Consider the following 63,288-nt stretch of genomic DNA (forward strand, 5'->3'; position numbering starts at 1 on the left):
TATGACCAGCCAGATAACCTCCTGAGTAAATTAAACCCCCTGATGTCTTAACCCCCTATAACATTAACCCCCGCTGGAATTTTCTTCTATGACCATATAACCTCCTGAGTAAATTAAACCCCCTGATGTCTTAACCCCTGGTAACATTAACCCCCCTAGAATTATTTTCTTGTATGACCATATAACCTACTGAGTAAAATAAACCCCCTGATGTCTTAACCCCCGGTAACATTAACCTCCTGGAATTTTCTTGTATGACCAGATAACCTCTTGAGTAAATTAAACCCCCTGATGTCTTAACCCCCGGTAACATTAACCCCCCCCCTGGGAATTTCCTGGCATGACTAGATAAACTCCTAAGCAAATTAAACCCCTAAAAAACTTTAAAAAATGACTGAAGATCGGTTTTTATTATATTTATACTAAAAAAATCACGATAGCTGACCAGTGCAGACTTTTCTTCCATGCTCTGTACCGGCTAAACAAGAAGTCGTAGCTCCAATCAGAGGGCAAAATCCTTCAAAATTAAATTTCCGACATAAAAAGTCCAGTCACGTTTTGTTGTAACTCCAACGGTTAAGCCACAAAACGCCCTCTAACTCAAAAGTTTGGTTAAAATTAAACACTCTACTTTCCACTTCCTGGGAAACCTAATCTCAGATTTTAGTTATCACCCAATTCTTTTTTGTTTCATGAATTTTTTAACACGTCACTTAATTTTTCGACGAAATCCATTGATTATTTGTATATATTATACATCATTTGGCTGAGCGCCAGCGAAGAATTATAACCCACGAAAAAGGATACAGTAGGGAAGACGAAACTTGAAAACCACAAGTCCGAATTTAACCAATAACCAAATCCCTCTTATCCCCGAACGTAAGGCACTTACTTCGGTGGCTGGGGGTGTAGTCCCCAGTGAGCCGAAGGCGAGTATAGCTTTATACAATTCTTGACCTCTTGATGTTGGACAATCTGGAATCCCACATAATATTTTTAGCATTGTGATTACCTCCTACCAAGAACCTCCCCCAAGAGCAAAAAATAAGTCATTACATTGATTTTGGTGAATTGTGCAGGAAGGAGGACAATATACTGCTAGCGACGTAATATGTCCATGTTGAGTTTAATTTTCTTATTCATTAGAACAGCTGATCCCCCACATGCTCTACCTTTTGGATGGTTTGTAGAGTATAGAATAAAGTTTGGAACATTGAAATAACTTCTAGAAGTAAAATGTGCTTAAGATATTAAGTACATTTATATTTTGTGTTGAGTTTATGAAAAAGTTTGGTACCTTGATAATGTCTAATCAAGCCGTTAGCATTCCACGAACCAATTTGAAGCGTGGAATTCATTAATTATTTAATTTGGAAATGAGCGCTGTTAATAAAATAGCTTACCTATTTGTTGTAACTGTTGCATGAACATATTTTCAAATTTATTAAGGAAACTGCGTAATTCCTTAGTCAAAGTGGACTCACTATTAGGAGGTTGAGGGGTCGCGTAGTTTGCAGTAACATTAACATAGCTTTTATCAGTACTTGACATGGTTGTCCTATACTCAGATATTATGTGTTGTCCACTCACTTGGTTGCTGAGAAACTGTGTTGACGGTTTTGGCCACAGGTTTGGTAACAGTACTAGGCTGGTGTAACTTCTTTTCTCTGGTTAAGGAAATTCCTTTTTTGGAGGTGTATATAGAACACCTTTGTAGTTAACAGGGGGTTTTCCAGAGCAAAGACTACAAGTTGTCGGTGTTGTATTGGGCTAGGGACACGTAACTGAGTCATGATTTTGTCCACATTTAACATAATGAAACTGGTATCTGCAGTTCGTTTTTGTGCCTTGTTGACAGCGTTTGCACTGAACAATTTCATTTTTAAGCGTGGAGGCTAAAAACTAACTTGAACATTAAGTAAATATTACACTTCAAAAATTTCTTTGTTGGACATATTAGGCTCAACATTTATATAGAACAACGAAAGTGGTCTTACAATGACTACCATTAACTATATATTCCTAAATTTAAATCCAATGTTTTCAAGTGAATTTTTAATATCAGTGATGTCAGTAGATTGATGAATTTATATTTTTAATAGTCAATAAAAAGTAGATGGAGTCCTCCATTCAAACGTTCTTGTAAATGTAGTCGTTGTTTAGTTGCCACTGGCAGTACAGTTAAGATGGGCACTGTGTATATAGCCTACAGAGTGTTCAGAAAAGGGCGTCACAAACTTCTGATAGCTAAAGCTACATGAACCAAACTTTGCACATGGATTGTCATAAATGACAGGAAGACAAAAAGTAATAATTGTTTGATTAGTTTTAATAACAGCAAAATGGTGCTTGTTTAACATTTTGTTATGTACAAGAAACCAGTATCGTTATAAAAATTTACAAATTACCATATTTTGCAATATTATTATTATCCCAACGGTACTTTTTTTAATGCATTCCGTCAACGCATAAGCGAATACGACAACTTTACAGATATACTTGTAATTGCAAAACAATTTATATTTATATTTATGTTGTTTGGCTTGTATAGATAGCGCAGTAATGATGATACAAGTGCAATATTTAAATAGCGATGTTGGTTCTTATTGGTGTAATGTTTCTGTAAATTGGCGTTGCCGTCATAAGTATAAATCAAGAGTCAAGAATAATTTATTTTCCTCAAATGTAGGTATAAACAATACATAGCTTACAATAAATCCATTCTATGCCAAATATTAACCCACACAAAGGGAAAACAATAGGGCTTCAAAGGCAAGCCTGTTATGAGGTTCCTTCATATTTAATAACACAACCTGCTGTCATCAGAATTAAATAATGGTACTATACTCTTTAGATATAATCAGTGCAGTCTTAAATAACAATTGATCTTTGTAAAACTCAAACTAGTCACAAATAGATAAATACAATTTACAAAAAAAATACAATACACACAATTTATATAACAGATAAAATGACCAAAAAACAATAAATAATACTTTTATCACCCAAGAAGTTATATTTAATCAAGCAGATCTTCTATGTTGCTTATGATAAACAGCCATTTTAAAATGCCCTTCTTAAATTTGTTAAAATTGCTTACATTTTTTAAATCTAAAGATAGCAAGTTGTACATTTTTGGTGCAATAAACATATATTTTTTTATAAAAGGTTATGAATGGTTTAGGGACATAAATATTTTCCCTACTTCTTAATTTATTTCTAAACATATTCATATTTCTTGGGGAATTACCACTCTGTTTGTAGAATGCTGCCATAACTTTAAAAACAAAAAGATGTCTTAATGGTAGAATTCTCAAGCTAAGGTACAATGGCCATGAATGGTCAGAAACTTTTTTTCTTGTCATAACTCTAATTAGATATTTTTGCTGGATTATCAGTGGCATAAGTTTGCTGATGTAAGTTCCACCCCAGCATACCAATGCATACTCTTACCTACTTTGTGCTAACGAGAAGTAAACAGATCTTAAAATATCTGGAGGACAAAGTTCTCTCAAAATATACATAGTTCTTATAACATTATTTAGCTTATTTTTTAATTTTTAATTTGTATACTCCAATTTAATCTTCTGTCTACATATAACCCCAAATATTTAATATACTCACAATCAACAATGTTTACACATTTTTTGTTACATTTACTTGACCTACCCAAACAATCAATGCAAGGGTAAGTTATACTACAACAATCTGACTTTGCTCCTACTAGAGAGAAATTGATACACACAGTTTTCTCAGGGCTTAGTAGCAATTTGTTTTCAGTAAACCACCATTCTAGAGACGCTAAATCATAATTCATATCCAACTCAATTTGATTCAAATTCCCAGCAACGTACGTAAGAGCTGTATCATCAGCAAATGAAGTAACATGCCCTCTAAACTTTTCATCACACAAATCGTTAATAAATATTAAAAACAAAATTGGACCCAACACAGAGCCCTGTGGCACCCCATGTTTAGCACACTAATATTACTAATAAAAATTTGAATTTTTACACATTGCATTCTGTTTTGGAGATAACTTTTAAACCAATCACGTCTTTTACCCCGAAACCATACTTTTATAATTTATGTAACAGTACATCATAATTCACACAATCAAACGCTTACCTTATGTCTAAGAATAAACAACTAACTTTTTTACCTAAATTGATGTTAATTTTAACATTATTCATAAAATGCAATAATGCAGTCTCTGTGCTTGTACCCGCTTGGAAACCAAATTGATTTTTGCTAGAGGCTTGTTTTTTCTAGGTACTTTAACACTCTTTTTTTAATACCTTTCTCAAAAAGTTTTGAAAAGGTGCTTAACAACGATATTTGACAATAATTACTGTAGTCTTGCTCTGCCCCTTTTTAAAAAATAGGAATCACTATGGCTGTTTTTAATGCATCAGGGAAAACTTCTGTATACAGACTTAAATTTATAACAAATGCTAGAATCTTCGTTATGTTTGAGTAAATGTTTTTAACAACCAGAGAACTTATGCCATTAACCCATGTAGTGTTACTTTTTTTAGATTGTAAATTAGACTAACCACTTCCTCTTTAGACATATAATCAACAAACATAAACTGCCCCTGTAGATTACTATTAAACACTTTTCCTGCTTCCAGGTTATAAATGCAGTCATGTTTTTTTCGTGCTGATTTAAATGATCAACAACAGAAATGAAATAGTTATTAAAGGCATTTCCAATCTGTAGCTTCTCTTTAATGAGAACATTATTCACATTCAAATACAAATTTGTATAATTTTTATTAATATTTATACCTGTAACATTGTTTATTACTGGCCAAAGTTTTCTTAGCGTCTCCTGTACAGTCCTTAAACAACTTTCTATAATAATCATGTTTAAGTTCTCTTATCTCTGAATTTAACTTGTTCCTATATTTTACATAGTAGTTATAAAGCTTAACATTATGAGGGTGTAGTTTGCACTTTTTATACAGCTGATTTCTTTTGTTTATTCGATTACGTATTGACTCAGTAATCCAGCATTTTAGTTTTTTAACTTTAATTTCTCTATTATGTATAGTTTTACTTTTTTTAATAAGCCCACACAAAGTAGATGTAAACAGATCAAACGCATAATTGGTGTCACATGAACAAAACAATGTTGACCAATCCTGCCTTTTAAGTAAATTGTTTAATTTATTATAATCAATAAATGAGTAGGAGACATTTAGAAGAAGTTTGCTCCTTCATTTGTGTCTGAAACCAGACAACAGACATACAGTGATCTGTTATCTGAGCATCAATAACTACTGATCCAATCATATCACGACTGACATCCTTTGTCCTAACGAACATATTATGGTCCAGACATGTAACACCTGCACCTGCAATCCTAGTTGGTTCATTTATAAAGGAGCTGAAACCATTACTTGCTAGGCACAACTTATACTTATCAAAAAGATTAATATTCATGTCACCAGCAATTATACAATTTCTTGCACTTTTAAAAGTTTGGTTATTTTCTAAGTAAAATTGAAATTCATCTATAAAATCCAAATTTTTAAACTGGTGATATCTATACAGTACAAGAATATTAAATTTACAATTTATTGCTTCGAAATCAATTCGAATAACATCAGCAGTATTAAATTTTTCAATAAAACATCCATTATCATTTTTAAATGACAATAAATAGCTACTCCTTTCCCCCTACTATCATCATTACAATTTGTTACTAATTTATAATCATTTATCTGATAAAAACTGGTTTCACTGCTAGTTATCCATATTTCAGTCAGAACAACCAAGCCAGGAATTCTTTCACATACAGACAGCTCACTAACAAATTTATTAAAATTACATCTTAGACTTCTGATATTTTGATTCGTAATAATTAAACAATTGTTTTTACTCGTACTACTATTAAATACATCTTTCAGATTTGACATGTTCATAAATTTTTATCTACATACATAAAAGCTAAAACATGATACAATATTACAGTAGGCCTACTATAGAGAATAAAAAATACACCTGACACTAATAGCATTGTACTTTGAACCAATTTAAGCTCCACATCCCTATATACATAACAAAAAATTACAACATAAATACCACAACCTAAAAAATTTGGTCTAATATAAAGGATAACATATAAATACTAGGTCTACATTTTTAAATTTTTAACTTTTCAAGGTCAGCCTGTGCAACCAATCTATCACTGGAGCGTTTTCCTCCTTTCTAACAAAAATCTTTCCACCTCGCACCCAGACATACTTCAAGCCTCTCTCACGCTTTAAAACTCTCGAACCCGGGCATGTAGGGTCCTCATTGTTGGACATTCATTCATTAATGTAGACTGTGTTATCCGATGGCATGTTTATGTGGCGTGTCGAAAAATCTTTCTTTATACGTCGTTTTCTTAGCACTTCCTCTGCATCCAGCCTCCTTACGAATTTGACGATAATGCCAGGCGGTCCATTATTGTGCTGTTTCTTTCCAAGTCTATGACAGGCATCAATCAGAGTTTTCAATTTTAATATTAAGTGCATCATCAACCTTTTTCACTATACTAAGCTCATCTTCGTTTGGTTCAACCGGGATTCCTTGAATTTCAATACAATTTTTTCTTGAGTATTGCTCACACTCAATTAGACGTCACGTCGCTCCAGTTCTTCACACTTAATTTTTTAATAATAAGTTCTCAGCCTGTAGTCGTTCAAAATCTTCTCTGAAGGACTTAAGTTCATCAGCCTGGCTTCGAAGCAAGTTTGTATTCTCAGTAAGCTTCTCATCCATATTAGTGCATTAAACTCATATAGTATGTATTAAACTCCATGATTGAATTCTTTTTTAATCATTTTTAATTTCTTTTAGCTCTCTCATGACATCTTCAAGAGAAAACTTACCTGATTCAATCCTAGAATCAATACCTACTTAAATTTCTTTTCCTATCAACAGAACAAGGATTACATCTCCATATCAAACCATCAGCAGACATACAATCCAGATCTGCCTTACTCATCTTGTAGCAATTTGGATGAAATTCATTTTTACATTCCTCACATTTTAACTTAATGTTTTGTTTTGGTGTAAAGGATTTTAAACAAACTCCACATTGAGACATTATAACGTTGATTGAAGAAAATAGGCACAAAACAATAATTGTTCACTAATTCAATTATATATATTTGAATACACTAATTAAATAGAACATAAACCACTATCACTTAAATTAAATAGCATAAATAACCTCCTCAACAGACATGAACAAGCAAAACTGGTGACAGACATGTTTAATGATAAGAACCATCCCAGTCAAGAGCTGGCTCACACCTGAATGATAAGTATTATTGATGATATAATTTTAAATAAAACGTCTGACATTATTTTAGCTGAATATTTAAATCTCACCATGTTTTAGAAAACAATAGAGCACAAGAATGTTATGATTACATTTATATAATTGATTATTAACGCTATTATAAAGATCATTATTAAGAGCATTAATGAAATTTCACTGTGAGCTTTCCATCAGCAGTACGTTAGGACTCAACCATAATTGAATATTATGAGTAGGTTACTATAATTGGACACTTTTAAGAACTATGATAAATTACCACATTTTACTATAAGTTGCAGGCTAATAACTTTCATGTCGTACAACGTTTAAGAAAAACATTGCTGGAAATGAACTGTGAATTGAAGTTATGAGGTTATAACAAATTTAATGTTTATTATGTTATTTCCCAAATAGAACTTGTATACAATAGAATATAAATTTCATAACAAATAACATAATTGAAGTTACTCTATTAATGCAAAGTAAAAGTATTGGAGAAAAATTCACTTAAACGTAAGCGCGAGGATTTATAGTACAAAACTTTCATTATATTTTTAAGAAACCATCCAAGGCATGGAATGCCAATCACATTCCTTACATTCAAGTGTAATGGGCGAATGAAGTTTGTTATAACAGTAACAATAAAAAACTAAAACATTATTACAAAAACATTACAACAACAATATTCCAAAACTTTCTAAAACTAACAATTACTATAGACAAACAATTTTATTAATTCTCTTATAATCTCGTGTTAAACAGCCTAAAAACGTCCAATATTTCCAAATAGGCCTATTTTAGAAATACAACAACATATGTATGAGTACAATAAATTTAGATATCCATAGTAATCAATTAGTTTAAAGCAATGTTTCATTAATTTGTAAATTTATCTTATGGCTGTAGAGAAACGACCTTGAGGTTTACCCCATCAGACCACCGTTAAACCTCAAACCCTTTAAAAGATAATTTTGATTGATGGCTCATTTAAATGATATTATTATTATTGTATTTTGCTAGTAAAGTGTATATAATTGTTTAAGTAAAAATGTTTGTAAAGTTTATCTTACATTATTTGTGTTTCTTATACATATAATGTCTAGAGAATGTACTCTAATATTTTCTTAAATATATTACAAACGTGTAGCACCTATGTTGCTAAATTATTTTGAGAATTTAGAATTGGAAGGGAATAGTTGTGGGAATTTTTAGGGAATTTGAAGCCTCCCGCAAAGACGTGACATGGCAGTACTGAATGGTACAGTGACTGACCCGTACACCAAACTGCGTACAAGCCTACCGAGTACCGGCACTAACGCTTATCGACTTGTAGCTATTTCAAGGTAAGTCAGTTCCTATATGTCACTTTACACAGACTGTACACAGCTGTTTTGCTTCTCTACATTATCACAGTTATATTTAATTTAAAGTAGGTAAATCTACTCGTACCGCCACTACTCTAAAACTGTATGCTACAGCAGTACTGCAGATAGATTAGCAGATCTTAAAAGTAAAGTTGAACAACTTTAAATAACGCAAAAGAAATTAACTCGTTTAAGATTGTTTTACATGAAGAATGTATCGGTGTGTCAAACAAAAATTTATTTTTTTTCGTGTCGAGAAAAATCACTTAGTAAACAAGTAACTAGCTAAAATCAAAATTAACATACTTTAAAATATGTGCTGATGAAAATGTCTAATTTCCGTTGTGTGTATCACATTGTTTGGAGTAATAAAAACATCATATTTCAGTGTGGCCTTGAGCTCCCAAAATAAACAAGCGTCTGGCATTTTGAGGCCACCGCATGTCAAATATTGACTTTGGCCTCTTCGGTGTAAATATTTGTTTAGAAACTACACTGGTTTACGCCACACAGTGACAGAGAGTTAGTTATATCATCGTGTAACTAACTAAAGCATCTTGGTGGTGTTTTCAATCAAATAAACGCCCATAAAATCTGTACTCATTAATACTGTAATAATATAGCCTAGGTTAATACATTATTATAGTTATATTCTATAGCTATTATTATAATATAACTGTGTATATAAGAATAATAATAAGTATTAAATGAACTAAATATAACAGAACGCTCAACCAAAACGTTGGGGTTTTCTCAGGCTCAACTGATCTGTCATTTAATTTTTTCTACTTATAATTTTGTGTTTTAACGAAAATAAATATAGATATAAATTATGAAAAATAATTTTCAAGCTACCTAATAAACTTAGTGCGTATTTAAATCAGAATTCATTTTTTCAAACTTTTTGCTGAAACAATGCTAAACCATGTGTAAGGAGGATCTTGAAAACACGAGAATTTATGGTACGGTAAAACATATGTTATCAAGTTTTTTTAACATTACGTCAGAGTAACACAATATAAAAAATCCGCATGTGGCATGTGGTACGTCAGAATTTTTTTTTTTTTTTTTTTTTGACTTTAATTTTATTTACAATCTGTTTATATACAACAAACAATAAGTAAATTTGATGATAAATCTTAAGGACATGGTTAATCAAAGTTCATTAACCTTAATTAACATAAACATTTAAGAGATTGTTCATCTTTAAAATCGATCAGCTAAGTTTAAGAAATCATGTCTTTTTTAGCCGAAATTGATGGTCACTGTTGTCCAGCAGATTAATAGCCAAGTAGTTAGGATGAGAGTTTAATTTGTTTTGATACTTGATGCAGAACTTTGGAATTTCTTCAGTAACAAAAGGGATATTCGTGTCTCTGTGGAATGACTTCATTACGAACATACCATGGGGCCTGTAATATCTTTCGGAGAACTTTAGATTGGAAACGCTGTATAATTTCAATATTTGATGTAGAAGCAACTCCCCACAGTTGAATTCCGTACGTCCAGATGGGCTTTAGAACAGTCTTGTACAACAACAGTTTGCTTTCTATTGATAAATGGGATTTGTTCCCAAAAAGCCAATTTAGTTTTGAGAATTTTGAATTTAATTGGAGCCTTTTGTTCCATATGTGTGGTTTCCAAGTCAGCTTCCTATCGAGATGTACAACCCAGATACTTAGCTTTGAGGAATTTGAATGTTGTTTTAAAAACACTGGTGGACAGGTGTCATGTTTCAAACGTAAATGTGACGTGAACAGATTTAGTTTCATTCACTTTAATTCTCCAAGTTTTAAGCCAAACTGTTGATAGAATTTAAGTTAGTTTGTAGAATTTGTGACGCTACAACATGGTTGGAGTGGGATGCCAGTACGGCAGTGTCATCGGGCGAATGTTGCTGTCAAAGAATTTTGATTAGTTGGAATGTCTGCAGTGAAAATTAAGTACAGCACTGGTCCTAGTACACTTCCCTGAGGTACACCAGAGTTTATTTCTTTCAGATCTGAAAGACAATCATCAAACTTGATTTGAAAATACCTTCGTTCTAAATAAGATTTTATAATGTTGTAAACAGTGTGAGGTAGATGACTTTTTATTTGTTTAAATAGAAGCCCTTCAATGCCACACTTTGTCAAAGGCTTGACTCACATCGAGAAATGCTGCAGAACAAAATTTTCTTGATTCCAAATCTTGCCTTATTATATTAGCTACTCTATGGACTTGTTCGATAGTGGAGTGGTGCACTCTGAAACCAAACTGATGATTGGGAATTAAATTGCATTCAGTTTATAAAAACCTGAAGTCGTTTTTAAAAAATAAACTTTTCGAATAATTTAGAAGGTAATAGGTAGTAGACTGATTGGCCTGTACGACATTACTTCGTTTTTGAGGTTTTCCTGGCTTAGGAACAACAATAACTTGAGCCACCTTCCATTGTGATGGGAAGTATTCAAGCCTCAAAATAGCATTAAATACGAAGGTAAGAAAGAGTATGGCTTTCCCTAGGAAGCTCTTGTAGTATCTTACCTGTTATTAACTCATAACCAGGGGCCTTTTTGGGATTAAGATTTTTAATCTCATCATATATTTCAGATGGTTTAAAGGAGCCAATAGGTAGTGAGAGTTGGTTAGGTGAATCAAGAAACTCCCTTACAGCATGTCTATTATCAAAGTTGTTATCTACAGGGTATGGTTTTGAAAACATTACTAAAATATGCAGCAAACAAATCAGTTTTCTCTCTGTTACTTTTCGCCCAAGAACCATCTGGTTTAGATATTGGAGGAATGGGCACTTGCGGGTTTCTTGTGCTGTTTTGTTACTTTCCATAAAGAATAGTCTGTTGCTTCAGTTGGGGAGAGATTTGAAGTGAATTCTTGAAACCATATGTTTTTTAAGTTTTTAAGCAAAATCTTTAACTGTCTTGATGCTCTGTTAAACATTGTTTTATCTCTTACCTTTCTAGAATTTTGCCATATCTTCGTAAGCGACGTTTTTGAGCAATGTGCTGCTTTAATATATATTGGGTAATTGATATTGCCACACGTTGTATTATTAAGTTCAGGCGTTTGCACTCCAAGCAGATTTCTGAACAGTATAATTAAAAATTTCCACAGCGTTGTCTATTTCCTCTCTTGTTTTAAGTGATATATTAAGACTTAAACTGTCATTTAACGTTTCACGAAACTTCACCCAGTTTGTGCCTTTATTCGATAAGGACGGTGCCTTTTCTTTCAATACAAATGATGAACTTATTGATAGGATGACCGGAGAGTGATCGGACGACAAATCAAGAGATGAATGAAACAGCCTCCATATAGTTAGGAGAAATACCTCCCGTAACAAAGAAATCAAGAAGATCTGGAATTTTGTTGGGATCTGAAGGCCAATAGGTTTGGTTCCCCTGTAGATACGTAACTCAAGTGATTGTCATTCATGCAATTTAACAAATTTCTACCTCTAGGGTTAATCAACCTTGAACCCCACATGACATGTTTTGGCATTAAAGTCACCACCTGCTACAAAACGAGGCCCTAAAGTTTCGAAAAATTCGTTGAATTGAAGTTTGGTAATATTGTGCCTCGGGGGACAGTAAACACCAGAAAATGTAAGTGGGTCCCATCCAGTCCTCAACCACTATGCTTGTAGCTTGAATATGATCTTCTTGAAATCTAGGTAATTCATAATGTTTTTATTTGTTTTCTGATTAGCACAGCGCTACCTCCATGCGCCGTATTGTCAGGGTGGTTTGTAGAATAAAAAGTTAAAAATTTGGGATTTTGAAAAATTTAAGTTTGTAAAGTGGGTCTCAGAAAATTAACATAATATCTATTTTGTGTATTGAAATAAAAAGTTGAATATCTTGGCCATGTCGGGCCAAGCCATTGGCATTCCAGAGTCCAATCCTATAAAATCTATTCATTTTTAGTTTTGATATGACAGTTGTCAATAGGTTAATCAATGTACCTATTTGCTGGGCTTGTTGAGACAATCATCATTTCGAACTTATTTAAAAATTCCATCAATTATTTGATTCAGATTTGTGATTTGCTTCTACATTTTGATTGACCTGATGCCACTCTAGCATAAGATAAGGTTGGTGATACTGGTTGAGACTGATTACCTGTTGAATTTTGAGTACGAACAGATATAGGTCTATCTACTTCTCGATCTTGCACTGGAGGAGGAGTGTCTTTTTTTTAACGCTGGTCTTAGAGGTGGAAAAGCCTTTTTCTTAATATCTTTGTAAATAGAGCAACCTTTATAGTTGGCTGGGTGCTCACCACCACATAATACACATTTGGGAGGAACATTACAGATTTAATTACAGCTGCTAGTATCATGATCTGAGCCGCATTTTACACAGCGGTTTTGGTACCAGCAGTAAGCCTTTGTGTGCCCATATCTTTGACACTTTTTGCACTGCACCACATCATTACGTTTGTAAGGGGGCTCAAACACAATTTTGGCATTTAGTAGGAATTCAATTTTAAAAATGTCTTGTTGTTTTGATGCTGGCTCTAAGTCTACAAAAAAAATTGACAGTGGATCTTTAGATTTGCTACTTCTAAGGTTCGACACATTCCTAACTTTGTGGTTATAAGCTTCTATAGCTGTTTTTAATTTCCTGTGGTTCCGTAGAGAAGTGCATATTCTTAAGCACTACTCTATAAGCTCTGTCACCCTTTATTTTTGGTATGTATGGAAGTTTACTTTCATGTTAGTTAAATGTTTGACTAATGCGCGGTAGGCTTCAATAGTATCAGTGTTAATTTTTACTTTATCTCTAGCTATGCATTTAAATGAATATGACTCTTTTTTTAATTACTTGTTTCAATGTTTACCATCATTTTACTTATGTTGACAATGTTGGGACAAATATAGGTGGAGGCCTCACCTTCGTCCTACATTTGTCGTCATTCATCGTTTCTTCTTCAGAGCCTAGGTTGGCGTTACTCCAGCATTTCAAATCTGTTGTGCAATTCAATAGGTCTAGCAGTTTTTTGCAACGTACTCTGTAGGTCTACAAGGTTTCTTAACATCTGAAACGTTGGCTGTTGACAAATGTCTTTTGTTTCTAGTTGTTTCGATTTGCCACTCGTTTTGATTATTGACATCGTCATTAGAAATAGTTTTTTCCTGAAATGATGTTCATTGTTTTGCTTATTAGAACAATAATTGTGATCATTAGTTATGGTATCAAAATCCAAACAGTTTGAGTTGTTTGAAGGGGCAAATTTTAAGTTGTCCATTACCTTTCTCACTTGAAAAACTACTAATAGTAAACAAACACTGAAAAACAATTAAAGTTAACGGGTAAGGTTAGTTGTAGGAAAAGTACTGGAAAAAAAAAGATTACGAAAAAAATCTAAACATTTTTATGTAAATTAATGAACAAAAATGTTTTAAGAACTGTTTTATATAGTTTTAACCACTAATTGGGTAAAAAAAAACTACATTTTAAATTAAAATAAAGGACACAACACTGAAACAGCACAGCTGGGGTTCACAGTCTTTTTGGTCCGTCAGAATTTAACACTAAAAATTTACTCAGTATTGCCACCTGTAGGGAAACCTATATCGGCTGATTACCCCCAAAGACAAAATACTTTGAAATCGTGTAAACATGTTTGATCTTAACGACAACCTCGATCTTGGGCTCATTGCCTTCTGTCTAACCAGGAGCATATCGATGGCACGATTTATATTCGGTTATGGAGAGTTCCCTGCTAGATAAATGTGTCCTTTTATAGGTTAAGATTATATATAAATTTATTTTATTTTACGTCCTGATTCATTACAATTAAACTTGTGAAGCTTGTAAATCTAGATATGAATTCTAGGCGTCCTAGATGTGTTGACCGTGTGAACACTTTTATATAGCTTGGCCAAATTCAGTTACAACAATTCAAGTTAATTTTTAGTTTTAGAAAACTCTTTTGTTTGCCCTTTTTTGGATGGTAACCACAGTGTTTTTGACCTAGAAAATAAACGTCTTACAAAAGTATATATTAGTTTATGGACGTATTTAAAATATATAAATTTTGAACAAACTTTCTACTTAGCACCAAACAATTTCTTACGAAAACCAAAAATTATATTTAATAATTAAATACGTTATTCAATATTACGAAAGGAATTCAAAACTTGACTTGCTAGCAATTGTGGACTATGAATAATCTAGTTACATGGCGGCGCACATTCAGGTATTTGATTGACTTCCCACTACTAGCCTACTTATACTGTATAATACTATTACTAGTAAGTAGCTAGGAATCCCGCACGTTACGCGAGAACTCGCCTGGTCTCACAATTAGTAATCCCGCACGCTCTGAGGGACCTGCGGGATTACTAATTGTGAGACCAGGCGAGTCCAACATAACATCTAAACAATAATGTTCGTATTATTAAAGAAAGCTACAGTTGTCCAACTATACGCATATGATATCTAGTGGAGATTGATAGAAACAGTTCCACTTAGTTTCAGTTGGGCCTCATAGATGCAGCGGCGTATCTTTTACATTTCTTTTTAGTTATGATTGCTGTGATTCACTCTAGCTTGTCATCTGTTTCATAACAAAAAATAGTAAAATTAATCACAAAATTATATTTCATGCTCTAATTTACAGTTAGTAGTACAGGCTATTCATTTTTACGTAATTGATAGACGTGATATTATGGATTACAACTGAAAATTATGATTACAGGATAAAAATTTTTGCAATTTATAATTCTATAAAATGGCGCAAAAGCTCTTAACGATTTTTTAAAAAGATTTGTATGAATGAAGAAAGTGATGATCATGGTTGTGTACGGATACACACTACGGCGGTTAGCAGCGGCGCTGCTGCACAGCGTGAACGGTCGCGCGGTAATGTTGCGCTGTAGTACATCCCAGCTCTTTCACGCCTTTCACTCCACTAAACACTTTTAAAGGTACATATTATTGAACTTTTAATCACGATTGATCTGTTATTGCTCTCCTAACTATGCATATAAAAAATAATCAGAATATATTAATTTATCGTATGATGGGTTTGTAGTATGTTTTGTTTTTATAAATGTTTAAAAATAATAAGAATTTAATTTTTTTAACAGTAAATTTTCTTTTGTAAATTGCCTATCTGCTTAGCAATCAAAGTATATGCTAACAAAGCAATAAAAAAACTTACTTTTTGAGACGTAACTACTGCAAACAACTCAACAGTAATTGGCTGTAAAATTTAGATTAAAGTAAATTTCTTATCTATATATATAAAAATGAATGTTTGTATGTTTGTCCTTTATGGAATCGTGAACTATTGGACCGATCATGATGAAAATTTGTACGTATATGTATTTTTCCACGGAGAAGGTTTATAAGCTATGCCCATCCCTTTCCCGATTCAGGATTCCGCCCCACTGGTTACAGAAATACCCATAAGAAATGCATTGCAGCAAACATATGTTAACGTCTTTTCAAATTTTTAATCAGCTGTTCTTTGTAAACATATATTACACTTATAGTTTTAAAGCATAGAGTAAGATTAAGAGAAACGACAAATTTTGTTTAAACTGTTTCTGCAATCACTGTTAAACATAGACTTTACTATCCAGATAATACAATTCAAATTTGACGTAAAAATTCACCTTTAACTGCAATATTTATTTAATATAAACCATGCTCATGCTTGATCAGAAGAGCAATGCAGATATCATAATTACTATCTTACGTTGGCTACAAATATAAAGAATGTTATAAAATCAACCTTAGTTGTTTTTTTTGACAGAAGTATGGTTCTCAAAACTCCGTGTGTACATATTCTCTCGATCGAGACAACAAAGCAAGCTCAATCGTGGCATCGGAGATATAACTAATTTAATCTAAAATTTATTATAGTAAAAAAAAAATTTACTAAGTAATATAAGGACTTCGGTTCTTAAGATTTGCGTGCGAAGCCGTGGGTAACAGCTAGATAGAGGCAGGAATATGGTACATACCTTCATAATACGCCCAAGAGGCTCACGATGGAACGACTATCAATTATCTCAGCAATGTTTAGAATGTGATAGAAAAAGAATAAGTGAATATAGTGTACTGTTTTCAACGGGAAATTGCGTGCGAAGCCGCGGGCAACTTTTGCAAAAAATTATTGAAATGCGCAGCAAAGCGCGCCGGGCCCGCTAGTAATAGATAAAATGCACGTTATATCTATCGTAGTTTCTTATATCGTTAGGTATATAAGTTTATATAGGAAATATTAAAGAGTAAACCCGGTTGGTGCGTGTGTGGTATAAAAAGAATCGATTTGTTTTGACTCAGCCGTTCCTGCATATAGACCATAAATGGAAACATGGAAAAGAAAATGATAATAACGAAACTTTAAATATTTACCTCTCTTAATTCACCTAACTCAGTAGACTTAGGACTCACCCAGCGTCGCTCCTGTAACTATGTAGTCGTCTTGTTCAATTTATAAAATTTCTGCGCTTAGAAGAATACTTTACAATGCGTTAAATTCTTTCACTAGTTTAAAATAAGTTGCACTATGTTCCATATTGTAATAATCGAACACTATTGACGAATAAATTATAGAATACAAAGCTGGTCAATATAAATATAAATAAATAAATATATATATTTATTATCCAAATAAGTCTCTTGTTGTTTGGCCCTTTCCGATTTATATATATATATATATATATATATATATATATATATATATATATATATATTCTTCTACGAAGAGTTTATTATTCTTCTTAGATAGTTTCAGAATATATGGTGTAAATATTAACAACAAATGTAGATACTCGTACTCATATCACGTGGCTATGGTAAGGAAGGGTTGATTCAATGTGAATGTAGAGTTCTGCTCCAATTCACCTCTCGCTTAGTGCATCGTCTGAAAAATCTTAAGCCGTCTCAAGACTTGACTCTGGAGTCCGCTTGAAGAGAACCAACAAGTTAACGACAAAGAAGCTCAAATCGATCTTTTTGCATCGTTTCGTCATCTGAGACATCTTGATTACAAAAGTAAGTGTAATTTAGATGAATAGGTATTATCATTGTCTCAGCAATTTGTGTGTACCTGGAATAAAGTACAAAATATAAACAAATAAAAAAGAATTAAATTATTATAATATAATATACTTTTCTTTGTAACTATTTGATTTTAGTTATGTTAAAAGAAAATACTATTATATAAACTGTAGATTTTTTTATATTTATAAAACTAACGCATAATGTATCTGAAGTTAAATTACAAAACAAGTTTATCGAACATTGTGATGATAATAAGCACATGTAAAGTATTAGCAAGCTGAAAAACCGGATTTCAAAAACTAAGAAATGCTTGTTGTTATTTCGTATTTTATTGCATTTCATAGGCATTGTAACACGGAATTTGAACACATTACGATTGTTAAAATTGTTTACATACTAAAATTATTGTATGCCAAAGTGAAAATAAATTATACAAAAATTACATTTTTTTTATAACAATCCAAATATGTACAATTGTATTTTTTTGTATTTATTTCTGTTTATTGGTTATTTAACTTCAATGCAACAAAAAGTAACAAGATATGACCTCAAATAAGGAAATAGTAAGGAATTTACTAAAACTCTGCATTTATGCACTAAAATGCTTATCACTCTTGGGTATGGCAATGCGCCAGACCCCTTAGCACTAAAATGGTTAATACTCAGCTTTTTTAATTATTCCCAAGAAAATTCAAGTGGATCCACGATAAATAATATTCACTTCAACCTGAAGCACATACTTCCTAAAGCGTTATAAAAAATAATTTGTCATTGTTCTTAGAACAGAGTAATTAGTGTATCTAATCTAAAACTGATAAGCCTTTTTGTAAATGTATTCTATTTCTACTTATCTTCTTGTTCGTGTTATCTTTCGTTTTTACCCAATATACAACGTAATATACAGTATCTGCGAGAGCTGATAAACAAGCAACACTGTATGACTGTCTGTAGTCGGGAGTTAGCAATCCGTGAGACAAGCTTTTGTGAAATAACTAGTAAGAGATTTATATTCTGGGGTAAATATAACTTTTGCTCATACAAATTCATTAGTATTCGTGTCCTTTGCTCTTTTACGTATTGACTGTTTACTAGTTGGTAATCGTGGCTTTGCATGTTATCCAGTCAAAGCGTGCTACACCCACTTCAACAGTAATCTCCGCATTGCTCCACTACTGTGTGGGGCTCACGAGTGCGGCAGCGAGAGGAGTGCGCACTCTACGTGTCAATTACTTTTCATGCATTTCTAAAAACATTGCACGTGCTAAACTAACAATAATTTACTTAAGTTTTAGAATAAAATAAATGTATGCATTTGATTAGTAAATATAATGAAATGTTAAATTTAACTACCTATACATTTTCTTTAATTTGAACAATTTTATGTTTGCTTACCATAAAAATATAAAATAATAATAATATTAGTCGTTAATAATAATATTGTTTCGGTTCTTGCTCTTTCTTTGGCAGTATCTTTGATGCTTATTTTAATATTGTTTAGTATTAATAATTTATTGTATTACTACTTTAATAGTTGTCAATTTATTTCATACGTTTGAACTACATGCCTAAAAAAATATTGATAAACATAAATACTAAAAAGTCGGCCGCCATATAATAGTTACCATAAATTTTAGGACATTTAGCCGTTATAATAAGTATAAATATACCCGGCGGAACAAGTTCTTTATATTAATATATATATATTAAGAGTGTCTGTTAACATTATAGTTTACCTAGTGAATTACTTAATCACTACTCGTAATTTATGAATTATACATATATGCTTATATACACGTACGGTAATTATCACTACATATATACACGTACGATAATTATCAATGAAGTTCGGTAATTCCTAAATTACGAGTAGTGCACTTAAGTAATGCACTAGGTAAACTATATTGTTAACAACAACTACAATGACACTGTTAAGTTGAGTTGACACATGATCACAGTGCGAACGGCTATGTGGCACTTGGGGGGGGAGGGAGGTACTACGGTAGAGGAGTGGGGAACGACACATTTTTGGAATGGCTAGTTCAGGGAATTCGCTCGAATCTACCACGCTTCCCGTATCCCTCGCTACACCACACGTGTACCGCAAATAAATTAACGGTTAGTGACCTGGGCATCCCTGGACTCGCCAGGACATCCATAGGGCAACATTGCACATATACTGAATAATATTACTCAGATATAAATGCCACATCGGTTTTTGCTCTTCCAACTGGAAGGTTTATGTTACTCTACAACAAGTATAATTACAATGAATCTTTACGTAGGACTGAGTGTTTACATTGTGTACTTCAGTTAGTCAAGAATTGCTATATAACACTTCCAGCCTCAGTGGTCTATGTTACTCTACAGGTATAAATATCGTTATAATGTATCTCACGTAGGGCTAAGAGTGTTAAATACCAAAACAAAGTATAAACTGTACTATCTTCAAAAGATTTTCTAAAATCGTTTGGATGCGTATAATTATGCAAAGTAGGACAAAGCCTCAGTGGACTATGTTACTCTACAGGTATAAACATCGTTATAGTGAATATCACGTAGGGCTAAGTGTGTTAAATACGAAAACAAAGTATAAACTGTACTATCTTCAAAAGATTTTCTAAAATCGTTTGGATGCGTATAATTATGCAAAGTAGGACAAAGCCTCAGTGGACTATGTTACTTTACAGGTATAAACATCGTTATAGTGAATCTCACGTAGGGCTAAGAGTGTTAAATACCAAAACAAAGTATAAACTGTACTATCTTCAAAAGATTTTCAAAAATCGTTTGGATGCGTATAATTATGCAAAGTAGGAGAAAGCCTCAGTGGACTATGTTACTTTACAGGTATAAACATCGTTATAGTGAATATCACGTAGGGCAAAGTGTGTTAAATACCAAAACAAAGTATAAACTGTACTATCTTCAAAAGATTTTCAAAAATCGTTTGGAATCGTATAATTATGCAAAGTAGGAGAAAGCCTCAGTGGACTATGTTACTTTACAGGTATAAATATCGTTATAGTGAATCTCACGTAGGGCTAAGTGTGTTAAATACCAAAACAAAGTATAAACTGTAATATCTTCAAAAGATTTTCAAAAATCGTTTGGATGCGTATAATTATACAAAGTAGGAGAAAGCCTCAGTGGTCTATGTTACTCTACAGGTATAAACATCGTTATAATGAGTCTCACGTAGGACTAAGAGTGTTAAATACCAAAACAAACTATAAACTGTACTATCTTCAAAAGATTTTTAAAATCGTTTGGTTGCGTATAATTATGCAAAGTAGGACAAAGCCTGAGTGGAATATGTTACTCTACAGGTATAAATATCGTTATAATGAGTCTCACGTAGGACTAAGAGTGTTAAATACCAAAACAAACTATAAACTGTACTATCTTCAAAAGATCTTTAAAATCGTTTGGATGCGTATAATTATGCAAAGTAGGACAAAGCCTCGGTGGACTATGTTACTCTACAGGTATAAACATCGTTATAGTGAATATCACGTAGGGCTAAGTGTGTTAAATACCAAAACAAAGTATAAACTGTACTATCTTCAAAAGATTTTCAAAAATCGTTTGGATGCGTATAATTATGCAAAGTAGGACAAAGCCTGAGTGGACTATTTTACTTTACAGGTATAAATATCGTTATAATGAGTCTCACGTAGGACTAAGAGTGTTAAATACCGAAACAAACTATAAACTATCTACAAAAGATTTTCAAATATCGTTTGGATGCGTATAATTATGCAAAGTAGGACAAAGTCTCAGTGGACTATGTTACTCTACAGGTATAAATACCGTTATAATGAGTCTCACGTAGGACTAAGAGTGTTAAATACCGAAACAAACTATAAACTATCTTCAAAAGATTTTCAAAAATCGTTTGGATGCGTATAATTATGCAAAGTAGGACAAAGCCTGAGTGGACTATGTTACTCTACAGGTATAAATATCGTTATAATAAGTCTCACGTAGGACTAAGTGTTAAATACCAAAACAAACTATAAACTGTACTATCTTCAAAAGATTTTTAAAATCGTTTGGATGCGTATAATTATGCAAAGTAGGACAAAGCCTGAGTGGAATATGTTACTCTACAGGTATAAATATCGTTATAATGAGTCTCACGTAGGACTAAGAGTGTTAAATACCAAAACAAACTATAAACTGTACTATCTTCAAAAGATCTTTAAAATCGTTTGGATGCGTATAATTATGCAAAGTAGGACAAAGCCTCGGTGGACTATGTTACTCTACAGGTATAAACATCGTTATAGTGAATATCACGTAGGGCTAAGTGTGTTAAATACCAAAACAAAGTATAAACTGTACTATCTTCAAAAGATTTTCAAAAATCGTTTGGATGCGTATAATTATGCAAAGTAGGACAAAGCCTGAGTGGACTATTTTACTTTACAGGTATAAATATCGTTATAATGAGTCTCACGTAGGACTAAGAGTGTTAAATACCGAAACAAACTATAAACTATCTTCAAAAGATTTTCAAATATCGTTTGGATGCGTATAATTATGCAAAGTAGGACAAAGTCTCAGTGGACTATGTTACTCTACAGGTATAAATACCGTTATAATGAGTCTCACGTAGGACTAAGAGTGTTAAATACCGAAACAAACTATAAACTATCTTCAAAAGATTTTCAAAAATCGTTTGGATGCGTATAATTATGCAAAGTAGGACAAAGCCTGAGTGGACTATGTTACTCTACAGGTATAAATATCGTTATAATAAGTCTCACGTAGGACTAAGAGTGTTAAATACCAAAACAAACTATAAACTGTACTATCTTCAAAAGATTTTTAAAATCATTTGGATGCGTATAATTATGCAAAGTAGGACAAAGCCTGAGTGGAATATGTTACTCTACAGGTATAAACATCGTTATAGTGAATATCACGTAGGGCTAAGTGTGTTAAATACCAAAACAAAGTATAAACTGTACTATCTTCAAAAGATTTTCTAAAATCGTTTGGATGCGTATAATTATGCAAAGTAGGACAAAGCCTGAGTCGACTATGTTACTCTACAGGTATAAATATCGTTATAATGAGTCTCACGTAGGACTAAGAGTGTTAAATACCGAAACAAACTATAAACTATCTTCAAAAGATTTTCAAAAATCGTTTGGATGCGTATAATTATGCAAAGTAGGACAAAGCCTGAGTGGACTATGTTACTCTACAGGTATAAACATCGTTATAATGAATATCACGTAGGGCTAAGTGTGTTAAATACCAAAACAAAGTATAAAACTATCTTCAAAAGATTTTCAAAAATCGTTTGGATGCGTATAATTATGCAAAGTAGGACAAAGCCTCAGTGGACTATGTTACTTTACAGGTATAAATATCGTTATAATGAGTCTCACGTAGGACTAAGAGTGTTAAATACCGAAACAAACTATAAACTATCTTCAAAAGATTTTCAAATATCGTTTGGATGCGTATAATTATGCAAAGTAGGACAAAGTCTCAGTGGACTATGTTACTCTACAGGTATAAATACCGTTATAATGAGTCTCACGTAGGACTAAGAATGTTAAATACCGAAACAAACTATAAACTATCTTCAAAAGATTTTCAAATATCGTTTGGATGCGTATAATTATGCAAAGTAGGACAAAGCCTGAGTGGACTATTTTACTCTACAGGTATAAATATCGTTATAATGAGTCTCACGTAGGACTAAGAGTGTTAAATACCGAAACAAACTATAAACTATCTTCAAAAGATTTTCAAATATCGTTTGGATGCGTATAATTATGCAAAGTAGGACAAAGTCTGAGTGGAATATGTTACTCTACAGGTATAAATATCGTTATAATGAGTGTCACGTAGGACTAAGAGTGTTAAAGACCAAAACAAACTATAAACTATACAATCTTCAAAAGATTTTTAAAATCGTTTGAATGCGTATAATTATGCAAAGTAGGACAAAGCCTGAGTGGAATATGTTACTCTACAGGTATAAATATCGTTATAATGAGTCTCACGTAGGACTAAGAGTGTTAAATACCAAAACAAACTATAAACTGTACTATCTTCAAAAGATCTTTAAAATCGTTTGGATGCGTATAATTATGCAAAGTAGGACAAAGCCTCGGTGGACTATGTTACTCTACAGGTATAAACATCGTTATAGTGAATATCACGTAGGGCTAAGTGTGTTAAATACCAAAACAAAGTATAAACTGTACTATCTTCAAAAGATTTTCAAAAATCGTTTGGATGCGTATAATTATGCAAAGTAGGACAAAGTCTCAGTGGACTATTTTACTTTACAGGTATAAATATCGTTATAATGAGTCTCACGTAGGGCTAAGAGTGTTAAATACCGAAACAAACTATAAACTATCTTCAAAAGATTTTCAAATATCGTTTGGATGCGTATAATTATGCAAAGTAGGACAAAGTCTCAGTGGACTATGTTACTCTACAGGTATAAATACCGTTATAATGAGTCTCACGTAGGACTAAGAGTGTTAAATACCGAAACAAACTATAAACTACACAGGCCAACGAAAAATTTTTTTTGTGAAAACTTTTTTTACTTTAATAGCTGATTTTTATAGATTTTTATGTGCTGAATCCAAATCTGGCCTTAGTTTTTTTGTATCACCCATAGTTTTTCTGCAATTTGGGTTTTTATGTAGTATACATTTTTATGTAGTTTCTTATGTAGTATAAATACGTTATATGGTGAAATTAATGAAACACTATGTTACATCATAATTATGAATATATTAATACAATAGGTTACTTGAAAGAGTTATACATGTGGTATAATACAGGTTCCATTAGTCATCTGGGATTGGTTTGTATTTTCTTTCCCTCTTTTCTTTGAAACTTCTTGTGTAGCTTTTTCTACGATGAGTCGCCTGCTGAACTTCTCTGTGAAGTGACCAACAGTAGTCCCCCATCATGTTTAGTGTTCCAGCGGCCCTGATAGCGTTTTTCCATCAGTTTTAATGTCCTGGTGAAAACGCTCTCCTTGCTCCTCACTTACATCGCCCAAGTTTTTCCGGGAAGTAATCAAGATGACTGTTCAGGAAGTGAACTTTCAGGCTCATCAAACATCCTAACTTTTTAAAGTTCTTTAACATGTTAGCAACAATAGCAACATATTCTGGATCTTTTTTATTCCCCAAGAACTTGGTAACCACTTGCTTGAATGACACCCATGCTTCTTTCTCATTTGAGGTCATTGTCGATTCAAAGTTAAGGTCTAACATCATTTTTCTAATGTCTGGTCCGACAAAGACGCCTTCTTTCAGTTTAGCTTCTGAAAGGTGTGGAAAACTTTAGGCAGAGATACATAAAACATGGCCCATCTTTAGGCAAAGCCTTGACAAACTGTTTCATGAAGCCTAACTTTATGTGAAGAGGTGGTAGGAGCACTTTTTTTGGATCTACGAGGTTTTTGCGAAGAATGTTCTTTTCACCTGGTTTTTAAAGATTCCCTAGCAGGCCAGTTCTTTTTGCACCAATGTTGATCTCTAGCCCTACTGTCCCATTCACACAAGAAACATGGAAACTTGGTAAAAACCACCTTGTTGACCAAGTAGCATACATGTTACTTTTAAATCACCACATATCATCCAACCATGATCACAATAGCCTATTTTATTCAGCACTATTTCTAGGTTTTTCATAGCTTTACTTTTCATGTGTACAGAATGACCAACAGGTATAGATGCGTACTGGTTTCCATTGTGTAATAAAACAGCCTTTAAACTTCTTTTGGATGAGTCAATGAACAGCCTCCAGTCTTCCTTTTTGTACTCAACACCAAATTCATTCATCAGACCTGGAATGTCTGTACAGTACACCAAATCACCATCTTGTTAAAAAAACTTTGAAAATGTTGCTCTCTCTTTCTATACACATAAATGCTGGTTCCAGCACCCAACAAGTTCTTTTCTTTTAGTCTAGAGCCAAGCAATTCAGCTTTTTCTTTAGTTAAGCCTAGATCCCTAACCAAGTCATTAAGTTCAATATGAGTAAAACAATTTAGGCTCTACATTTTCTGTAATACATCGAAATTCTTCATCATCTTGTTCATCTAACTCAGATTCTACATCATAAGATGGTTCAGATTGAATGGAATCCAAATCATCTGGAGGTTCAGGGACCGGCAAATCTTGACCGTGTTTCAACTGGTCGGATGGCAGACATAAGGTTAGGGTAGCTTATTACCTTCTTATTTTTTGAGTTGTGACCAGTTACATCAACACTGCAAAAGTAACAATCATCAGAATGATTTCTTGGCTCTCTCCATATCATAGGAACAGCAAATTTGAAGGATTTTTTCTCCTTTTTTGACCATTTTTTTCTTAGATCTTCAACACATACATAACATACCTTATGCGGCGCCCAATATTTTATCCTGATCTCCAAGTAAAGTTCCAAAGTATGATCGATAAACCTTTTTCACAAAGTCCGTAATGTTTCTTTGGGTGTTTTTTAATCACAAACTCACCACAAATATAACAAAAACTGTCAACAGAGTTTTTACAACCGCGGTTAGACATTGTGTTGAGCACGCGTACAAAAACCGTGAAAGTGAGGTTAGATTGACAGTAAACAAACATCAGCTGTTAACGTTCAAATGGAATCTACCTTTTTTGATCTTTTAGTGTGTTTCAGCAGTGCTACCAACACAATTTAAGTCCATTACCTCTACTTTTTTGATTATATTTAAAACTCGCTTAGTTAAAAAAATGTTACTTCAAAATGTGAAGAAATTGTGGGTGATACAGCTTTTTAAGCATCATATTTGGATTCAGCAACCTAAAAAACATTAGAATAAGGGTATTTTTAGTAAAAAAGGTTTTTTCATCGTTGGCCTGTGCTATCTTCAAAAGATTTTCAAAAATCGTTTGGATGCGTATAATTATGCAAAGTAGGACAAAGCCTGAGTGGACTATGTTACTCTACAGGTATAAATATCGTTATAATAAGTCTCACGTAGGACTAAGAGTGTTAAATACCAAAACAAACTATAAACTGTACTATCTTCAAAAGATTTTTAAAATCATTTGGATGCGTATAATTATGCAAAGTAGGACAAAGCCTGAGTGGAATATGTTACTCTACAGGTATAAACATCGTTATAGTGAATATCACGTAGGGCTAAGTGTGTTAAATACCAAAACAAAGTATAAACTGTACTATCTTCAAAAGATTTTCTAAAATCGTTTGGATGCGTATAATTATGCAAAGTAGGACAAAGCCTGAGTCGACTATGTTACTCTACAGGTATAAATATCGTTATAATGAGTCTCACGTAGGACTAAGAGTGTTAAATACCGAAACAAACTATAAACTGTACTATCTTCAAAAGATTTTCAAAAATCGTTTGGATGCGTATAATTATGCAAAGTAGGACAAAGCCTGAGTGGACTATGTTACTCTACAGGTATAAACATCGTTATAATGAATATCACGTAGGGCTAAGTGTGTTAAATACCAAAACAAAGTATAAACTATCTTCAAAAGATTTTCAAAAATCGTTTGGATGCGTATAATTATGCAAAGTAGGACAAAGCCTCAGTGGACTATGTTACTTTACAGGTATAAATATCGTTATAATGAGTCTCACGTAGGACTAAGAGTGTTAAATACCGAAACAAACTATAAACTATCTTCAAAAGATTTTCAAATATCGTTTGGATGCGTATAATTATGCAAAGTAGGACAAAGTCTCAGTGGACTATGTTACTCTACAGGTATAAATACCGTTATAATGAGTCTCACGTAGGACTAAGAGTGTTAAATACCGAAACAAACTATAAACTATCTTCAAAAGATTTTCAAATATCGTTTGGATGCGTATAATTATGCAAAGTAGGACAAAGCCTGAGTGGACTATGTTACTCTACAGGTATAAATATCGTTATAATGAGTCTCACGTAGGACTAAGAGTGTTAAATACCGAAACAAACTATAAACTATCTTCAAAAGATTTTCAAATATCGTTTGGATGCGTATAATTATGCAAAGTAGGACAAAGTCTGAGTGGAATATGTTACTCTACAGGTATAAATATCGTTATAATGAGTCTCACGTAGGACTAAGAGTGTTAAATACCAAAACAAAGTATAAACTGTACTATCTTCAAAAGATTTTTAAAATCGTTTGGATGCGTATAATTATGCAAAGTAGGACAAAGCCTCAGTGGACTATGTTACTCTACAGGTATAAACATCGTTATAGTGAATATCACGTAGGGCTAAGTGTGTTAAATACCAAAACAAAGTATAAACTGTACTATCTTCAAAAGATTTTCAAAAATCGTTTGGATGCGTATAATTATGCAAAGTAGGACAAAGCCTCAGTGGACTATGTTACTCTACAGGTATAAATATCGTTATAATGAGTCTCACGTAGGACTAAGAGTGTTAAATACCGAAACAAACTATAAACTATCTTCAAAAGATTTTCAAATATCGTTTGGATGCGTATAATTATGCAAAGTAGGACAAAGCCTGAGTGGACTATGTTACTCTACAGGTATAAACATCGTTATAGTGAATATCACGTAGGGCTAAGTGTGTTAAATACCAAAACAAACTATAAACTGTACTATCTTCAAAAGATTTTCAAACATCGTTTGGATGCGTATAATTATGCAAAGTAGGACAAAGCCTGAGTGGACTATTTTACTTTACAGGTATAAATATCGTTATAATGAGTCTCACGTAGGACTAAGAGTGTTAAATACCGAAACAAACTATAAACTATCTTCAAAAGATTTTCAAATATCGTTTGGATGCGTATAATTATGCAAAGTAGGACAAAGTCTCAGTGGACTATGTTACTCTACAGGTATAAATACCGTTATAATGAGTTTCACGTAGGACTAAGAGTGTTAAATACCGAAACAAACTATAAACTATCTTCAAAAGATTTTCAAAAATCGTTTGGATGCGTATAATTATGCAAAGTAGGACAAAGCCTCAGTGGACTATGTTACTCTACAGGTATAAATATCGTTATAATAAGTCTCACGTAGGACTAAGAGTGTTAAATACCAAAACAAACTATAAACTGTACTATCTTCAAAAGATTTTTAAAATCGTTTGGATGCGTATAATTATGCAAAGTAGGACAAAGCCTGAGTGGAATATGTTACTCTACAGGTATAAATATCGTTATAATGAGTCTCACGTAGGACTAAGAGTGTTAAATACCAAAACAAACTATAAACTGTACTATCTTCAAAAGATTTTTAAAATCGTTTGGATGCGTATAATTATGCAAAGTAGGACAAAGCCTCAGTGGACTATGTTACTCTACAGGTATAAACATCGTTATAGTGAATATCACGTAGGGCTAAGTGTGTTAAATACCAAAACAAAGTATAAACTGTACTATCTTCAAAAGATTTTCAAAAATCGTTTGGATGCGTATAATTATGCAAAGTAGGACAAAGCCTGAGTGGACTATGTTACTCTACAGGTATAAATATCGTTATAATGAGTCTCACGTAGGACTAAGAGTGTTAAATACCGAAACAAACTATAAACTATCTTCAAAAGATTTTCAAAAATCGTTTGGATGCGTATAATTATGCAAAGTAGGACAAAGCCTGAGTGGACTATGTTACTCTACAGGTATAAACATCGTTATAGTGAGTCTCACGTAGGACTAAGAGTGTTAAATACCAAAACAAAGTATAAACTATCTTCAAAAGATTTTCAAAAATCGTTTGGATGCGTATAATTATGCAAAGTAGGACAAAGCCTGAGTGGACTATTTTACTTTACAGGTATAAATATCGTTATAATGAGTCTCACGTAGGACTAAGAGTGTTAAATACCGAAACAAACTATAAACTATCTTCAAAAGATTTTCAAATATCGTTTGGATGCGTATAATTATGCAAAGTAGGACAAAGTCTCAGTGGACTATGTTACTCTACAGGTATAAATATCGTTATAATGAGTCTCACGTAGGACTAAGAGTGTTAAATACCGAAACAAACTATAAACTATCTTCAAAAGATTTTCAAATATCGTTTAGATGCGTATAATTATGCAAAGTAGGACAAAGCCTGAGTGGACTATGTTACTCTACAGGTATAAACATCGTTATAGTGAATATCACGTAGGGCTAAGTGTGTTAAATACCAAAACAAAGTATAAACTGTACTATCTTCAAAAGATTTTCAAAAATCGTTTGGATGCGTATAATTATGCAAAGTAGGACAAAGCCTGAGTGGACTATTTTACTTTACAGGTATAAATATCGTTATAATGAGTCTCACGTAGGACTAAGAGTGTTAAATACCGAAACAAACTATAAACTATCTTCAAAAGATTTTCAAATATCGTTTGGATGCGTATAATTATGCAAAGTAGGACAAAGTCGCTCAGTGGACTATGTTACTCTACAGGTATAAATATCGTTATAATGAGTCTCACGTAGGACTAAGAGTGTTAAATACCGAAACAAACTATAAACTATCTTCAAAAGATTTTCAAATATCGTTTAGATGCGTATAATTATGCAAAGTAGGACAAAGCCTGAGTGGACTATGTTACTCTACAGGTATAAACATCGTTATAGTGAATATCACGTAGGGCTAAGTGTGTTAAATACCAAAACAAAGTATAAACTGTACTATCTTCAAAAGATTTTCTAAAATCGTTTGGATGCGTATAATTATGCAAAGTAGGACAAAGCCTGAGTGGACTATGTTACTCTACAGGTATAAATATCGTTATAATGAGTCTCACGTAGGACTAAGAGTGTTAAATACCGAAACAAACTATAAACTGTACTATCTTCAAAAGATTTTCAAAAATCGTTTGGATGCGTATAATTATGCAAAGTAGGACAAAGCCTGAATGGACTATGTTACTCTACAGGTATAAACATCGTTATAATGAATATCACGTAGGGCTAAGTGTGTTAAATACCAAAACAAAGTATAAACTATCTTCAAAAGATTTTCAAAAATCGTTTGGATGCGTATAATTATGCAAAGTAGGACAAAGCCTCAGTGGACTATGTTACTTTACAGGTATAAATATCGTTATAATGAGTCTCACGTAGGACTAAGAGTGTTAAATACCGAAACAAACTATAAACTATCTTCAAAAGATTTTCAAATATCGTTTGGATGCGTATAATTATGCAAAGTAGGACAAAGTCTCAGTGGACTATGTTACTCTACAGGTATAAAATATCGTTATAATGAGTCTCACGTAGGACTAAGAGTGTTAAATACCGAAACAAACTATAAACTATCTTCAAAAGATTTTCAAAAATCGTTTGGATGCGTATAATTATGCAAAGTAGGACAAAGCCTGAGTGGACTATGTTACTCTACAGGTATAAATATCGTTATAATGAGTCTCACGTAGGACTAAGAGTGTTAAATACCGAAACAAACTATAAACTGTACTATCTTCAAAAGATTTTCAAATATCGTTTGGATGCGTATAATTATGCAAAGTAGGACAAAGCCTGAGTGGACTATGTTACTCTACAGGTATAAATATCGTTATAATGAGTCTCACGTAGGGACTAAGAGTGTTAAATACCAAAACAAAGTATAAACTGTACTATCTTCAAAAGATTTTTAAAATCGTTTGGATGCGTATAATTATGCAAAGTAGGACAAAGCCTCAGTGGACTATGTTACTCTACAGGTATAAACATCGTTATAGTGAATATCACGTAGGGCTAAGTGTGTTAAATACCAAAACAAAGTATAAACTATCTTCAAAAGATTTTCAAAAATCGTTTGGATGCGTATAATTATGCAAAGTAGGACAAAGCCTGAGTGGACTATGTTACTCTACAGGTATAAATATCGTTATAATGAGTCTCACGTAGGACTAAGAGTGTTAAATACCGAAACAAACTATAAACTGTACTATCTTCAAAAGATTTTCAAAAATCGTTTGGATGCGTATAATTATGCAAAGTAGGACAAAGCCTGAGTGGACTATGTTACTCTACAGGTATAAACATCGTTATAGTGAATATCACGTAGGGCTAAGTGTGTTAAATACCAAAACAAAGTATAAACTGTACTATCTTCAAAAGATTTTCAAAAATCGTTTGGATGCGTATAATTATGCAAAGTAGGACAAAGCCTGAGTGGACTATGTTACTCTACAGGTATAAATATCGTTATAATGAGTCTCACGTAGGACTAAGAGTGTTAAATACCGAAACAAACTATAAACTTTACTATCTTCAAAAGATTTTCAAATATCGTTTGGATGCGTATAATTATGCAAAGTAGGACAAAGCCTCAGTGGACTATGTTACTCTACAGGTATAAATATCGTTATAATGAGTCTCACGTAGGACTAAGAGTGTTAAATACCGAAACAAACTATAAACTGTACTATCTTCAAAAGATTTTCAAAAATCGTTTGGATGCGTATAATTATGCAAAGTAGGACAAAGCCTGAGTGGACTATGTTACTCTACAGGTATAAATATCGTTATAATGAGTCTCACGTAGGACTAAGAGTGTTAAATACCAAAACAAACTATAAACTGTACTATCTTCAAAAGATTTTAAAATCGTTTGGATGCGTATAATTATGCAAAGTAGGACAAAGCCTCAGTGGACTATGTTACTCTACAGGTATAAACATCGTTATAGTGAATATCACGTAGGGCTAAGTGTGTTAAATACCAAAACAAAGTATAAACTGTACTATCTTCAAAAGATTTTCAAAAATCGTTTGGATGCGTATAATTATGCAAAGTAGGACAAAGCCTGAGTGGACTATGTTACTCTACAGGTATAAATATCGTTATAATGAGTCTCACGTAGGACTAAGAGTGTTAAATACCGAAACAAACTATAAACTGTACTATCTTCAAAAGATTTTCAAATATCGTTTGGATGCGTATAATTATGCAAAGTAGGACAAAGCCTCAGTGGACTATGTTACTCTACAGGTATAAACATCGTTATAGTGAATATCACGTAGGGCTAAGTGTGTTAAATACCAAAACAAAGTATAAACTATCTTCAAAAGATTTTCAAAAATCGTTTGGATGCGTATAATTATGCAAAGTAGGACAAAGCCTGAGTGGACTATGTTACTCTACAGGTATAAATATCGTTATAATGAGTCTCACGTAGGACTAAGAGTGTTAAATACCGAAACAAACTATAAACACTATCTTCAAAAGATTTTCAAAATCGTTTGGAATCGTATAATTATGCAAAGTAGGACAAAGCCTGAGTGGACTATGTTACTCTACAGGTATAAATATTGTTATAATGAGTCTCACGTAGGACTAAGAGTGTTAAATACCGAAACAAACTATAAACTATCTTCAAAAGATTTTCAAAAATCGTTTGGATGCGTATAATTATGCAAAGTAGGACAAAGCCGCAACACGTGTTACGTAACAGGCTTCGATGAGATTGCACCCAAAATTGTAAGTCTATAGATAATTTTATTCTCCAGATGTACTGAGGTGACAGACACGCAATCACGCAGAGAAGCAATTTTTATATTCCCTCGGCAGTCAAAATACAAGGGTGACAAAACCCACGACTAGTGAGGGTACTACAACACAAGAGCGCGCTTAAAGCAAATCTTGTCACCGATTTTTTTAACATTCACTTTTCAGTATATTATTTTCATTTTTTTTTTAAATTTTACTTCTTTTTATTTATGATAAATGTCACAAATGATGGTTCATACATCTCAATGATTGTACTGCGTTTATTTAGACATTTATTTATTTTGTGATTTTCGTGTTTCCTTTATGGTTAAGCATAAAACCAATGTAAAAAAACGTTCAGCCAAATCACATAAAGTGACATGCACCATTGTAAAACTCAGTATTCTTTATACGTCTAACAATAAAGCTTTATAACAAATTTGAAGTCTTAATTCGTTTCGTTTCCGAGACATAGTGCGGACAGACAGAATGATATTATATTAATAGCAATAATAAATAAATTCTGTAAAATGGATGACATTATTATTAAGTATAATTTAAAAACCGGACAGACAGTACCGAGCGCTCTGTACAAAATCTGCTGGTAAACACGCTGGTGATAGCGTTGTATTAGCGTGGATTGCGGCCTTGTGAGAAATAATGATAACTGCCTGCGAGAGAGATAGTGAATGGAATTGGCGGGATTATTATCTGTTGTTGTATTATACTGGTCTACCATCATCATCAGACAATTCTACCATTTCAAGCGGGTGCACCTCATGTCCCGCAAACACAGTGCTCTGTCATCATCACCAGACAGTCCTACCACCTCATGTCTCGCTCCCGCAAACACAGTGCTCTGTCATCATCACCAGACAGTCCTACCACCTCATGTCTCGCTCCCGCAAACATAGTGCTCTGCCATCATCACCAGACAGTCCTACCACCTCAAGCGAGTGCACCTCATGTCTCGCTCCCCCAAACATATTGCTCTACCATCATCACCAGACAGTCCAACCACCTCAAGCGGGTGCACCTCATGTCTCGCTCCCGCAAACATACTGTTCTGTCATCATCACCATACAGTTCTACCACCTGAACCGCATGTCTTGCTCTCGCAAATATAGTGCTCTGCCATCATGACCAGACAGTCCTACCACCTCAAGCGGGTAAACCTCATGTCTTGCTCTCGCAAACATAGTAAATAAATAAATAAATAAATAAAAATGCCTTTTATTGCAAGCGTTTCTCAGTATACACAACTGCTTTACAGAACAACTCTTGTCATATCTTACACTATTTTACAATACTGGGAAATAAAATTAAAAACTAAAACCTATAGACTAAATATAACACCCAAACAAGACAAATAAATTACTGTACAATCATTTTTCTTAGTTTACTTTTAAAAACAGTAACAGAAGTCTGTTTAAGGCTCTGGGGGAGGTCATTGTACAACTTTGGGCCAAAGTAAGAAAAGCTCCTCCTCCCAAACTCATGCTTGACTCTGGGAAAGTGAAGCAAGTCACCATGGCGGACACTGCGTTGAGAGACCTCCTCCCGAAATTGGAGCTTCTCGACCAGGTACCGCGGCTCACCCAGCGCAAGCACCTTGTGGATCATGCCACATGTCAGGATCCTGCATACATTTTCCATGGGGGACAAACTGACAGCATCTCGGAAGGGAGACACATGATCAAAGCGCCTCAAATTGAAAATGAATCGAACTGCAGAGTTTTGAGCAGTCTTTGAATCCGATCTATGTCTCCCCTAGAGATACTGTTGCCGTATGCAGGATAGCAGTAATAAAATACAGACAGAACAAGAGAACTCATAAGCCGGAGCTTAGCGGATTCTGGCAGCAGACTTCTAAATCTGTACAGACCCCTCAGCCTACCAAGGGCACGCTGGATAGCATAGTGACATGATCAGAAAAGGTGAGCTTACTGTCAAGCACAACTCCGAGAGTCTTGAACTGACTCAGAGACAGACAGGCTCTCCCCACTGAGCCTTACTCTCACTCCTCTCTGACCAAGGGCCTGCACCAGATTGTGTGGGGCAAGAATGAAGGACAATGCACTTACCTATATTGAGTTTAAGGCCATTGTTAACCGACCAAGTGTTGATGTTCACTAGGTCGGAATTTATTTTCTCAATAGCCTCATCAATGGAGCCAGGCTCGTATGACAAGCGCAACTGACAATCATCTGCGTACAGGTGAGCTGCACAGCTTTGAACACAACTTGGGAAGTCAGACGTATATAAGTTGAACAATATAGGTCCAAGACAACTTCCTTGAGGAACACCTCGCCTTTTGACAAGTGAAGTTGACGTCTCACTTCCCATCTTTGTAACCTGACTTCTGTCTCCTAGGTATGATTTTACCCACTCGATTGAATTTTTGCCAAAGCCATAAAAATGCATCTTAGCGTACAAAAGTTCATGGTTAAGGGAATCAAATGCTTGTGAGTAGTCCAGTATCACTAGTGAACTACACATCCCTTTATCTTTCGCATCAATTAAGTCACTGAACAACTTACCAGGGCAGTGCATGTGCTATGATTTTTTTTCTAAATCCAGATTGTGTTTTTGGCAATATGTTTACTTCGTTCATATACTGTGCTATTTGACGTGTTTACTATTTTTTCCATAATCTTCGATATTGCTGGTAAAATCGAGATGGTCTCAGTTGTTGGACACTTTTTAGGGGACGTTACTTTTGGCAATGGATGAACAACACTCATTTTCCATCTCTGCGGGAACACACCGCTCATCAATGATTTGTTAATAAGATGAGTAATTGCACCCAAAGCATACGAACTCACGGCCTTAATCATTTGGATGGATATTTCATCACTACCAACAGCTCTAGATTTTATTTCATTTAGTGCTTTTTTTACATCATCTTCAGTGACAGCAGAAAAGCTAAAATCATTCATCGATTCAATTCTCTTACTAGTTCTGAAGACATCGATTTCTTCAACTCTGGCTTCATTTCCATTCCCCATATTGACAAAATACTGATTGATGTCATCAAGCTTCAGTTGGTGTGGAATGTTTTCATTTCTGTTTTTCATAACTATATTACACTGTTTCAAACAAGTCCAAAAATCTTTGGGATCCTTGTTAGTGGATAATTTCTCAGTGAAAAAAATCTCTCTTTGCTCTCCACACCATCCCATTCAATTCATTGCGTGTTCTTTTATACATCTCCCAATCTTTACTGTCCCTGGTTTTCCAATATATCTTACGGAGTTTGTTTTTTAGTTTAGTCTGCTTGTTTATGACATCGTTCCTCCACGGGGCTTTTCTTTTTTGTCACTCTCTTGCATACAATTGGAGCATGTGAATCAAATACACTTTTAACATGGGTAGTGATGAAGTGCTCAATATTGTCAACGCCCGTCAATGTGCAAAATTGCTCTCTCTCCCAGTCAATCTCCGCGACTGCTTTGACAGCACTTTCTGGGTTGAATTTTGAAAAATCTCTGTAGGTTATCATTTTTGGCCCTTTTTTCTCTTTCTTAACTTTTACGCAACAATATATCAACTTGTGGTCCGTTATCTTCACCCCTCTATGGTCCCTAAATGCCTGCTGCATCGATGACGCCGGTCCTCTCGACCTCGACCGACCTGTCCACTATTATGTGGTCTAACAAGGTGGAAGAGGTTGCTGTCACTCTTGTTGGTTCATTTACTAATTGTATTGCATTGTATTCTTTCAAGAGTCGGCGTAAGTACTTGGCTTCATTACAACTATTTGACAATAAATCTATGTTGTTGTGTCGCCCAAGTACATAATGGAGTTCGATCCGATAGCCAAGTTAACAAAGATAGAGTGAAAACAAAGCTGACAGTGAGGTGTACCTTACATGTGGTGGCCTGTATACCACACATAAACCAAGCCTTACTCCCTTATCCTCAGGTAGTACTCTGTTATCATCACCAGACAGTCCTACCACCTCATGGAGGTGCACCTCATGTCGCGCTCCCGCAAACATATTGCTCTGTCATCATCACCAGACAGTCCTACCACCTCAAGCAGGTGCACCTCATGTCTCGCTCCCGCAAAAATACTGCTCTGTCATCATCACCAAACAGTCCTACCACCTCATGTCTCGCTCCCGCAAACATATTGCTCTGCCATCATCACCAGACAGTCCTACCACCTCAAGCGGGTGCACCTCATGTCTCGCTCCCGCAACATATTGCTCTGCCATCATCACCAGACAGTCCTACCACCTCAAGCGGGTGCACCTCATGTCTCGCTCCCGCAACATATTGCTCTGCCATCATCACCAAACAGTCCTACCACCTCATGTCTCGCTCCCGCAAACATATTGCTCTGCCATCATCACCAGACAGTCCTACCACCTCAAGCGGGTGCACCTCATGTCTCGCTCCCGCAACATATTGCTCTGCCATCATCACCAGACAGTCCTACCACCTCAAGCGGGTGCACCTCATGTCTCGCTCCCGCAACATATTGCTCTGCCATCATCACCAGACAGTCCTACCACCTCAAGCGGGTGCACCTCATGTCTCGCTCCCGCAACATATTGCTCTGCCATCATCACCAAACAGTCCTACCACCTCATGTCTCGCTCCCGCAAACATATTGCTCTGCCATCATCACCAGACAGTCCTACCACCTCAAGCGGGTGCACCTCATGTCTCGCTCCCGCAACATATTGCTCTGCCATCATCACCAGACAGTCCTACCACCTCAAGCGGGTGCACCTCATGTCTCGCTCCCGCAAACATATTGCTCTGCCATCATCACCAGACAGTCCTACCACCTCAAGCGGGTGCACCTCATGTCTCGCTCCCGCAACATATTGCTCTGCCATCATCACCAGACAGTCCTACCACCTCAAGCGGGTGCACCTCATGTCTCGCTCCCGCAACATATTGCTCTGCCATCATCACCAAACAGTCCTACCACCTCATGTCTCGCTCCCGCAAACATATTGCTCTGCCATCATCACCAGACAGTCCTACCACCTCAAGCGGGTGCACCTCATGTCTCGCTCCCGCAACATATTGCTCTGCCATCATCACCAGACAGTCCTACCACCTCAAGCGGGTGCACCTCATGTCTCGCTCCCGCAACATATTGCTCTGCCATCATCACCAGACAGTCCTACCGCCTCAAGCGGGTGCACCTCATGTCTCGCTCTCGCAAACATACTCTTACCCCCTATGCAATAAAAAATCTAAATCATATTATATAAATTTAATTATTTTTAAATCCCAACTAAAATTAGAATCTAAATCCCTTTTGTTTTGTTGGTTATTAAGTTCTCAACATTAGCTATTTATTTCGTTAGACTATAATTGATATTAACAATAATTAAATATGTACACATCATATTTTAATGTAGAACAATATTATTATATATGGGCAATGAGCAATGTTGTAATACAAATGTTATATCAAAGTACAGGTGCTTAGCGAATATGTTATACATTGCAATTAAATCGTATAATTTTTTAATAATCGCGCCATTACTGGGTACTGCAATTACTAATCTGTAATTTTTATTACTTCATATAGTTTATTGATTGAAAAATCAATTGTGTTTCAGAACAATGGCGTGGGAGATTCCTTCATGGATCGACGAAGCCTTTCTTGCTTCTACCCTCCAAGGAGACGACACCAAGCAAAATGTTTCGATTGTCAAGTATTCAGTAAAGCCGGCTGTACCAACTGGTGAAAACTACTCCAGCCAGATATATAGAGTCGCTGTAAATTACACAACAGACAAGTCATCTACAGAGCAAACCACATCGCTCATAATCAAGGCACCGCACACTAAAGGAATTGCTGCTGAATTTACTAGCATGTTCGTGGAATTCGACGTTTTTGCCAAAGAGAAAAGAATCTACGATGAGCTGTTACCAAAGATGCATGATAAATTAAACCTCCAGTTTGGTCCAAAATTTCTCCACAGCCCAGTAGAAAAGGTGTTGGTTCTACAGGATTTGAACGAAGGAGGCTATACTATGGCTAAACGCCATCAACAACTTGATTTTCCTCACTGCTCACTGGTTTTGTCAGTCCTAGCGAAATACCACGCTTGTTCAGTAGCGATTCACAAGGAAAACCCAACATTTCTTGAAGGTCTCGGTAGAGAACTCTTGTACAGTAATGAAAGCCCTATTGGTCAACAATTAAAAGGATGGACAGGCCCTTTATTCAACATCATCGGTGGAATTTTGCAAGAGAAGGGTGGTTGTGAACAGTATATAGACTTTCTATCAAGCAAACTCGATGGGCTATGGGACTCTTTCGTTGAAAAATTCAAACCCAGAGAGAAAGGTCTAAATGTCCTCAACCATGGAGACTTTTGGGTGAATAACATGTTATTCAAGTACGACGATTCTGGAAAAGTCAAAGAAGTTAAATTCATCGATTTTGCTGCTGCTAGGTACACGACTCCAGCAACTGACATCGTCTACTTCATATGGAGCAGTGCAAACGAAGATGTGCGAGAGAATCGGCTGGACGAGCTAAGTGACGTGTACCTCCAGAGCCTCAATGCGACATTGGAGCTGCTGAAGTGCGAGGAACGGTTATCCAAGTCGGAGTTGACAAAGGAACTCAAATGTTTCAGTGACTGGGCGTTCACTCTTATCTGCCAGTTTTTACCTCTAGTACTGACAGATTCTAAAGATGCCATCAACACGGAGGAGCTCACTCTGGCGGATATGGATCTCAGTGACCCTTCAAACCAAATGCTAAAGATGTATGAAGGAAAACTGTTTCAAGCTGCTCTTCCAACTGCTTTGAGACATCACCAAAAGTGGCTATCTTCCTTGGAGATATAGTTATTTCATCTGGAACAAAAATTGAACCTATATTCATTACTCAAATGTATTGCTTAAGCTTATCATACAATTAAACATGTGTGCGTTAGGTAGCTTCTTTTGAAGCCCAGTACTGCCAGATTAAAAGTTAAGTATGTAACATTCCAGTAACATAATGCATTGTATGATTGGAGTATTTTTAGTTTAATGATGAACCGTTTGTACGATAATCGTACAGAGCTAAACATGTAATCGAAATTAAATGTCGTATGATAAACAGTTATCTAATACTTAATTAATTTTTAAACTTCGCAAAAGATTTTAAACAAAATTAAAAAAAATACAATCAATTAACTTAGGTCTCTTTACTTATTGAAGTAAAATAGCATTTATTATACATCACAACTTCTGCTAAAGAATATTTTAAAAGAATTTTTTAAATTAATTTACAAATATAATAAAACTGAAAAAGACAAATTTATAGCCAACGGCAATTTTTTAAAGTCTCTTTTCTTATTTTTGGACTTGCTTCTAAACTTGCGATCCGTATATTACAACGAAGTACTAGGAAAAGTGCTTTAGTCTAATAATATATATCCCAAGTAATACATGCCCATTTTCCTGAAGGATTCCTTGTTCAAGACATTACATAATAATCGGCCAATGTTACGTTGTTTTTGGACCCGTTTAGAATTCATAAGTAAAACAGACAGTAGTGACAACATAAAGTTCTTTCTGAAATTGTTTTAAGAAATCGCCAAAATGGGCATCTCCCACGAAAGTATAATCGTTTCATCCAGAAAAATTGAACCAATTTTCATTTTTTTAATTTGAACAAGCTTATCATGCAACTAATTATGCAATGTATGTGTTTGGTAGCTTCTTTCGAAGCACATTATTGTTAGAGTAAAATTATATTATGTAAATGACATAAAATGTTGTGTCATTTTAGTAATAGTCTTAGTCTGTAAATAATAATATTATGGCAACTGTAAAAATCACACTATTTTACAATTTTTGGATGGAAGAGTAGTCAGATTTCTTGTACGGTGACCATTCAATCAATCTACACTTCATGTTTGTAGTTTTTAATTTATGTCAACTTTCAAAATATAAAAAATGTTAGTTAATACTATAGAAAGTCATAGAATACAGGTAATAAAGAAGATTTTAAAATAAAATATTTAAATGCATTGTAATAAATCTTGTACGTAACAGAAAATTTAATAAACTACGAGTAAGATATCTATAAATTCTTAATATTAAAATTTAGATTTTCTTTTCTGCAAAAGTGAAGAAATTACTAATTTAAACATTCAATTATTAACAATATATCATGTGACGTACGTGAAACGAAAATACTGGATTTGATTTATTTGTTCTTAGATGTGTTTAGGAAACGTAATATCAATAATTATTATATATCGTACTTTTTTAGTAAGTAACATTGAAGCTACAAATGTAATAAAACTTAAGTAGACTTACTTTTTATATTTTATAACCAACGATCCTTTATTAAGTTGTTGCTTTATTTACTTTGTTTTCTTAACTTTTTGTTATTGTACAACAAAGAGCTGTATAAAGTCCCGTAACACAATTAATTATTGATATCACAAGTAATGTATGTTTCAATGCCAATTTTAAAATATTCAATAGTATTGTCAACTTTTGACTTTCGTGGAATGTGTTAGTGTAGTTTGCTAACTAGGCAGAGTTCAAGTTCCGATTTCATAGTAGCTGGTAAAAAAGTTTGTTATTTTTAGAGTGCAAACATTTTAATGATCCAAGGTATCATAGTATACATATTACATAATGAAATAATTTATCAATATGTACAGTATAGAAGCAGAGATTTACTAATCAAATTCTGATTAATGCCAATTTTAACAATGCCTTCATTAATATTAAGTACTTGTATAAGAATAATACAATTCTTTATTTATATAATACTTTGTAACCGTGTCTTGTTACTAATGTCATTTATATTATTCATATCAGCTTTTACGTATGTTGTAAGAAATAAAATGAATTGTACTGTAAAATATTGTCTACGTGTGGCTACAACCCCATATGTTGAATTGGATAAGCGTTAGCGAAGTATGAATAGTAGGTAGGGACAGAGTGTATTTTTAATTAATTTCATGAAATACTGTTCATTATAAAAACTCTGGCATGGAATGATTATCTCTTTTGGTTAATTAATTAAACCCCTCTGATCAACTTATTCTTTTTATAAAAACTATTGTACACATATTCTCATAGCACAGACACAAAACACTTGTTGTACTGACTGACTTACATAAATACAAAGTCAAGCTCACTTCCAGTATACTTGAAACTTGAAATTTATCAAAATTTTAGATTAGTTCGTTTAATCACTAGAAATAACCTGAAAGCCAGTAATGTCTCAATTAAATTGCTCTAAAAAACCAAAAGGGCCTAAAATAGTCTTTCCCCCAAGCTCTGTACCGGCTAAACCAAACGTTGAAGCTCAAATCTGAGGATGAATCCGGTCTTAATTTAAATTTTCTACAAGACAGGTCTAGCCACTTTTTGCCATAACTCTAACGTTTAAGTCACAAAATACGTTTAAAAAACTTTAGTTAAATGTAGATAATTTTCAGTGTTATTTTGTAATCAAATGGCAATTCTGATCGATATAGAACACAAATCTAACGCAATATCTTTATTGGAAATCAAGTATTCTTTACAAAAAATCCTGTGATATTTCCTCTGTCTCTATTAGTCATCCCGAAAATACCCCTCAAATTTAAAACTTTAGTAAATTCTTGTCAATTTCATAGCTTAAATTGCTTTAATTATGTTACTATACTACTATATTTCGTCCGATTAGATTCAGTCCGAGATTAAGTTCATTTTTCTACGAAATCCATTTATTATATTTATATATCACGCACTTTTACAAAATGGTAAACACATTATAATTATGAATGCACAATTATTTTCAAGAAAAAGATACAAGTAAGCGATACATGGTATGGTATTACCTGATTTTTCGTATAATATTTAGAATGGTTACAAAATCCTAAACCTGTCATCTTCTTAAAAACGGTGCGACCATTTTTAGTTTTGATTGCACCAAGGTTTTCAGTGGGAGTGAACAGTGAAAATAAGAGCGCAAAATATAATAGTCACAATCCTTTAAGATACCCTTCCTGAAGGCAGAAAAACATGAATATTGGGTCACTTCACGAGAAATTATATACATTTGAAGTAGTCATTTGTGGTCTTTTTATAATAGGCCCAATAGAAAACGGAGGGTAAGGATTTCAAATCTTTACAGTAAGTATGTGAAATATGATAGAAATGATTGGCAAATTTTTTATTTCGAAAAACATGAGTTAATGTTTCCGAGTTAATATCTATAGTTAATCAGTTTATATATATATATATATATATATATATATATATATATATGTTTTATATATTTTATTATAATTATATAGATATATAACGGGTGTCCCAAAATTACAGGACCAAACTTCACAAAATTGTTCAGGAGGTCAAACTGAACGAAAAATGTTATACAATGTATAGTCCTATCTTGCTTCGTTTACCTTACATCGGCCATTTTGTTTTTTACATACAATTAATTTTATTTTCAATACGGGTTTACCGATTTTGTTGAAACTTGGCATAAATATTATAAACATGAACATAAGTTGTAAAAAAATATTTTTTTTTAATCTTATGTGTATTTTCAAATTGGCGGTCATTTAAAATAATAAAACTTAAATAACTTGAAAGGGACCTGGAGTGAGAGAGAGAGAGAGAGAGGGAGAGGGGAGAGAGAGAGAGGGGGGAGAGAGAGAGAGAGAGAGAGAGAGAGAGAGAGAGAGAGAGAGAGAGAGAGAGAGAGAGAGAGAGAGAGAGAGAGAGAGTGAGAGATGCTAATGATCTGCCATACGTCTTACGTCTTAGAAGGACAATCACTATCATGGATCTCGAAATAGCAAAAATATGTATATACTGATTTTTATAGACCAATTCGTTCTCGAGATATCTGAACAGATATAGAACGCTAACGCTCAGTCATTAATGTAGGTAAAATAATAATAGTCAAATCAAACAAATAGTCCTCTAGAATAAACACCAATGAAGATGTTTTCTTTCCAACAACCCGCCCCTCTTATAAAATTTTAAACATCAGTAACACTACGTTTTGAGATCTGCAATCAAATGAACATTAGCTATTGGCCTGATTGGTCGGCGAATGCAGACCTATTGTGGCCTGCATTATGTAGTTCAGTTTTAATAATTAGTTGAGTTATTTTTTTTCTTTAAGTGCATGTTTCAGAGTTATTGAAGTTAACACAAAAAACATGGTGGTTGTAATTCCTGACTCACGCGTATTACAACGCTCTGGTATGATTTGTTTATTTTAACCTAGTTCGTAATTATGTGTTAGGTTTAATTATATAGGTACCCGAAGAAGAGATCAAACTGCAGATCTCGAAACGTATTGTTACTGATTTTTTGTATCACTGAACGATGGAAAATGTTCGGAAAACTCCTGTTTCTTTCACAATCCTCCCATCGTTAAAAACAAACTTCAGACAAAGAATATTCTTCTTAATCGTCTTTTCTCAGCGATTGTTTTCTTAGTGTGGTTAGGGTAATATAACCCTATCTTGTCAACTTTTAAAGAACGGTGTAAGGGTGTAGCCTCTTTGGCAGAACATTGCAAACAATCAACAAAGTCGTCGGTTGCATTTTCTAAATTCTCAATACTTCAACAAAATGTTAAAATTCAAATTTCCATTTAATGAATCACTTAATCGAGCCCAGTTAGTAAATTTGTTATGTAACATTTCACTTGACTTTTTTAAATATATCTGTACAATTAAGTATAATCGGCGAACGATCAGAATACAAATCAATGCAGGATTTGATATCTGTAAAGTTTTAATTAATACCTTTTGTAACAAATAATCTAACAAATCTGGAATTTTTTGCTTATCAGTTGGCCAGTATGTAGGTTCACCCGTAGAAAGGTGATTGCAATGATTATCATTTATAACCTTTAATAGTTATCCTCTTAGAGTGACCAACTTAATGAACTCTGTTCATTAGAGAACTCTGTTCTTAAAGTCTCGCGTCGTTATCACCTCCTGCTAAAAATTTATTTCCCAATGCATTGGAAAAACTGTTTAATTTGTTGTTTGGTTATAACATGTATAGGGGAATAATAAATTGCTGGAAATGCAATAGGGCCTAATTAATCTTTAAGAACAATGATGGAGGCTTGAAGGTGTTTCTCTCTAAAGCTGGTTAGTTCATAATGTTTGTGTCTTACTAAAATGGCACTACCCTCATGAGCCGTGTTCTCAGAATGATTGGTATAGAATAGGGTGTAGTTAGGAATTTAAAAATAACTATTGTCCTTGAAATGAGTTAAATGAAATGAAATAAGTAAGACATCTAAGTTATGTTGAGTGATGAATAACTAAACTTTTTACTATGCTGAGTCAACCCGTTGACATTTCATAAAGTGTTTTGAGAAGAATATTCATTTTAGACGAGTAACAATAGTAGTCAGCAGATTAAATAACGTACTAATCTGTTCTGTTTGTTTAGATAAAATATTTTCAAATTATTCAAACAATGTTTGAATGATGTTGGACAAACTTACAGATTCATCTAAGTGTCCGTTTCATTCTCGTTCCCTTGAAGGTAAACGTCATTTCTGTGATTATTGTGTACAGCTTGAGCGAAGGTTACTCCTTCAGTGACTACACTATTTTGAGAGAACTGGTTTTGCTTAACATTAGTTGGGTTGTTTCGTCTAGAATGATCCTGGTAAGTTTCATGTCTTCTTTCTAAGGAGAGGGAATTGTTTGTTTTGTATTTCTCTATACACGGAACAACCTTTGTAGTTAGCCGGAAGGTCTACAGGGCACTAAACGCGGAAAGAGGGTACTGTTAAAAGTTTATTGCAAACCTTTGTATCATGATCCTGAGAAAACTTAACACAACGAAACGTATTTTGACAATATGATTTATCATGTCCTCAACGTTGGCAACGTTTACATTGGACAACTTCCTTCCCTTTATTAGATGGTTCAAATAAAGCTTTAGCGTTTAGTAAATACTGAACTTAAAATATTTCTTTTTTACGATCGCAAGGGTCCAAATAAATAAACAGCAGCAAAAAATGGGGGTTAGCTTTGAATATTTTCATTGTTTGTGATGATATTTTCATCCATCGAATTTTCTTTGTTAGACAATTGTAATGCATAGCTATTACTGAGTTCAATAGGCTGATAATGTCTTTCTCCAGTACTTTACGTCAACTCTAAGTAAGTACGCGCAATACTGAACTAAACAGTTTCTTCCAACAATCAACTCTTGAGGACAGTTCAATGATTATTTAAACTTTTGAAATGCAAAATGTGCCGAAATTCGTAGGTATGCAATCAATAAATTTATTTAGCTCTCTAAGTTTAAAGCTTTGATCATAAAATTTCATTTGATACCAAGCGCAATTCAAACAAATTGTACTGGGGACTGTTGTGAAGCAAAAATATACGTGTATATTGTTGAAAAACTTAAATTACGAAAAAATCATAATTCACTTTGAATGAACCATTCTCACCATTGTATTGTGTGCAGAACGTAAAGTATGTTGTTCGAATTTAAAATTTATATAATTTTTAAAAAGTGTCACCCCTTGAAGCTATAAGTCATGTACTTACTGTAAAATGCTTAAATATTACGGAACGTATCTGAATAGTCCGATCCTGGCTGATGAATTTTAATCCCACTCTACTTCAACTATTGGGCGCGGAGTAAAGAGGGGAACCAATACTGTTGCTAATTTTACTTGTACACAAATTACTGATGGGTCTCAACACTGTAGCAATAAAAAACATTAATGTTATCATAAGCAAATATACGTACGGTACATTTGATATCATTCATGGTTCTTTTTTTTAGAAAACATGTAAATCAAATAGAGAGTAGTGATCATAGAGTATAAAAGAAAACGGTATGTAGCCACCATAACCACGTCAAAGCGGGAGCAGGTGGTGGTCAGCAGCAATATGGCAACACCGCCTTAAATGTCGTCGGACTATTTTGATATGGGCTGCTCTATACTAGCTGCTAGTATTTGAGCCTAGTGTGAATCCTAAAGTCGGAGTCCCATAGCTATCTTAGTGAAATCATTTATAATGTAATATGATGGAAACCTCTGATAATTTTCAACGGAAGTAGGCATATTCGAGGTATATATTATTTCAGTGTTCATTCAGAGTTTGACAAAAGCACGAACATCCAAAGTATCACATGTACGAGTTAATCTCTAGAATGCCCATAAAGTTAAAAAAATCGGGAAGGTTTCCTGGAATATTAAAAAATTCTGGATGAAATAATTATAATACTTATTAAAAATGATAGATAGATTATATTAAATTTACGTCACAAATTGAATATATACTAAGCGGCTATTAATACTTAACACCTGATGTTCGCCCAAGAGGCTGAAACATTGCTTTTCATTAGAAAAGAATATTAAGTATACTGGACGTTTTGGAACTACAATTTGAAATCACATATCTACCAAACTGAAATAAAATATAAACTTTATGTTTTAAACCGTACCCAAAAAGACCAGCCCTGAGATCCTTAATTATACAACTGTACGATAATGAAGGTTGAGACAACCCATACCTTGATGCTAAATATAGGTCGCCCTGTTAAGCTCATGAGATCCGTTCACTTAGAGTTTGAAAACACCTAACAAATATAAAAAACTACAATACGCTGGTTTTTTTTCTTGAAGCTCACAAAGATGGCAATAAATTTGAGAACAAAATACAAATTTATATTCTACTCTCAGTGGGTAGTACTAATATTCGAATTTATGAAAACAAAAACCAAGTTCAGCAGAGACAAGGCTCACACACTGCAGCTGTAGTATGTTCAGAGCCTAGCGTTCTCACCCTTGATTATAAACAACTAAGAAGAGAATGTTTAAATTACATTGTTGAGCCCGCGAGGAGGTCCTCAACGATGGCATTATCGATTACCGAATGTATCCAGTCGGTTGGGGCAATTTCATACAGTGATGAAGACGATGATAAAAAGGTTTAGCACACAGAAGTTGGCCTGCGGAGCAAGCACTCAACTTATTAAAACAACTAATACTTCACTTCTGACATTTAAGTTCCTCTCGGCTTGTGCAAGCATATCTTTAAAGTGGTCCTGCTCACTTATATCGACAAATTGCGTTCAGAAACTTCCTGGCAATTGTAATAAAAGTTACTAAATATTTTATATCTTGCAAACGTTCTATAACAATTCTGGACTTTTTGTTATTTCACTTTAAAAATTTGCAACAGACGCCGATTTGTTATTATTGAAGCAAATCATAGCATTATTTGTTTACATGTTCCTCACTATACACGTGCAGAGTTTGGTATCTGTAGCTTTTCTACTTCTACAGGTATAATTTTTTTTATTAAAAAAATACAAAATGGCGGCTAGCGGCTAAACGAACATTTCTCGACCTATGCTTAGAGGCATTTTCTTCCTTGGAATAAGTATGTACCATATGTACATACATATACACAATATTATATATGTGCATATACAGTTGAAACTAAAGAAAATTACCTGAACTTCAATAACATCAATGATAAAGTAGAAGATAAATCATTTTAAAAGTTCGGTTGAATGTTGTTGGTGTTTAGTATGTTATTGAATTATATAAGCTAAACAACAAAGTAATTTTGATAGACAACAATTGTTTAATCTTCATCCTTTCCGAAATATCTCATAAGAATTCAAGTAGGTCTGTGATAAACTTTATTATCATATCAACCTGAAGCACATACTTCCTAAGGCTTAGTTTGAAAAGAGGTTACTTTGGATTTATTACAATAATTGTTCTTAGAACTGAATGAAAAGCATACCATGTACACTTTAAAACCTAGAGATATTTTTGATAGCCGATTTCCTTTCCATTTATCCTCTTGTTCACGTTATCTTTCGGTGTCAACTGATATATAACCTGACAATACAGAATCTGGCGATAGCAGATAAACTAGCTGCGCAGTTTGGTCGAGAGCTAACAATCTGCGGAACTTGCTCGAAATAACTGGTAAGATACAACAAGTTATCTGTGGGATAAATACAGTAGTGCTAGTTTTGTTCATCTAAGTTCACTGTATGTGTACACTTTACTTATTTATTTAGTAATTTTATTATTTACTGGTTATTACTTACTGTCCTACCTTAATAAATCACCTAAGAGGCAACTATATGTGTCTGCTACATATGTTACGGTATTATAACTAAATATATCAACTAATTTCATAGGTTATTTGACTTATAACAGCAGCCAATGAATGATATGGTGCTCTCAGACCGTAAAAGGTAGTATTTTGAGGTGACTTGCTCATACTAACTATATATCAACTAGTAGCTTCAAAATTATAGTTGAATTAAAGACAGAAGGGTATTGAGACCCGGCAGCGATGGCCGAGGTTCGGGGCTCTTCGGGACCGGTCGGCTACAATGTTGCCAAGTTGTTCTTTCCGACTCGATCATCCACAGCGTTCACATCAACCGCTTCTAGGTAGGGGTGGTTCGCAGCGGAAACATGTGGACACCTTTATCGAAACGATAAATTAATAGCGTTCGTTGTTTTGAGAATTGTTATTTTATAAGTAATTGAATCAGAAATCAAAACCTTGTAAAGGATTTTTACTGAAATCACGAGTGTATTATTGAAAATATAATACATAGGCCTAATAATAATAATATGAATATGGTACATTTTACTGTTATTAATAGTTACCTTCTAAACACAAAGGAGTATATTGAAAAAGAACTAAAATTATATTCGTTAAGTAAATGCAAGTCTGCTAAGTTATAATTATTTACTCAGTCTTATCAGTCTTAGCAAATCCATTGAAATGACCACTGTGCACGGTCAAAAATCAACTTAAAACAAATAAAGATATTGTAGTTTTGAACCTGATTAAAGCTCGTTTAGGATAGTATTTTTAACCAATAAAAGGTCTCCTGTTAAAAAACCGTTATAGGATAATAATTGTTAATTGTTGAGTCTAAAACTTAAATTGCTAGAGTGACCAAAATGCAAAATTTGCGACTAGGCGTCAATCCGACTATGATATGAAATTTCCTTCAGTGTGACTTTTATCGATCAACTTAATGTAATCTAATTACTTGACAAAAAATCTGTAAAAATATTTCGAAACTTGTTATATTTTTAAATTAATTACTAAATGTTACTAACTTTAACCACAGATTTGTGATGAAGGATGTTTTTTTATAATTTTCTTATCATTCAATTTTGGAAATCAATTTGATATATAGAAAAGCGTGGATTTATTTACAAAAATGTAAGATTTAGTGAGTCGATTATTTTTATTTAAGTCTTATAATTTTTTCATTTATTTTTCAATAATAGCGCCCATTTTATAATCGGTTAAAACCTCTTTGGAAATTACTTTTATTTCTGAGTAAATTAAATACTTAACAGTACATATACAAAAAGCCAACTCAATTTGCTGCACAGTTTAACCAGGAAATAAGTAGTGCCGTTAAAATACATTTAACAAATTTTATTAGTAACATGTAAGGTGTTATATTTACCAATCATTACAAACTATCAATCAATACGGCTTTTTACAGTTCATCGAAGTCCAACACTCTTTCTGCCACCGTGAGGAGAGAGGGAAAATACCACTCACGGTTACTGCCGCGTTCTTCCTCTTCATTGTCGCTGCTGTCAACTGTCCGAATCCTCTTCACTGGAGAGCTGTCATTGCCGATGTTTATTACCATCTGCTCAACGGAGTCTTCCATCAACCCTTCATTTTTCCAAGCATCTTGGATTATATTCTTCGTGTGGTCTACTACCTTCTTCCAATCAGACTCTGTTACATGTTCCAACTCCTCTTTCGTCAACCGTAATATTTCAGTTATGTTAAATTTCCTGTTGCTCTCTTGCAACATATTCCTTTACTTGAGCCCAGATTAATTCTATAGGATTGAAGTGACAGTGGTATGGTGGCAGACGAAGTACTCGGTGACCATGTTTCTTCGCAATTTCGTCAACTTCATATTTTGTCTGTGGTTTGTTTCTTTGAATAAGTTCTAAACAATTCGGCTTTTAACATCACCTTTTCATACTGTATGTCATAATTATTTAACCACTCTATTTATTTCATCCTTTCTAGAACTGCTGTTAGGTGGTTTGTCAACTACTTTTGAGTGGTACTTTGCATTGTCCATTACAATGAGCGAGGGCCTCGTTAGGTTTGGAAGTAAAGCATCTTGAAACCATTTTGAAAATACTTTGTGGTTCATCCCTTCATGATACTCGTTGGTTTTCTTTGATGTAAAAAGTAATGCAACAGTTAGGAATAAATCCAGCAGAGCTGCTAGCATGCAAAACAATTATCCTCCCCCCTTTTCCAACGGGAACAGGAAACGTAACCTGCAACAGAATTCATCAGTCCATCCAATTTTTTTACAGTGCCCAGAATTTACCCAAGTTTCATCAAGCCAAAACTATTTCCTCAAAATTTAAATATTTTATTTCTCTAAGAAATCTGCACCTGCAAGCAATGATGTCTCCTCTTTCCATTAATATTTTACGGCTGCCAAATTTCTTGTGTTTGAAACCCAATCTCTTCAATATAATGGCAACAGATGATTTGCTTCCACGAAAAAAAATCTGCTTCTGCAAGACTTACTTGTAGCTTCCTTATTGTGGGATACTCTCTTCTTACGAAGAATCCGTAGACATGGCGGCGGATGGCATCTTTTTGAAAGGCGTCCAGCTCCGTAACAGGCTTAAACCTCGAATATTTCTTATCGGGAGTGTTCAGTTTCAAGCCACTCTGTTCACTTTGTATTTTCTCCTTTCCAATTCTCACAACTGTATTTTTTCCTATCTCCAAAGCCGCAGCAGTTCTTTCGATAAACTTTTTCTACTGGAAGTATCGGTCCTTTGTTAATTTTCTCTCGCTGGAAGTAGTCTCTCACTCGTAAAAAACCAACTCACGGGATTGGCCTCGCAATGGAACGCCTTTTTCTCCAACCTTGGTGTAAGGCACACTTATTCACCGCGAGTGCGGGGCCTACCGCGTTTTTTTATCACTGTTTCAGTGCACGCATATGGTACGGAATTGACAGTAATTAAATAATGTCTGCCACAAAAATGTAAAACTAGAAAGTACGTGCGTACACTTGTCTTTCAAATACAGGTTTTAGTCTTGAAAAAGACTGTTTAAACACTTGACCACGAACAAACAGAAGCGCAATAACACCACACGAAACAACATACATAACCAACAACCAATGACGTAATGAAGTACGGTTTGCTACTGCGCATCACCCAGCTGATACCTACCGGATGGACAGCTACAAACAGAGGAGGACGTGACAACGCTGCCTCCGTCTCGAAAAGGAAAGTGCTCGGCTGTGATTGGTTGGAGCGTAGGGCGAGCCTTCGTAAGGCAGTTCGGCTGTCTTCGGTCGAGCTCGTCCCAATACCCTTCTGTCTTTAATTCAACTATAGTTTCAATACCAACTGTTGGGATTGTAAAAAGTCACTTGGTGTGAATCGTGAGGTTGAATAATATTCGTTAGCTAATTAATGAGCACCTTTACAGCAACATGAATGTTTGGACCAATAATATTTGCAACATGAATATATTACGTGCAAACCCCGTAGCATTTGGTATACATACAATGTATGTGATATCATGATTAGTTAGTGAATACCAAAATTGGGTAATTCTAAGCAATATATGGGTCAACCTCGATTTTTCTCATATTACAATATAATGTTCCAATAGTCAATTAGAAAAGGAAATGAGTAGAATTTCTTGCCGGAAAGCAGTTATAGGGAGCAGGCAACCGCCAGACGGTCATATATTGCTTAGAGTTACCTATTAGTGATCAGGGGCACTGACGTGATCTGGGCTTCAAATTTGGAACTACTCGACTTAATTTTTTTTCTAAAAGAGCAAGCAGCGCGAAGCGCTGCGCAGCGGGCAGGCATCGTGCGTGATCCTTTTTTTATTAAAAATTTCTGATAAATTGTTATTACATATTACAATATAATGTAGGTAATGTATGTAAAACAATTTTAAACACATAATTACATGCTGGAGAGCAAAGTAAACCAATATAATCCGCCCAATACAAAATCTCCGTAAAAATCTGGTAATCTGGTAAAGGAATCTGTGTCATTCCTTTGGCCTGAATCAATTCAGTATAGACGAAGATCACGCACGATGCTTGCCCGCTGCGCAGCGCTTCGCGCTGCTTGCTCTTTTAGAAAAAAAATTAACTCGAGTAGTTCCAAATTTGAAGCCCAGATCACGTCAGTGCCCCTGATCACTAATAGGTAATTCTCGCGGTTGCCTGCTCCCTATAACTGCTTTCCAGCAAGAAATTCTAGTCATTTCCTTTTCTAATTGACTATTGGAACATTATATTGTAATATAAGTTGCCTGCTCCCTATAACTGCTTTCCGGCAAGAAATTCTAGTCATTTCCTTTTCTAATTGACTATTGGAACATTATATTGTAATATGAGAAAAATCGAGGTTGACCCATATATTGCTTAGAATTACCCAAAATTGAAACTTAGACTCCTTACTGATATGTAATTGAAGGATGGAACTAACATTTTCTTGGCAAAGCCACAGAAAATATAACCCATTCCATATTTAATGTTTCTTATCGTTTTTGTTTTTGAGCATTATTGGTTTTTATTAGAGATTTTATGTAAATAAAGATCAAAAATAAATAACTCAGAGCATTTAAGATATTCATTAATTTTTAACATTTAGAAAATGTGACAAGTAAAAATGATTGTCGTTTGGGTAAAATGACAAGTAAAAATCGATATTTATGTTTTGAACCATTTTACCTATTCTTGTTATTTTTACACAAGTTAAAAATCTCGTATGCACTTTAAAATCAAGTATGAAGTTCGAAACTGACGATGCAGTGTTTAGCGTTGTTACATTAAGTTTACAGCAGGCGTGGCGTTCGCAAGTTGCCTTGGAGTTGATGAGAGCTAATGAATTTAGTGAGTGGTCATTGTGTTACGTCACCGTGAGCGTGCAGTGCTGCCAGATGATGCGATTTTAATGTTCTTGATATTACCCGCTAACCAAGATGAAAATTTCCGCTTTCCCACCATACAAGTGTAAATTTCCTCATTTTAAATACAATGATATATAAAACATTGTAATGTTAGCTCATATCGAACATTTATTTTTTTAATTCTGAACTATATATTAAATTAAGGAAACAGGTATTTATAATTTACGGACAGTTCATAAAAAGTATAAAACAATATTCAAGCGTATCATAGACATACAGTTTCAATTAGTCTTAAAATTTTAAACAACTACCAAGAAGCATTCAGTGCCTACAATTTGTATAGCTGTCTTAATTTTTCCTTTCCATTACTATGCTTGCATACAGGACACCATTATTTTAATTCTTTTACCAAAATAACACAAACTAATAGAAACAAATGAATTGATTAAATACATTTTAACGTCTACAACAAAATCTGAGTAAAATCTGGATATTGCAAGAAATATTTTAAAATTTTAAACTATCTTATTTCACAGCTAAAGGCTGGCGATAGAAGATGGGGTGTAAAATCTCAGTTAATTATTGTTAACTGAAGGACCACTCTTAGAGTTCACTTTACACAAATGGTATATGTAATAAATTATTTCGTGGACTCATACACTGGTTTAGGAAGTATAAAATACCCTTAAAATATAGGGACTCATTAACCTTCCCTCAGAAAATTATTAAGCTTCATTACCTCATAAAAGCGTTCTAGTTTTAAACAAACCATTTTAATGAAGGAGGAGGAGCTCTTCTTATTGGAATATAAATTTTCTATTATTTTACAAAAGAAAATTCACAATTCTCCAATGATGAAAGGTGTCACCTGATGATGGCATCTTCGATGTCGAAAGGCCTCGTGAAAAATACACAAATTATTGGAGAATTGTGAGTTTTCTTTTGTAAAATAATTGAAAACCATTTTAATGTTTGTCGTCCAAATTTTGGGGGGCTTGGGCTCCCCTGAGTCCTCTCTTACATACACCAAAGATTACCTGTGTTTCTTTGCCACATGGTTAAACGTCATATGACTGTAAGTTAGTTTGTTTAAAAATGTATTTATTGTTCAATTTTCTTGTTGCCATCATAGGCTAATGTAAAAATGTTCGCTAAATCCTATGCAACAATAACATGCACTATAATTAAAATCGTTACTTATTTAGAAATGAAGCTTCATGCATAATTCCAAAATCGTTCCAAGTTTAGTGCGTTCTCGAGATATCCTGATGTAGACAGGCAGACATACAAATGTTATTTTTACAGCCTATCACTTCGTTAATGCTACTCCAATGGTATCTGAGGTATACTGGTTTGCATAGAGACTGAATAAAATCTTATATAATGAAAAACTACAAAGAATGACCCCATTGTAGATTGGCAATTAATTTGAAAAGATATATGTACTCATAGGAAGAGACTAAAGTTTGTTATTAAATAAGATATAAATTAATCAAGCAAGAAAATATTAAACCCAGTATTTATATATGCATCCATATTTACTTAATTATCTGGACGTTATTGCTAAATGGTTTACACAAACTTATGGAGTTAGGCAGCCCGGTTACTCTCACTCCCTCCTCTAATAAAAGAGATCAGAAAATATTCTTTTTTTTTCAAAATGTTTATATTGCGGTTAACTACTACCTAACCCACAGACAAACTTCTTGGGGGTAAACATGTAAGGTTGGACTTTAACTTAAACTCCTCTCCATCCAACCCAGATTCAAAGAAGTAAAATAATGAAAATGTGTTATTTATCCCTGATTTAAAATCAAATTGAGATTTATATACAGGGTGGCGCACATGTCAGTTCACACACATTCTGTATAAAAAAAATATTTTCAATTGTTTGAAGTAAATTCATGAACCCTCGCCCGTCTATTAGGAACAATATTTTCTTATTAAGTCTTAAATCGGCATTTACACATTATTCAGATTGCTGACAAGTTTTTTTAGTTACAAATCCCCAAAGAACTATTTTTTAAGCAACGATTCCCATTAATAGCAATTTTACACTGGTTATAGAACTAGTTTTATTATTTATATTTTATCTAAAATAAGCACGAAATTGGCCATTTTTGGAATACAGGAAACATTGTTGGCTAATAGGAGCCTATATTTTTGTCCAATTTGAACGCGAGTTGATGTATACCTAATGTTTATTCCACAGTACATTGGTGCAATGGTATTTTGACATATACCCATACATTCTAGCATTACTCTTACTCTCTCTGCAATAAAGCATCCAAATCATATTATATTAATGTAATTAATTTTCAAATGAGAACTAAAATTTGAATCTAAATCCCTTTTGTATTGTTGATTCTTAAGTTCTCAACATCCTAATAGAATTAAAAATTAACAATACAAAATGGATTCTTACTGCTAACTATCAACATGTAGGCCTAAGTTGATTTCGTCGGTCTTTAAATCGACAATTCAAATTGAAAATGTAAACTTCGTAATTTTATGTATTCCTATTTTAAAGGCCATACAACATTTTAAACCGCATATGTTATAAATAATTATTATACAAATGCCCTCTCAGTGTACAGACACATAGCGAATACGTTATGCATTGAAATTATATTAAATTATACAATTCTTTAATAATCTCACCATTACTGAGAACTACAATTACTAAACTATAATTTTTATTACTTCATATGGTTTATTGATTGAAAAATCAATTGTGTTTCAGAAAAATGGCGTGGGAGATTCCTTCCTGGATCGACGAAGCCTTTCTTGCTTCTACCCTCCAAGGAGACGACACCAAGCAAAAGGTTTCGATTGTCAAGTATTCAGTAAAGCCGGCTGTACCAACTGGTGAAAACTACTCCAGCCAGATATTTAGAGTCGCTGTAAATTACACAACAGACAAGTCATCTACAGAACAAACCAAATCGCTTATAATCAAGGCACCGCACACTAAAGGAATTGCTGCTGAATTTGCTAGCATGTTCGTGGAATTCGACATTTTTTCAAAAGAGAAAAGAATGTACGATGAGCTGTTACCAAAGATGCATAATAAATTAAACCTCCAGTTTGGTCCAAAATTTCTCCACAGCCCAGTAGAAAAGGCGTTGGTTCTACGGGACTTGAACGAAGGAGGCTATACTATGGCTAAACGCAATCAACAACTGGATTTTTCTCACTGCTCACTGGGTTTGTCAGTCCTAGCGAAATACCACGCTTGTTCAGTAGCAATTCATAAGGAAAACCCAACATTTATTGAAGGTCTCGGTAGAGAAGTCTTGTACAGTAACGAAAGCCCTATTGGTCAACAAGTAAAGGAATGGACAGGCCCTTTATTCAACATCATCGGTGGAATTTTACAAAAGAAGGGAGGTTGTGAACAGTATATAGACTTGCTATCAAGCAAACTCGATGGGCTGTGGGACTCTCTTATTGAAAAGTTCAAACCCAGAGAGAACGGGCTAAATGTCCTCAACCATGGAGACTTTTGGGTGAATAACATGCTATTCAAGTACGACGATTCTGGAGAAGTCACAGAAGTTAAACTCATCGATTTTGCTGTTCCTAGGTACACGACTCCAGCAACTGACATCGTCTACTTCATATGGAGCAGTGCAAACGAAGAAGTTCGAGAGAATCGGCTGGACGAGCTAAGTGACGTGTACCTCCAGAGCCTCAATGCGACATTGGAGCTGCTGAAGTGCGAGGAACGGTTATCCAAGTCGGAGTTGACAAAGGAACTCAAATGTTTCAGTGACTGGGCGCTCACTCTCATCTGCCAGTTTTTACCTCTAGTACTGACAGATCCTAAAGATGCCATCAACATGGAGGAGTTCACTCTGGCGGATTTGGATCTCAGTAACCCTTCAAACCAAATGCTTAAGGTGTATCAAGGAAAACTGTTTCAAGCTGCTCTTCCAACTGCTTTAAGACATCACCAAAAATGGGTATCTTCCTTTGAGATATAACTGTTTAGTCCAGAACAAAAATAGAAACAATATTCATTTATTTAAATATATTGTATAAGCTTTCATGCAATTAATCAATGCGTGCTTTAGGTAGCTTCGTTTGAAGCACTTACTGCCAAGTTCTAGCAAAGCTAGTAGCAAAAGTAGACTATGTAAAAGTCAATAATTATTATATACATACATTGTGTAACTGCAGCGAATTTTTAGTTCCACAAATAGCTAATTAACATGAGAATCGTAATAAGCATAATATTGTAATAGTTTGGTTGAAGAAAGGCCTAATAAATAAAACAATTTGTAATACAACATTTAAATATTTATATAACACTATATTTAATAAAATATGCAACAAATTTAAGACTGAATTTTGAACACAAAACTTTAACCCTTGTTTTTTCACCCATTTTAGGGAAAACAATATTTATTTTACATTGTAACTCCTTGAAGAGAACACAATACAAAAATAAAACGTAACACAAATATAAAAATATAATTCAATGAAGCCTTAATTTTACATTATAAAGTTATTGCCTTAATTTCGCGGTTGTTTTACATTTGTTGCCCTCATTCTACTATGAAAAGCTGTTAAAAGTGTCGTAACTTAATTGTTTATATCGCATGTAATACGTGTGATTTTTCTGGAAAAATTACTTTAAATAATTGGCTAATTTGAGGTAGCTAGTTAGTTAGTGGACTAGTTATTGTAGGTTGTGAACTAGATAGTGGGTATAGTAGACAATGATAAAGACGTGGAATTGTTTTCTAAAATTGCTTTATAAAATCTACAAACATGAACCCCTTATGTGGGAATATGGTTATGTTTGATCAATATTAATTTTTTAAATACACTTTATAAGCTTAGCATCCAGTTAAGCAATGTATGTGTTAAGTAGCTTCTTTTGAAGCACATTACTGTCTTAGTAAGAATAGATATAGAATAGAATAGAATAGAATAGAATTATGCTAATTTTAAAAGTATTTTCTATAAAAGTACAGTAATTGAGAAGTTTTTAATGTAATTTTGAAAACATAATAGTAAACTAAAACAAGTATATAATATTAATATAATAAATTACGAGAGAAATATCGTAATTTTTTCATTGAAAAAGTTTCACTCTCCTTTCTGCCAATGGTTAAAACATGTGTATAAAATTAAATATTCGATTGTTAATAGTTTGTCATGTGTTGCGAGATCACTCATACTTGAATCTGTTTTAAGTATAAACAAAAATATCAGAAAATTGAAGTAGAATTAATTGTACATATAAGGAATATCTGTACGATATGTTAGCTTGTTTTTTTCTGTTCTGTCTGAATTTATGCTGCCTTTATACTGCAACTAAAACAAATAATTTATGCATATTTTTGAACAAAATAATTTGTAAATTTACATTGTATGTAGATTCCTTATTGTAGGTTGGTAGGACTACTAGGCAGATAATTCAAGAAAATAAAAAACTATAACTACTGTTTTCAAATTGTACTAGCGGACCCGGCGCGCTTCGCTGCGCATTTCAATAAGTTTCCCGCGGCTTCGCACGCAATTTCCCGTTGAAAACAGTACACTATATTCACTTATTCATTTTCTATCACATTCTAAACATTGCTGAGATAATTGATAGTCGTTCCTTCGTGAGCTTCTTGGGCGCATTATGAAGGTATGTACCACATTCCTGATACTTCTGTCAAAAAAAAACAACTAAGGTTGATTTTATAACATTCTTTATATTTGTAGCCACCGTAAGATAGTAATTATGATATCTGCATTGCTCTTCTGATCAAGCATGAGCATGGTTTATATTAAATAAATATTGCAGTTAAAGGTGAATTTTTACGTCAAATTTGAATTGTATTATCTGGGTAGTAAAGTCTATGTTTAACAGTGATTGCAGAAACAGTTTAAACAAAATTTGTCGTTTCTCTTAAGCTTACTCTATGCTTTAAAACTATAAGTGTAGTAATTAAATTATATATAAATATATTTTTTGTCGCATTATATATGTTTACAAAGAACAGCTGATTAAAAATTTGAAAAGACTCTTTCACTTAATAACATATGTTTGCTGCAATGCATTTCTTACGGGTATTTCTGTAACCAGTGGGGCGGAATCCTGAATCGGGAAAGGGATAAAAAGTATCCTATAACCTTCTACAGATCAAGACGAACAAATTAAAAACAAAATTAGGCGAATCCGTCCAGCCGTTTGTGAGTGATGCTGTTACACACGAACAGTTTCATTTTTATATAATAGATAAAAATCTACCGTTTTTCTGATAGTTGGATCAAACCAGGGGCGCACCGACGGGGTGGATGATAGGACCTGCCCCCCTCTTAAAAGCATTTCAGTTCAAAACAATCAATCACCTAATAGTCTATTTTAGACTAAAAGTAACATTTATATTGGGACTTTCCAATAAATTACAGTCAAATATATAAATTCAAACCTAATAACTATTAATTTACGAAATACACGGCACTGCACGTGTAATAACTTAATACTTCAGTACCTAACCAACTACAAAATGTACTAGTACTCATTTAGACTCAAACGTTAGAAAATGGTACAAGTACATGTTCCTACTGTTACTGCTAAGTGTAGAGTACTTTGTGCAAGGAACGGCGGTAAGCGTGTAAAGTACATGTATCGTAAAAATATCTGTTACAGTAACCTGTACCGGGTACTTTCGGTTTACAGTAGCTTATACCTTCTGTACAAGCGAGTAACCGGTAAATAAGTATCTTTTGCAGTAGTCCCGACGTGATCAGTTGTCACATTAGTGAATTTCCGAGGTCTTAGAAGTATTGTACTGTATTAGTTTTGTTGTCATTTGTTGTCACAACGAGTCAACACAGCTCTGGGCAGTTAAGATGGTAATTTAGTAACAACTTGTTTTATACTGTTCTTCAATTGATATAGCACAATTTCAATTACAGTACACGTGTATCTATCTTGTATACAATTTGGTCTTAATCGGATCGCAAGTTTCCGAGTTATGAATTTTTAAAGGTGGAGTTTGGTTGAAAATCTCCAAAATCGGTATTTTTCGTTGCTATCGATAAAAAACTCGAAGTTAACTGTTAGTAAACAGTTTGATATGTAGAAACGCAGAATAAACAAGCTACATTTTAATATAACTTCCGTTATTTTGGCTTTATTAGATAGTAGGTATGTGGTCAACTTTCAAACACGGATATTATCTGTACTTTTTGATTTGAGAGTAGACATCAAGATGTAGCTATGGTCTTGATTTGTAATTTAAACTTAACTATTTTGTTAATGGTATGTTTAAATTTTATTTCAGTTGCATACATTTTATATAAACTGTATTTTAAGCCGAAAATTTTAATTATCTCTGTCTATAATGATTGGTAGTACAGTAGTAGTTTTAACATTATGCACTCTGACCTGATCTTTGCTCTCCTTTCAAATATTTCCCAGGGGAGGGCCTTCCCTGGACCCCCCCCCCCTACTAGTATGTGGAGGTTTCCATACTCGCGACTCTACGTTGTTTCGGATACAGAAGATTTCTGAGTGTGCCATTGGATCAACTATTTGAGTTGAAACAACTTTTAGATTAACAAAAAACCATACATAAAATCATTTATAACAGTATACAATACTACATAAGTAGATGTTCAAAAACACATTTTGCATTATGTCAGTTTATATATTTATTAAAAAAGTACTCGTATAATAATATTATTATTATATCTAGTATATTGTATTCTCTAACTGTGGACCTATTGTTTTAAATGTGATTTATATTATTCATGTTAGTTTCTGCCTATGTATTCACAAATAAAGATACATTGTACTGCATAATCTTTTGTTATATTTTATTATCATGGTAAATAAATGTTTAAACATTGTAACTCAACTTCAGGTGACATCTTACTCTGTTGATGCAAAAAGCAAACATTCTTTTGTTATATTTTATTATCATGGTAAATAAATGTTGAAACATTGTAACTCAACTTCAGGTGACATCTTACTCTGTTGATGCAAAAAGCAAACATTCAACAGATAATAGTGTAGTTAACTACACATAAATGGTGATTTGGTGATGCACATAAAATTTTAAGTGTTACCATTGGAATTTTAAACATAAAGTGGTACAGCAAATTTTAAATCAGGAACTGAATCTACTTTCTCAACAACAAAAATATGTACTTACTAATTCTCAAAATGACCACAGATTCCTATATAGTTGTCAACTTAATTATAACGAATGGATAAAATTTTATTTTTCCATGATTTCAGATAAAAATGTAACTTTGAGACGTTTTTATTCTTTATATTTCTCCACAATTAGAATTTTATTTCTCCATTATTAATCTATGGATGTTTTATAAATACTTTTATATTACATTTTTTACTCTTTAGAATATTTCTAACAGCAATGGTTTAATCAATAATATTAAACTCTAAAATGATGGATGTTAAGTGGTGAAGTTATATAAAGAAAATTCACTGAAAAGAAAATTCATTCTTGTTTTCTCACAAAAGTAAATTTGGACTTTGGGAAAACATTATTTGCATATATTTGCATATATTTGGGAATACATAAAGATTGTATTCAACTGCATAGTGATATAAGTAGAAAACACCCGTATTGAATTGAGGCTTTGCAAATGATGAAATTAAATGAAAAATTACTTTATTTATAGAGGCGAAGTTAGGACTAAAAAGTTCTCTATTCCAACTTAACCTCTAACCACAGAAAAAGAAAATAAAATCATTCCCATTACAATGTCGTAAATGGCATGCAAAACTAAATTTCTTTAATAATTAATTACGATACAACATATATTTTTATATTTACAAAATTAAAAATGGAGTATATTGATTCAACTACAACAAAACTATCTCTAATACAATAATCAACTAATTGAATTTATGACATCCTTTTCAGCTTTCATTCTCCATTCACTCAGCTTACGTGCAGTTACCCCAAGTGCGACCATAAGAACCACCAACCGTCACTCCCGCCGAGTCTGCAGCAGAAGGGCCCTAACTTCAGCCCCAAAGCGATCGTGATCGTCAATAATTATGATATTATCTGGGAGATCTTTCCACGATCAAGCGGAAATAGTGAAATATTTGTTATATAAGGCTGTTCGATGAATTGGAATTGATAAAAAAAAAGATGTACCCCTACGAGTTCTATGAGCACTAATATCAGACATAAAAACACAATGTTGGGCCAAAT

General features: G+C 33.8%; 2 protein-coding genes across 5 annotated transcripts; both read left to right on the forward strand.

The window, feature by feature from the left end:
- The first annotated feature begins 8,545 nt into the window (after positions 1-8,545).
- Positions 8,546-42,016, forward strand: LOC124358996. 3 transcript variants are annotated; one of them, XM_046811303.1, is made up of 2 exons: positions 8,546-8,661; positions 38,753-42,016. In XM_046811303.1, the coding sequence occupies exons 1-2, from the start codon at positions 8,561-8,563 to the stop codon at positions 39,993-39,995; spliced, it is 1,344 nt and encodes a 447-aa protein (XP_046667259.1). In that variant the 5' UTR covers positions 8,546-8,560; the 3' UTR covers positions 39,996-42,016. The 3 variants fall into 3 exon arrangements, with proteins under 3 accessions (XP_046667259.1, XP_046667269.1, XP_046667280.1); XM_046811313.1 differs by lacking the exon at positions 8,546-8,661 and adding an exon at positions 18,579-18,700; XM_046811324.1 differs by lacking the exon at positions 8,546-8,661 and adding an exon at positions 18,653-18,721.
- LOC124359004 lies at positions 39,986-59,630 on the forward strand. 2 transcript variants are annotated; one of them, XM_046811345.1, is made up of 2 exons: positions 39,986-40,126; positions 56,835-59,630. In XM_046811345.1, exon 2 carries the CDS (start codon positions 56,839-56,841, stop codon positions 58,075-58,077), a length of 1,239 nt encoding a protein of 412 aa, XP_046667301.1. In that variant the 5' UTR covers positions 39,986-40,126; positions 56,835-56,838; the 3' UTR covers positions 58,078-59,630. The 2 variants fall into 2 exon arrangements, with proteins under 2 accessions (XP_046667301.1, XP_046667293.1); XM_046811337.1 differs by lacking the exon at positions 39,986-40,126 and adding an exon at positions 48,979-49,098.
- Positions 59,631-63,288: the final 3,658 nt, after the last annotated feature.

This window comes from Homalodisca vitripennis, chromosome 1 (genome assembly GCF_021130785.1).
Source record: "Homalodisca vitripennis isolate AUS2020 chromosome 1, UT_GWSS_2.1, whole genome shotgun sequence".
Lineage (NCBI taxonomy): Eukaryota > Metazoa > Arthropoda > Insecta > Hemiptera > Cicadellidae > Homalodisca > Homalodisca vitripennis.

Bases quoted from the DNA above. Each gene is read 5' to 3' on its own strand.
- LOC124358996 (XM_046811303.1), top strand. From the start codon at position 8,561: ATGGCAGTACTGAATGGTACAGTGACTGACCCGTACACCAAACTGCGT. The intron at 8,662-38,752 runs GTAAGTCAGTTC...ATTGTGTTTCAG, and splicing joins CGACTTGTAGCTATTTCAAG to AACAATGGCGTGGGAGATTC.
- LOC124359004 (XM_046811345.1), top strand. From the start codon at position 56,839: ATGGCGTGGGAGATTCCTTCCTGGATCGACGAAGCCTTTCTTGCTTCT.